General features: G+C 46.5%; 2 protein-coding genes and 2 long non-coding RNA genes across 10 annotated transcripts; 2 read left to right on the plus strand and 2 right to left on the minus strand.

Moving 5' to 3' along the window:
• Window positions 1-8,612: 8,612 nt before the first annotated feature.
• On the minus strand, window positions 8,613-18,143 carry NENF (neudesin neurotrophic factor). Its single transcript, XM_079107182.1, has 4 exons — window positions 17,905-18,143; window positions 10,887-10,947; window positions 10,165-10,268; window positions 8,613-9,126 (listed from the first exon to the last, which is right to left on the minus strand). Exons 1-4 carry the CDS (start codon window positions 18,079-18,081, stop codon window positions 8,950-8,952), a joined length of 519 nt encoding a protein of 172 aa, XP_078963308.1. The 5' UTR covers window positions 18,082-18,143; the 3' UTR covers window positions 8,613-8,949.
• Window positions 17,943-24,093, plus strand: LOC306641861. Of its 4 annotated transcripts, XR_013758315.1 has the most exons (6): window positions 17,943-18,082; window positions 20,165-20,315; window positions 21,381-21,619; window positions 22,154-22,236; window positions 23,160-23,290; window positions 23,864-24,093. It is a non-coding gene; the product is annotated as an uncharacterized lncRNA (long non-coding RNA). The 4 variants fall into 4 exon arrangements; XR_013758316.1 differs by lacking the exon at window positions 22,154-22,236; XR_013758317.1 differs by lacking the exons at window positions 21,381-21,619; window positions 22,154-22,236.
• Window positions 24,094-24,566: 473 nt separating this feature from the next.
• On the minus strand, window positions 24,567-28,078 carry LOC306641865. Its single transcript, XR_013758325.1, has 3 exons — window positions 26,333-28,078; window positions 25,655-25,825; window positions 24,567-25,584 (listed from the first exon to the last, which is right to left on the minus strand). It is a non-coding gene; the product is annotated as an uncharacterized lncRNA (long non-coding RNA).
• On the plus strand, window positions 26,134-60,735 carry PACC1 (proton activated chloride channel 1). Of its 4 annotated transcripts, XM_079107177.1 has the most exons (8): window positions 26,145-26,338; window positions 29,318-29,414; window positions 47,768-47,977; window positions 49,279-49,430; window positions 54,515-54,657; window positions 56,056-56,200; window positions 58,286-58,393; window positions 59,988-60,735. In XM_079107177.1, exons 1-8 carry the CDS (start codon window positions 26,303-26,305, stop codon window positions 60,147-60,149), a joined length of 1,053 nt encoding a protein of 350 aa, XP_078963303.1. In that variant the 5' UTR covers window positions 26,145-26,302; the 3' UTR covers window positions 60,150-60,735. The 4 variants fall into 4 exon arrangements, with proteins under 4 accessions (XP_078963304.1, XP_078963303.1, XP_078963305.1 ...); XM_079107178.1 differs by lacking the exon at window positions 47,768-47,977 and having other exon boundaries at window positions 26,134-26,338; XM_079107179.1 differs by lacking the exon at window positions 29,318-29,414 and having other exon boundaries at window positions 26,164-26,338.
• The last annotated feature ends 213 nt before the right edge of the window (window positions 60,736-60,948 follow it).

Here is a 60,948-nt window from a genome sequence, read left to right on the forward strand (position 1 = left end):
TCTGCAGAAAATCCCCCAAACCTTCTGCAATCTCCTTTCAGCTTCCAGGTGTGTGAACCCGTGGTCAGGTGCGGGAGGATCCCTACAGAGGATCAACTCCTGATCCTAAGAAAACCACTCTACAACTCAGTCCACTGCTATCCTCCTTGAGCACCCCTAAGAGAAAGGCTAGGGGGCTGGAATGTAGCTCAGTGGTAAAGCACTTGCCTAGCATGTGTTGAGGCCCTTGGTTTGATCCTCAGCACCACATAAAAATAAATAAATAAAATAAAGGTATAAAAATACAATAACATTGAGAGAGAGAGAGAGAGAGAGAGAGAGAGAGAGAGCGCGAGCGAGAGAGCTCTTTATTTGTTTTCCTACATTTATTTTCCTCCATTCTCCCATCCTACCCCACCCCACTCCAGGACAGAGGGTAGTGCTGTTCACATAGTAGGCGTGATATACACTTGCAGTTTTGTGATGAATGGACGTGTGATGTTTAGTATGTTAGTATTTTTTTTCTTTTTTGTCACTGTGACCAAAATACCTAACAAAAACAATTTAAAAGAGGGAAAGTTTATTTTGGCTCATGGTTTCAGAAGTTTCAGTCTATGGTTAGCTGGTTCCATTTCTTTGTACCTGATTTGAGACAGAACATCAAGGCAGAAGGATGTGGTAAAGGAAAGCTGCTCAACCCACTGCAGCCAGGAAGCAAGAAACGGGTTGGGGAAGTAGGGAAGAGGTCAGGGACAAGATAAAGTCCCCAAGGACACACCCCGGTGGCCTACTTCCTCTAACCATGCCCACCTGCCTAGGGTTTCCACCACCTCCCCGTGGTCCATTCAGCTATCGATGGATTAATCCACTAGAGGTTCCAGCCCTTACCACCCCATCATCTCCTCAAGGCTGCACTGGGGACCAAGACTTTAATACAGGAGCTCTTGGGGTACATTCCATACCATAACATTCCATTCCAAACCAGAACATTCAATGTAATTAATAAATTGTGAGAAGTATCAAAAAAACAAAATTTCAATAAATTGTTTTAAAGATTTGATTGGTTTTATTAGCAATTAATGAACCAGGCAGCGTCCAGTCCATAAAATAGAAAAGAAGGCCCATGAACTGATCAGACAGCTGGACTTTATAGGCAGAAAGGGTTAAGGAATGAAACAAGGAGCAAGAAGCAGATTGGTCATTTCAAAGTTACTTTCCTTCTAGGGAATTTTGTTGGCTTAACTGGATTTGACTATCATCTCTCCTAATCTCTCAAAGGGCAGATCTTACAAGTAAACAGCTTAGGTTTAGGTTTGGTGACATGAAACCTTAGCATGAATGACTCCATTTTGGATTGGAGAGTTGGGACTTAGTACAGGAACTCAGTCCAAGTCAATGGGCTCCCATAAATTTAATTTAACAGAAAAAAAAAAAAAAACTACCCGAGTTTTGAAGAAATGGTATAGAGAGTAGAGTGGTATGAATCAGAGAGAGGGTTATGACTGACAATTAAGGGAAGGGTCATGGTTAATGGGTCAGGTGGGAAGACACCAGGTACATATCAGGGCTCCGGATAGTAAGAATCCTTAATGCTGAGATCCAATCCTCTACCTCAGGACTCAGAGTGGCAGCACCAGGAATATGGGGGAGATAAGTCCAAGAAACCCCCAGCCGCTTGCAGCCTGGCCTCCAGGTGGGCATCACTGACTCCCAAGGCCATTGTCACCCTCTCATGTCTTTTGGGCGGCTTGCGGCTACCGTATCAGGCTGTGAGCTCCCACTGGTGAGCCCTGTCTCCCTCTGGGTGACGTCATGGGGCCTGTAACCTTGAGCCTGTCTCAAACACATCCTCAGTCCAAGGAGTCCCTCTCCTAGGACATCGTCCATCTTGTCTACCACAAGACTAGAGCACAATAAATATTTGTTAAAAGAAGATTAGACTAGATATGAAAAAGAAGGGGCTGAAGAAGAAGAAAAGAGAAGGGGAACTAGCCAGGCACCTGCCCTATGGAGTGCAGGGGGCGTCCAGAGACAGGAAACTGAAGCCCTGGGCAGGACCCAAACCATCAGGGTAGGTTGGGCAAGCTCTGCACCGTGGACACACCTGGGCACACCTGATGTTGGAACCATGGCAGCAAGGCTGAGTCTCCCACTGGCAGCTTCTGAGGTCTTTCTGATCACTGAGGTAAGGCACTGGGTAGTCAGAAGAGGCCCTCAATGGCCCACAGGGAGCGGATGGGGTGTCAGCCCTGGGACTAGCAGGGATGAATGGTCTAGGTAGACTGAGCAGCTCCTCCAGCCCATTTTTCTCCTTTGGGATTCAGAGCAGGTGGTCTCCAGGGAGCCATGTGGCAAGGAGAGGCAGCTAAGGTGGCACCTTAGCAGCCAGAACTGGGGAATGACCAGTGAGGGCATTGTTTGTTTTCTTCCCAACTCAGGCGTTCCCAGCCACCCATGCCGGTCACCATTTGCTGTGGTGGTTGCCAGGGGAACCACTTACTATTTTCATACATTCTCCACAGATGAGGCTGTGGAAATGCTCAGGCGAGGTTGGTCCAGGGGTGATCTTAGAAGCCATGTCCAAGCAGGCTTTGCCAGAGACCTTGGCAGGAGGGCCGGGAACTGTCCTGATGCTCCAGGAGTGGATTCAGCCTTGGATTTCACCCTGAGCGTGGGGATGGGAGAGGGCTTCGAGCAAGGGGCATGCCAGAGCAAGGGAGCACCAGCGCCTGCACCCTTTCATCTGCCCATCATTCATGTTCTCAAACACTGAAGGAACTGGGTGGGCACTGCGAGGTGGTAAGGGCACAGCTGTGACCAGCACAAGTGCATGTGACATGTGACAGCCTGGTGGGGAGGCAGATAAAGTAAAACACAAAGACAGTTCCCCAGGATCCATGCTACCCCAGGGGTATCCTGGGTATCGTGTGCCTGTCTTGGCAAAGAGGGTTCTGAGGAAGCTTCCTGATGAAGTGGTATCTAAGCCAAGATGGGGGTTTGCAGGCAATGTGGCAAGGGGGAAAGCATACAGGCAAAGTGAACAGCAGGTGCAAGGGCCCAGGGGAGACTGTGATCACAGCACTTTATGGTTAGAGAGCAGGCCTCAGGAAGCTAACTAGCTTCTCCAGGGTCATAGTAATGAAACCTGGATTCAGATGCAGGTTAGTGTGACTCTAAAACCTGTCTCCACAAGGCACTGTGGTTTGCTGCATATACACCTGCTCCGTGCCAGGCTAAGCCCTGCAGATTCAAAGACGACAAGGTTCAGTCCCATCTGTGACAAGTAAAGGGGATAATGTGAGAGGGAACCATGGAGGACTGTATTTCCCAAAATGGCCCCATGCCCCTTGACCTGGGATGGACTCTGTGGCTACTGTGGGGAGTAGGGATGGTGCTGTTCAACTTCAGAGGCATAAAGGAGGGACAGCCCCGCAGCCAGCATCACCCTCTAGAGGTGAGAGAGCAAGTCAGGGAGCCTTCGCCATTCCCGCTGGGCCCTGGACATCAGGGACAACCAGCCATCCCCACTGCACACTCTGAGTTCCTGGCATACGGAATCTCTGAGCACAATGGGTGGCCGGTCCACAGCACTGAATTTTGTGCAGTTGGTTGCATAACTGCAGTAAGTGGAATGAGACATTTGTAACCTGTGAAGTGCTATACCCATATAAGATGTTATTAGTAAGCCCAAGTTTGGTGTAACGGGATTGCATTGGTATCTGAGGAAGTCAACTTGTGTCAGAGCTTGAGTTTCCCCCAAAGCAGAGAATGGGACAGGGTTCGTGATAGGCACACTCATGTGGGAAGTGACCCACAGAACCAGGCACAGGGGACTGGGAAAAATGAAACCAAGAAAACTCAGTCAATCCAAAGATGTTATTGAGCTGGCACCACTGTAACCAGTTGGGACTTGCTATAGTTTGGATCTGGAATGTCCCCCAAAGACCCATGTGTTAAAGAGTTGGTCACACCAGGCATGGTGGCACATGCCTATAATCCCACTACTCAGGAGGCTGAGGCAGGAGGATTGCAAGTTCAATGCCAGCCTGGGAAACTTAGTGAGACCCCATTTCAAAATAAAATAAAAAGTGCTGGAATGTAGCTCAGTGGTTGAGTGCTTAGCTAGCATGTGTGAGGCCCTGAGTTCAATTCCCAGTCCCATAAAGAAAATTGAAAGACTTGTCACCAGCCCCTGGTGAGGTTAGGAGGTGGTGGAACTTTTAGGAGGTGGGGCTGGTGGAAGGAAGTCAGGTCATTGGGGTGTGCCCTTGAAAAGAATATTGAGACCGGGTGTCTCTCTTTCTCCTCCTCCTCCTCTTGCTCCTCTTCCTTCTTTTTCTTCTTCCTGGTCATCATGAGTTGAGCAGCTCTCCTTCACCACAGGCTCAATAGCAACGGAACCAACCAACCAAGGACTGAAACCTCTGAAACCAAGAGCCAAAATACAGTTTTCCTCCTTTAACATTGGTTATTCACTTTGAACACAGGGCTCCGTATCACCTGAGCAGTATAGAATGAGCCTCGAAAGACTATGGGGATTTTTGTCCATCCAGGCCCCCATGAGCAGAGGGCTTCCCCCAGGGTCCTTAACTCCTGGTACCTGCCCTTTGCAAACTCCCTAGATTGGCTTGTGCAGCTCCGTGTGGCTGAGGAGCCCAGAGAAGAAAGCAGCATTGGGCACAGAGAGATTACACATGTACTTGGCTGTCAGACTGTGAAATGGAGCAGAAAAGATGACCGACCTGACATGGTATTAAATAATCCTCCAGGCAACGATTACACTTCACGTCCTGGACAGAGCCTACAGGGCCAGCCTCTGCCTGGTCAGTCACTTCCCCCACTGACGTGGGGCAGCCTGTTCTAGGCCTTAATGATTGAGGCCTTGGAACACTTGAAGCTACCATCTGCCAGAGGGGGCTTTTGGGTTCTCTGAACCCCCCCAGGGGCTCTCTGGACATCACAGCCTGGGGCCAGAACACTCGCTGCCACTTTGGAACTAAACTCTGAGTGTGGATTTCCAGCTTCAGCACCTTGCAGGTGGCTGAGGGGGTGGGGGTGGCGGGCAGGCCAGGCTTTTTGGAGATTGGTCTTAAAAAAACCTCCCAAAGGAAGCCAGTGTGGAGGGTGAGCTTGCTTTATCCAGACCCTTAGCTTTCCACCCGGAAGCTACTGAGGAGGTGGTTGAAGGAGGAATGAGGTGTCAGCCTAGGGGTCTTCAGCCTGGGCTGGATGACCTCTGCATGACCTCCACCTCTAGAGACCTGGGTTGCTGGTCAGGCCCCTCTGCTCTGCTCTGCAGGCCAGTGAACTCCATTGATCACCCTCTGGGACATTCAGTAGCTACTGGCCTTATTTTAATAGCTTTTCAATGGTTCCATGCTCCAGGGCCTTGTTTCCTCTTCTTCCCTGTCATGGCAAGGGAGCTGGCCCTGTACCCTCAGCAAGGGGTGAGGCTCTGAGCAGCTACAGGATCCACGAGTACAGAGAGGGGAGGCTAGAGACTGGCATTCTGGGGTGCAGAGAAATATGTTTCCCTAAGAAAGAGTATGGAGAGGTTGTCGTGCAGTGGGAGGAACTTGGATTGGGGAAGAACTTCACAAATTGTACTGATATCAATAGTACTCCAATATGCTGAGCACCTACCGTAGACCAGGCAATGAGCTTCCCATTGGAGATGCTGAAGTTGAACTTGTGGGGACTGGTAAAGAGCCAACCTCCTCCTCTCTCCCATTGACCTCCCTTCGGCCTCATCTTCTCCCAGGGCAATACTCACAGTTCCCTCCCTCCTTCCTCATCCTGGGGTGGCACAGGTCTACTCATTGTGCCTGGGGCCCCTCAGCTGGGAGGAGGACTGGACTATTCAGTTCCTCGGGTTTTATGTGGGGTAGAGGAGCTTCTTGGGATGCTGAACTTTCAGTGCTAAAACCAAGAAAGTACAAGGCCACCTGGAAAGTTTGGTCACTCTTTAGTGTTTGCCTGTGCTGGGCCCTCAGGATGCTCCTATTTGGGGTGGCAGGCTCAAAAGATGGCAAATACAGTCAAGGAGATGTACAGGCCAATCTAGGTTACAAGGGATCCCAGAGGAGGGGAAGGTGTCCTGGCAGAGGCATGCCTAGGCTGAGTTTCAAAAGGAGGACAGGAGCTTTTAAGGCAAAGAAAGCATTATAAGCAAATGTGGGAGTAGGGGGTGCATGGGGCAGTGAGGTTTGGTGCTGCAACCTGCACAGCTGTTTATTCAGAAATGAGGGGCGATGAAGGATTAGAGGAGACAAACAGACACAGAGAGAAAGCTGGGACCAGGTGGGACACCGTCCTCTGATGGTGGAACAATGACCCAGAGCTAGCTTAGTACGTTTATTATATAGGTTTTACCATCATAAGGGTTTTTTGTGAGAAAGTTTCTTCAAAGGAGGCACATTGAAGGACAAAGTTCAATTACAATTATCTTTTTCTCTCAAAATTCTCCACCCCTGGCAGCTGGTGTCTGAACTCCTGTGCTTTGCACAAAACCTCTTTAAGCAGGGCATCACCATATAAACTGGACAATCTTGACTTGCACCTTTGCACAGGAAGTTCCTAGTGCAGGCACAGGCTTCTGCTGCAAGACAAGATTCTGAGCCAAGTCACTGCTCTCCACAGTTTGGGACTTCCAGGGATCTGTGCCAGGGATGCCAATTCCCAGGCCAGCCTATTACCCTCCCCTGGGGTTGCAGCCATCCTCTCTGGAGCTTGTGCAGGCTGCCCAGAGTTTTGTACACACTGTCCTAGCAAAATCTGGTCCAAAATTTCTAAATGAGAGACATAATCATATTCATAGTTTCTCCTGCTGATTGTAGGAGGCAGCCTTTGAAGTGTGGGCCAGGGAACCAGGCAAAGTTGTCCTGGAAGAAGTGATGAATTTGAAGCCAGGAGGAAAAACTATGCTTTGGTGGGGTCAGGGTTGAAGGAGGGGAATGGGGAAATAACAATTCTGGAATGTTCCAGGCCTGAATTTGAAGACCTTGACCTGCTACTGAGACTGGGGTCTGAAGAGTAGAATTCCAGCCCCCCAACCCACTCCATTGCATGCTGATGTGGGAAGCAGTGGGCACGTGTGAAGTCATCTCTCAGGTGTTCCCAAGGACTCCTATACCACCTGCACTCATTCAGACATCAACAGGGGCAAAATGTCCTGGTACAGACTATCTTGGCTGAAATGATTGGCTTTGAGAATCTGAGGCTAGAGTCCAGTCTGGTAAGTTTCAGGTCCATTTCTCTTTGGGGGCCATCAAGTGTCCAGCTTCTTGAGAGAGGTCCAGGAGTTTGCCATTAGACGCCCCCATCCTGGACCATACTAATGACATTGAAGGTCAAAGTTGGTCCTCAGAACAGATCTGTGACACTTCCCCATGAGGTGACTGGAAAGGCATGAGGTGGTTGTCTCTCAGAGTGTATTTGGGTTCATTGCTATCACAATCTCCTGTAGTGCTCATTAGGAATGTAGTTCCCAAACCATGTTCTGGAAACATGGAATCGTAAACCCTGGGGGTGGGGCCCAGGAATCAGCATGTTGGACATTCTTCTACTTCATGTAAAAATCCTCTTTTGAGGGCAGTTGCTATTTATGCTATTAAATAACAAAGCTTTACATCAAAGAAATTCATCTCTACTGTAAAGTTTCTGGGATCAGCCAAACAGGGTTTCTCAGTCTTAGCCTGACTGATATTTTGAACCAGATACTTCTTTGTAGTAGAAGAGTATTAAGATTTGAATAGAAGCTGATCCCTAAAACTCCTGTATTAATGCAGGAATGTGAAATGATTGGATTGTGAGAGCCTTAACCCAATCAGTCCATCCTAGTTTAAATGGACTAACGGGGCAGTAACTGTAGGCAGATGGGTCTTGCCTAGAGGAGATGAGTCACTGGGTGTTTGCCCTGAAAGGATGTATCTTCCCTTAGCCCCTTCCTTGCACCCCTGCTTCCTGACCCCATCATGAGCTGAGCAGTTTTCCTCCACTGGGCCCTTCCCCTGTGATGTGCTGCCTTACCTTGGGTGCAGAGCAATGGGGTCAGCCATCTATGGACTGAGACCTCTGAAACCACGAGTTCCAAATAAAGTATTCCTGACCTAAGCTGTTCTACTTGGGTATTCTGGTCATAGCAATGCAAAAGCTGACTAAGACAAGGGGCTGTCCCGTGCATTACAGTATGTTTTGTGGCATCCCTGGTCTCTAGGTGTTAGTTGATGCAGTTGTTGTGAAGACCAAAGGTAAAATATGTCTCCAGACATTGTCCAATGTTCCCCTTCAAAGGAGAATGCGTCCTGAAATCTGACATAAGGCATGTGTGTAACCATTCTTGGAATGACCACCCACCAGCCTCCGCCATGCTGGATTCTAGCCCTCCCTACCACTCTCCAGATACAAACGGGGCTGTGGCTGGTAGTGTGCTCACCTCCTTCCCCACAGTCCACCCTTTCAGCTAATCCCTCTCCGTTCCTGAACCACTGCTTGCGTGGCTCCTTCTGCCTGGTACCTACTTAGGGAGGGGGACAAAAAAACCGCACTACAGACAGGCAGCACAAACTTACCCACTCACCAGAGTGACGAGGCTCCAAGGAGGTGACACGTGTGGAATAATTCTCCTTTTCCAACAACAGGAAGTTTATTTTTTCTCTTATTATAAAGTAAACATGATCACAGAAGAAAACTTGGCAAGTATAGAAAAGTATAAAGAAATGAAGGTCACCTCTCAGTCACTGTCAAGAGGGCCAATGTTGACATCAGGAGGTCTCCCACTAGGGCTCTTATCAGCACCCTCGCTGATGTCAGGCAGGAATACCAGGCAGGCAACACTTGACCAAGGACAATAAAAAGCATTCACTCTTCCAGGATCATTTCAGCTTTATTTAGATCCAGGTGGCTCAGAGGCTTCAGGCAGCACTGGTTCCCCAGCTCACTCTCCCAAGAACCTCCTTCAGCAGGGGGACCTCAGAACTCGTCCTTTATGTCAAAATGGGGCTGATCTTCGGGCTTGAAGTCCAGGTTGGGGCTACCGTCTTCGTTGAGAATTCTCCGGGCTGTGTAGCCAACGATGGGGTATTTGGCCTTATACACCCTGGTGAACACATCATCCAGGGATTCCAGCTCCTTGGCTGTGAGACCCGTCTTGGGGAGAAAGAAACACAGGGGTGGGCATGAGTGAATTGTGTTTGGCACTGGTCTTTCTCCAACCCTGCCTCACAGCCTGCCTGTTTGCTGCTGAAGTTTGGATCTAGAATATCTCTTTACACAAAAGGCCCATGTGTCAAGATCTTGGTCTCCAGGGTGATGCTATTGGAGATGGTGGAACCTTTAAGAGGTGGGGCCTAGTGAGAGGTCTTTAAGTTACCGGGGGCATGACCTTGAAAGGGATAGTGGGATCTCAGCTTCCTTTTCTTTCTCTTCTGCTTCCTGGCCCTGAGGTAAATGGTTTTGCTCTGCCCCATGCTCCCTGTCATCATGTTCTGCCTCATTACAGACTCAAAAGCAATGGGGTCAATTGATCATGGACTGAAACTTGTAAATCGATGGGTTGAAATAAATCTCTTTTCTTTATAAGTTAATTATCTCAGGTATTTTGTTATAATAACCAAAGCTGACTAACACATGTCCACTTTTCTTAATTTGTTGTAGCTCAAAAGTTGAGTTAATCTCAATGTCAATTTGATGTTGAGTACAATTGGGGCAAATACTAGTCTTACTATGAGGATCATTTTTTTTTAAAATGTTATCATCTCCTCTACAGAAATAGGAGAATAAAGGGAGACCTTGCTTCCCATTCACATTTATTCTCTACCTAGAGTGGTTTGCAGTGGGGCAGGTCTGAGATGAACAGCAAATCTGAACGAGGCTGGGATGTGGTGGGTGCAGACTGGGAGAGGGATCAGGCTGCCAAGGTAGGCTGGGGCCAAACTGTGAAGATCACTAAGTGAGATCACAAGTTCACAAGGGTTTGGACCTGATCTGCTGGGAGGTTTCTGAGTAGATGTGACACAGTAAGATAATCTACTTCCAAGAAAGTGATTGAACACCACACCAAGTGGACTGTAGGGTGAATAGGCTAAATTTAAAAGCTCTGCTATTGCCCACGGGTTAATAAAAAAAAAAAAAAAGCCATGGCAGAGGGTAGGAGGCATTTTGTCAGAATCCCATCATCTGGCTCACGGTATCATGGGTGAGGTCTGCAGGATCCAGGGACATCTTGGCCACCCCTCTGGTGGAGTCTTTCCCAGTCAAGGCATTGTAGGGTGCTCCTCGTCCATAAAACTCTGCAATGGGGAGGAAGAAACAGTGTGGGTGTGCAGGCAGCACCGCTGGGAGCCTGCGCGTGGGGGCTCCTGAGGCCCCGCAGTCCTAGGAAGGGCTCAGGCCTGCAGACAAATGAAGCAGTGAAGACAAAAAGTCCAGCAGCCCACACCCAGTCACGGGTTTGGAGTCCACTAATTCAAATATGGAACAAATCAACACATGGGCCGAGAGGTGATTGTGGGGAAATACAAAATGAAATTAGTCCTCTAAAAATATTAAAAATGCAAACAAGAAAAATACCTGGCTTCCTTCAATATTGGTGGATGCCAAGTCTATTTCTGGTCATCAGTGTTTGGAATTAAACAAAAGGTGAACCATGACAAAACTACTTCCAGGACATCATTTGTAGTGACAAGTAAGGAAATGGTTATTAAATTGCCAACTCCTTGCTAAGGGACATTTTTCTCATTGCTTCAATTAGAGTCAATCATCAAATTTGAATAATTAACTCAATCTGGTCATTTAAGATGCAAGGAAAAGGACTTTCCCAATGTTGTCTTCCTTTCCTTACACCTCCAAGTACCCACTCTGGCTCTGAGATCCCTCAAAATAAAAACTTAAAATGCCAAACAACTTACCCTTTCCAGAAGTGACGTCAAATACCACCCCCTTCACTGCCAAGTAGATGGGCTGATCTTCCTAGAAAGTAAAGGAGACACTGAACAGGAAGCAAAGAGCCCAGCTCTTGCAGTAAGAGTTAGTAAAATCTCTTCTCATAATAAGCTGTGCAGAGTGGTGGATAAATCACAAAGCCTGGTCCTCAGCAAGCTTGCCACCTTCCCAGGCAATGTCATGCCTGCTCACAGAACCTTGGAAAAGTCAAAGTACCATGACAAGAGCATTGCAATCCCTTCCTTAAAAAAAAAAAAAAAAAAAAAAATCAGGAACTAAAACAATTTTATGCAGATAAAAATTCAAAAGAACATTAAATGATGAATGATTTATGTCAGTCCAATTTCCCTATCATCAATGGACATATATAAATGTAATCAGTGTAGATGGTCTATTTTATATTTTGATTTTTGCAGCCAACATTATTTCTCATAACATTTAGACATATTGCAAAAATGGCTGTCACTTAAACAGCTCCACGGGGACCCCATCCTACATGAGGGATACCCTGAACCTGCCTGTGTATCTAGTCTTTTATCTGGGGTATTCAGGTGTTTCCATTCCTTGGAACTATAAATATCAGCATTATGAATATCTTCTTATAAATTACTTTGTAATTTGTCAAGTTACTTCCTGGAGATTTCAATGAATGGAATTCCTGGGTCAAAGGACATAAATAAATTCCTCCAAAAACATTAAACACCCAGTGCCAGAAATGTGCAAGCAATGCTTTTTGTCCACAGTTCTATTAACGATGGGTTTTTATACTTTATTTTTGGTATATTAGCGGCTCTAAAATGTTACCTTAGAAACTGTACCACCCCACCAAAAAAAAAGGGAATAACACAGAAGTAGAGGGAACAGATTTTCTAAATTGCATTGAGTCAGCCTCATGCCGGATGACTGGCATAGTGCCAGGACCCCAAGGACCAGGTCTCTCTTCCATCTCAAACCACTGGGGCAGAGGTGAGCCAGGAGGCTTATGGGCCTGGTGAGGGGGGAGTTGCTGCTGGGTCTATGGGAATCTCCAGCTGCTTGGCCTTCTCTGCAGCGCTCATGGTCAAGTGTTTCATGACCACATGTAACAGGAGTTAAGCAACTTACTGAAGGAAACACATCCCACTGCCACATGAAATGTCAGGCCTTAGTTTCTCTTATGTCACCTGGGGGTCCCACCTCCCTACCCTGCAGGACTGCGGGAGGAAACACTGTATGTGTGCACCTCACTGGCACAACACGGGAGCTCAGTAAACGGTGGGCTTTGGTTATTCCCTAGCTGGCTCCTAAAGACAGGTCCAGAACTCCCTGACTTTGTTGACACTTGCTACGCCTCACCTAACAAGGGTAATTTAAATAGTGTGGCTTCACGTGGCAGCAGACTGCACTTTTCCTTGTCTCAATTTACTGCCTGTGATGACTTGTTCCTCAGTTTCAATTGCTTATCAAGTGGGGTTATGTATTTATATCGATTTTTAAAGTATATTGCAGCTATAATTTAACCACAACAGTTTGTCATATTTTAACCACTCTGTGGCCCTTTCTTTGATATTTATTACCTTTCAGTATACATGACATGCATTTTGGTTGGGTGCAGTGGTGTATGTATGCCTGTAATAGCAAGGCTGAGGCAGGAGGACCACCAGTTTGAGGCCAGCTTGGGCAACTTAATGAAACCTTGTCTCCAAATAAAAAACAAAAAGGACTGGGGGTATAACTCAGTAAATGTAGTAGAGCACCCCTGTGTTTGATTCCCAATACCAAAATATCAATCCCCAATACCAAAACCAAAACAACTCTCCACTTCTTCCACAGTAAAATATTTATCTCCTCGTTAAACCACATACTGAAAGTGTAGGCCCTGGAGGAAGTCCTAGTATAGGGTAGAAACGTGTGTTTAGCACCCCAGGGGACATTGCTAACAGGTGTGCAGAGGAGGGGACACCAAGTGTGTGTGTGGGGGAATCATTTGTTAGCTGGAATCCACCAACAGCAGGGCCCTCAGCACAGATTTTTCAGGCCTGGGAAGTGACAACTGAGAGAGCAGAGGGTGGGCAGAAGCCCTAGGAGCATAAATGAGAAGAAAAAGAAGAAATGAGGGATGTGATAAAGACATACACCCATCATCAGCTTCACCCCACAGTGTCTCCACCTCCTTATCTACCTGGACAGGTGAGAGCTTGTGTGACCGAGAGTTCGATGGACATATTTGGAGTCATCATTTTATCTGTTTATGCCTATAGCTGGTTGTAGATCACAGGAGGAGGGTTGTCTTTTGCCAAGAAACAAAGGAGTCACCATGGTGTCACAGGTCAAGTGCAAGTTTTCAAGTGAAACAAGCCTGGGTTTGAGCCACCATTTATGAGCTGTGTTGCCACAGGCAAATCACTTAGCCTCTCGAAGTCTCACCTCTCTCGTCTATAACAGGAGGATAATAAAGTCTTGACTTAATGGGTTAAAATTCACCAAAGCAAGATATGAAAGGCAGTAAGTAGTTTAGGGGAAATTTTTTCCTTTATCTTCCTCTAAGTTTTAAATGTTGTAAAAGCAAAGAGGAATCAGATAAGTTTCCTAAGGGAAAGTTGTTGTTGTTTTTTTTTGTTTTGTTTTGGTACTAGAGATTGAACCTAGAGGCACTTAACCACTGAGCCCATTCCCAGCCTATTTTTATACTTTATTTAGAGACAGGGTCTCCCTAAGTTGCTTAGGGCCTCACTAAGTTGCTGAGGCTGGCTTTGAACTCAAGATCTTCCTGCCTCAGCGCCCCAGCTGTTGGAATCACAGGTGTACACTGCTTTGACTGGTTGCTTTTTGTTTGTTTGTCTTCAGTAATTCCCAAGTGACAAGGACTTTAGAGAAATTTTAAGTTAAAACAGGGAAGAGGCTTAATCTATTCATTTTGCAAATGAGGTTATTTGGGTCCAGGGAGTCTAAGTGAGCTTGTCCCAAGTCACAGAGTGAACAGGAGGGAGGCAGGACCTAGAACCCAGAGCTTTGGAATCCGAGGTTCAGTCAACTCTCTTGCCCTCCCCACCAGAGGACACACCAAGCACAGAAGGCAGTGACCTAGATCCAGGAGAGGAACAGAGTCTCCCAGGGAATTCCACCCAGGACCACCAGGAAAGACAGGCAGACAGGTAGTGGGTGAAAGGGACCCTACAGAAGGAGACCAGAGCTTTTACCTTGCTTTGGTTGCTTCACCAGCTGGGCTTCTTTCCTGACTGTGGTCAAGCAGAGGTCAGTAGAAAGTGCCATGACAGTACCACATTGTGGGGACACAAAAGCAGTGGATCAAAGGGTCTTGTCCTTGAACCAGCCAGGCGTTCCAGAGCCTCCAACACCCTCAGACCCAAGACCAGGGCCTGAAGCAGAGGAGTTCTTCACTGGTGACTCTTTATTTATGCGGGGGGTGGGGGGGGTACTACAGATGGGGCTTTTTGGTTTTTGTTTTGAGACAGGGTCTTGCTAAGTTTCCCAGGTTGGCCTTGAATTTGTGATCCTCCTGCCTCAGCCCCCCCATGAATAGCTGAGATTACAGAATAGCTGAGATTAAAGACATGCACCAGTGCCTGGCTTTGCATGGGTCTTTTTCTACAGAAAAATTCTTGCCCCCAAATAACCTAAGATCATGTTTTTCTTTCTTTCCTTTCTTTTCTTTTCTTTTCTTTTCTTTTCTCTTTCTTTCTTTCTTTCTTTCTTTCTTTCTTTCTTTCTTTCTTTCTTTCTTTCTTTCTTTCTTTCCTTTCCTTTCCTTTCCTTTCCTTTCCTTTCCTTTCCTTCCTTTCTTTCTTTTCGTCTTTTCCTTTTTGGAACTGGGAATTGAACCCAGAGTTTCACACATGTGAGGCAAGGGCTTAACCACTGAGCTACATTCCAGTCCTAAAATCATGTATTTCTAACCCCAGGGGCGTTGGTAAACTACTTGTGGGTCATGGGATGAATTCAATGATTTATCAACAGGTTTTTTGTGTGGTTTTTTTTTTTTTTTTTTTTTTTTTTTTTTTAAGAAAATGAAATAGGAAGTAAGGAGATAGAGTTTGAATTGATTTTTCCTTCAATACCCTCAATTAGCTTTAATAATAAAATAACAAAATAAAAGCAGCTAACACTTATTAAGGTCTACTCTGCTAAGCATTATGCCAGGCTTAGGCTAAGCACTTTGTACATCACTATCTCATTTAATCCTTGTTATAACCATCATAAGAACTCTTGTTATAACCAATGTGATAGTGAGTTTTATGGTGATTTGGATAGGCTACTGAACCCAATTATTTGATCAAACACTCAACTAGGTGTTGCTATGAAGGTATTTTGTAGACTTGGTTAACATCTACCCTCAGTTGACTTTACATAAAGCAGAGTATCACAGATAATCTGGGTGGGCCTGATCTTATCAGTTGGAAGACCTTGAACTTTCCCAAAGGACAAGCCTGATCTGATCAGTTGAAAGGTCAGGAGGTTTCCCTGAGGAAGAAGAAATTCCTGACAGCCTGCCCTACAGATTTTTTACTTTCCTAGCTAGCTCTCACGATTGCATCAACAATTCCCTGCAATAAGCCTTATCTCTCTCTCTACCTATTTCCTGCTTTCTACTGGTTCAGTTCTCTGGTGGAACCCTGACTGATACAGGTGTCCTATAGGTAAAAAGAGAGAGAGACTCCAAGAGGTTTAGTAATTTGCCCAAAACCACAGAACAGAACAGGGACTCAAATCCTGATATGATCCAAAGGTACAATACTCTAGGATGGCCATATGATGTATTATACAAACTATGACCTTTCCAAGAATGAAGGGTTGCTATTGATCTTGGGTAAGAGGTGTAGAACAGAACCATCAGGACAAACTACAACTCTGCCCACCTCTGTCCACTGCATTCCCCACTTCTCTCCTCTTCCCTTGTTCCCCTTCCCTCTGCCTACAGACCTGCCCCCACTCCACTCCCAAACACTCCTGTTCCATCTCAAGCCTCTCTCCTTCAGTTAAGTATCATTCTGTAACATTAACATCAAAAAACCAAATGTCTAGCCAGGTGAGGTGGCCCACACCTGTAATCCCAGTAGCTTGGGAGGCTGAGGCAGGAGGATTACAAGTTCAAGGTCAGCCTCAGCAATTTAGTGAGGCCCTACTCTACTTAGTAACTCTGTCTGGGTTCAATCCCTGCCTCAAAACCAAAACCAACCCAAGAGTCTTTCCTTGGTGTTGTTGTTGTACCTTCCATTTTGAACCCTCTCTTCCCTTGGATTCTGTGCTGGGGATCCCCAAGACCAACCCACATAAAGAAGAACTCAGCATATGGTTGTATTCATGGCTAGGAGGGGAAAAGAAAGAGGAGGAATCTGGGGTAATCTCTGTGCAAGCTTCTTTAAACTCTCTTCCTCCCTTCCACCAGCAACACAATGCAAAGGCCACATGCACCGTGTTGCCCAGGGAAGCCCATTAGAGACACAGCACCCAGGATTTTTGGGGGCTGGTCTGGGTGCAGCCACATACAATGTTCAACATAAACCACACTATGTGCACTGACAGGATAGACAGGTAAGCCACCCTTATCATCAGGAGGGGTGGGAACACAATAAATCCAGACACCAAAGGCCACCCTTGCAAGCAGGCCTCTGTAAGAATGCAGGCCTGCTGTTAACTCTTTTCTACAGATTCCCCAACTCTACACCATCTGGTTCCCTCCACTGTCCCCAAAGAAGGCATCTCTTAATATCCAGTCACATCCTTGTTATGTCTCCCTCCCTATGTCTTATGGACCCACAGTTCTAACCAACGTTTTAAAAAATGATGCCCATAGATCACCAGACTGACATCACTACTTACCTTCCCGTACCCAACCCTTGCCAAGTTTCCTTTAAAGGAAATGCCGTGAACCCCAAAACCACATTTCTCACTCTTGAAATGGATTGCATTCTCCCCTGCGTGTATATTCTCTGCTTTACAAAACACACCCTCATTCTCCTTTGAATATGTATATGTATTCCTAAATAAATCTCCTCTATGCCTCTAAAAAAAGCAAAAATGATGCCCAGGGCCAGGTTTCCAAGTCCCCCTTAAAATCCTAGTTCATCTGAAGCCTAAGTCAGAGGGTTTGAGCAAGAGAACATCCAGCCCTTCCTGCTCTACCACTAACGGGTGGCATGCCTCAGTTTCCTCATCTGTTAAAGAAAGGAAATTGGTTTCCCCCAGCTCTGAAATGTCGAGGTACTATGCTCTCCCCACCAAACCTGATGTCCCCACCTCCCCCTCTAACACCGCCCCGCCCCCATGGCTCTTCTGAGCAACGCCCGGTTCCCACACTTAGGGGGCCATTGCACGAGCCCCTCAAACCCGATGGGCAGGTGGCCGTGAGTTTCTGGAGGCCCCCACACTACTGGCTGAACTGGATGTGGGAACGACTGTGCTGGGGGATTTTGTCGCTAACCTGTTTCCCTGCCTGCGCTCACTCCCGGCTCGGCTCGGGCTCATCCTCAAGGGCGCAGACACTACGTGGGTTTGAGGAGTTGGCTGCTGAGGAGCCCTGGGATCTGAGGCAGGAAAAGGAAGTGCGGGGAAAGCCTGGATCGTCCCTGGACCTGCCCCAATTCCCACCTCACCGAAGGAGCGGGCTTCGCTTCCCCCCTTCCTCACCTGCCATTCCCCCAGTGAATACTCAGAGTGACCGCCACCGTGTGATGCTAACATTAAAAACTAAAAAGTTCTGAAGTTTGTCTACGGACCACCGGCGAAACGGTGGCTCGAGGCGGCAACTCCCGGAAGGGAAAGCACCACACAGGACGCGCGGGCAAGCAGGCGCCCCGACTGCCAAGGACTCGCCCTGAACCCAGGAGAGAGGAGGCCCGGCCGGCCCGGGCCCGGCACAGAGCTCCGGCTCCGGGAGGGGGCGCCCGCCGCGGGCTGCGCGTCCCCACTGCGCCTCCGGGTCCCGCCTCCCTCCCCACCGGCCGCTGCAGCCCCGATCCCTAGGCCCGCGCCGCGCCCGCCTACCTCCTCCCCGCTGTAGCGGGCCAGCTCTTCCTCGGTGAAGAGCCGCACCGGGGGCCCCCGCTCGGCGGGGCGCGGCGCCTGCCCGGCCTGGGCTGCGGGCAGCCCCGGGGCCAGCGCCAGGACCAGGGCCAGCGCTGCCAGCGGCCGCAGCCGCCACCCGGGCGCCGGGCCCGCCATGGTGAGCGCGCAGCGCAGGGCGAGGACGGCCCGCGGCAGCACCCGCGCGCTCCCGCCGCGCCGCCCAGGGCCGCCCAGGGCCGCCCCGAGGGCGGGGACCCCCCAACCCCCGCCTCCCCGGGCCCTGCTGCAGCGGCTTGGCACGCCGCGGGGCCACCCGCCCCCTGGAAACTTGGGAAGTAGGATTACACCCCCTGCTCCTTACCCCAAACTACCCACTGAAAGTTAGCACAGAACGACGGCTGTCAGGGTAGTTCCTTCGTTAGGTACATGGATGATACTGCCGCACAGGTCAGCACCTAGGCTGCTATATTTTTAAAATAGAACCCCAATACTATTAATTCGCTTTTCTCTCTTTCTCTCTCTCTCTCTCTCTCTCTCTCTCTCTCTCTCTCTCTCTCTCTCTCTCTCTCTCTCTCTCTCAATATTGAGTCCCCAGGGGGATTTTTGCAAAGGATAGGGCACAGCACAGGTGTGTAAGAATAGGTAACACTTTTAAAAGGCCAAGGTCATTGAATTATTCAGAAAATGTTTCTAAGGTCTTTCATGTACCAAGTTTCTAGAGACCCATCATTGAATAGGTAGACTCATGCCTACATGGAACTTATATTCTGTAAACCATCACAAAGTAAGATAGGTGTAAACCGTCACAAAGTAAGATAGGTAAGGAGTATGTTAGATGATCAATACTGGGGAGAAAAATAGACCAAGTCAAAGGGATAGGGAACCTGGGAGTTGCCGTCTTAAGTAGATTGACCAGGGAAGACCCTATTGAGGTGTTTGTATAAAAATCTACAGGAGGTATGGGCGGGTACCCGGGAGGGAAGAGCAATCTCTGCAAAGGATCAAGCACCTAAATGCTGGAGAAGGAGAGTGCCCTACCTCTTGGAAGAACAGCAAGGCGAAAAGATGGTAGGAGATGAGCTCAGGGCTGTAGCAGGGTAAGGGGACTGGGTGGAGGTGGATCTTGTAGAACTTCACAGCATTTTTTTTTTTTTTTTAAATCACAGCGTATTTTTAAAAGACATGATCTTTTTTTTTAAATTTATTTTTATTGTAAACAAATGGGATACATGTTGTTTCTGTTTGTACATGGAGTAACAGCATATCATTTGCATAATCATACATTTACATAGGGTAATGATGTTTCATTCATTCTGTTATTTTTTCCTCCCCCCATCCCTCCCACCCCTCTTTTCCCTCTATACAGTCCCTCCTTCCTCCATTCTTGCCCCCCTCCCACCCCCCATTATGTGTCATCATCCGCTTATTAGTGAGATCATTTGCCCTTTGGATTTTTGAGATTGGCTTATCTCATTTACCATGATATTCTCCAATTTCATCCATTTGCCTGCAAATGCCATAATTTTATTATTCTTTATAGCTGAGTAATATTCATATATATATATATATATATATCACAGTTTCTTTATCCATTCATCAATTGAAGGACATCTAGGTTGGTTCCACAGTCTGGCTATTGTTAATTGAGCAGCTATGAACATTGATGTGGCTGTATCTCTGTAGTATGCTGATTTTAAGTCCTTTGGGTATAGGCCAAGGAGTGGGATAGCTGGGTCAAATGGTGGGTCCATTCCAAGTTTAAAAGACATGATCTTTTATTCAGAGTGAATGAAACAAGAATAAATTAAAATGTTAATGAAATAACTCTGGCTATTGTGCTGAAAATGGACAGAAGCAAAGAAGCTATTGCAATAATCCAGGCCTGAGATGATTGATAGTGGCTTGGACCAGAGGAGGTGGGGAGAAGTAGGTGGATTTGGGATATTTTTTGAAGTTGTGGCTGATGGGATTTTCTGGTCAATGAGATATGGGGTGTGAGGGACAGAGTTGAGTCATGGATGGTGCCAGGGTGTTTGGCCTGAGCAACTAGAAAGATGGAGTTGCCAATTACTGAGATATAAGTATGAGGAGTAGGTTTTGGAGAGAGATGATCAAGATCAGTTTGGGGTTTTTCAGTTTGGGATGCATATTAGACATCTAACTGGAAATAGCAAATTGGTAGTTGAATATATGAATCTGGAATTGGGGGAGAGTGCACAGATTGTATTTAAAACCACAGGAATGGATGAGATAGTCAAGGAAATCCACGTGAGGAGAGAGGAAGAGGCAAGGACCAAGGCCTGAGATCTTCGGGCCTGCCAAAATTTGGTGGTTGGAAGAACTGGCAAAGGAGACCATTCTTATTCAACAGAATGGGCTTACTGTGCGAGGTACTGATTCCAGCACATTTATGCATTTTAACTCATTAATCCTCACTATATCTTTATGATGTAAAAACTATAGTATTCCCCATTTTACAGATTATGAAACTGAAGGGAATGGACCTGAAATATCTTGACCAGGATCACATAGCAGGTGGCAGAGCCAAGACTCAAGCCCCAGGCCATGTGTTCCCAAGTCTATCCTAACCACCAGGTTATACCTCCCCTCAGTGACTGTACCAAATGTTTATACATTTACTTATTCAACAGAATGGGCTTCTAGAGTAGAATGACCTTAATAGGATCTGTCTACTAGTCCTCTGAATCTCAGTTGTGGTCTTAGTGACATGCCCAGCCTGCCCTTTTCATAGGACCGTTTTGAAACTAACAATGATAATGGACATGGAAGGTTATATAAACTTTGCTGTGCATGACACAGGACCTCTGGGTTAGAAGACACCCTTCTAAACCCCTGGGCTAGAATATCATGGCCCTCTTCATGTTCCTTTATTGCATCTGTACCATAGTGTGCTGCCTCTGCCTGAGACTTTTCTCTTTCTACAGTTCTGTGTGTCAGGACCCTTGTTAAGTCAAAAGAGTCTCCTGTAGTTTCTACTGATCACATGTAGCTGCCTCCTCCCTGGGGTGCTAAGGAAGTGTATAACTGAATAACATGTTCATATGCTCCCTGTCCCCCACCAGTTGTCCTTACTTTCTTTTCTTTTCTCTTTCTTTTTTTTTTTTTTTTTTTTCCTTTTTGTTTGGTACCAGGGATTAAACCCAGTGGTGCCTAACCACTGAGCCACATCCCCAGCCCTTTTTCATTTTTCATTTTAAGTCAGGGCCTCACTAAGTTGCTTAGGGGCTTCCTAAGTTGCTGATGCTGGCTTTGAACTTGGGATCCTCCTGCCTCAGTCTCCCAAGCCACTGGGATTACAGACATACATCACCATGCTGGCCTAGTTGTCCTTTTCCACTTGAATCGAGATTCATTTTTTTCAAAGCACTTGAAGTCAGCCAGACACATCCAAGGAAAATAACTATTCTGAGCAAAACAGAATGTTTGTGATGCAGGTAGTCAGTTTTGCAGATGATGGAAGAGGCCGAGAAGACAACCCTGAGGCAACCCAGAGAAGAGCAACAGAGGGAAGTCACCATCCTGCCAGTGGGAGGGAGGAGGTGGTGTTGAGTATCAAGTCCTGCAGCTTGGGTCACCTGGCTGAAGCTAGATGATATGAAGCTGTTGTGTAGGGGACAAAGTCAAAGAAAGCTGCTGTTGGAGGCGGGGACGGGCTAAGCAATTGTATTTGAAAGTAAAGAGGAGAGTGCAGAGGAAAACCCTGGCTTTTCCCTTACCACAACACCTTCCAATCTCTACTTCCTTGATTGAACTCCATGGAAACCAACCACGTGGGGCCAGTCCTGCAGTCCCCAAGCTGAACAGGGGAAGAGAAGACTGGATCTGAGAATAAACAAGCCCAGGATCAGCATGATCCAGTCTTCATGTTCTGGCCCCTGCCTACCTCTCTGACTGTGGTCTCCTCCAATCACACTGCCTCCTGCTTGTGCTTCAGCCTAGCGCCTTTGTACTGTACCCATGCTCTTTGCCTGGGGATGCAGAGCATCATGTGCTGGCCTCTTGTCATTCAGGTCTCAGAAGCAGCTACCATCATGAGGTCTCTCTCTTCCTCCTTCATGAAGCCTCCCTTAATGTTGTCAAGATAAATTAGTATACCCACTTATAGCTGCTGTCACGCCCTATCACATTTTTTTTAGGTATCCAGGATTGAATTCAGAGGCCCTTAAACACTGAGCCACATCCCCAACCCTTTTTGTATTTTATTTAGAAACAGGGTCTTACTAAGTTGCTGCAGCTGGCTTTGAACTTTCGAACCTCCTGCCTCAGCCTCGTGAGCCACTGAGATTACAGGTGTGTGCCACCGTGCACAATATTATTTTCTTTTGAGCTTTTATTGCTATGTGAAATTGTTCTGTTCATTGTTTTAGTCAATAACTATTTGAACAACTAGTAAAAATCAAGCACTGTCAGAGGCACTGGTATACAGCAATGTACAAAACATGTAAGAATGACACCTTCAACAGGGGAAGGGAGAGAGGATAGGAGAGAAAAGCGGAGGATCATGCACTGAAATCAAATTTCATGCATGTATGAGTTTGTCAGGATGAACCCAACTACTGTGTATAACTGTAAAGCTCCAATAAATAAAGGATGAAAAAAAAAAAAAAAAAAAAAAAAAACCAACTCCACCTTCGCAGAGCTTCTACTCTTGTGGAGGGAGACTGAAAATAAATGAATCCGTCCAAAGATGCATGTGTTAGTAAGAAAAAGTGGAGTGGAAGAATTGCCTAAAATGGAGTTTGCTGTTTGAATGGGGTTCTCAGAGGAGGCATGGGTGATAGGTTGACATTTGAGAAAAGGTCTGAAAAGGAGATGAGGAAGTGAGTCACATGGACATCCACTTCTTTTGGACGTCCAATGCAAAGGTGCTAGATTGACATGTACTCTACTCAGCATCTTGGAGCCAGAGAGCAGGGGACACAAATATTAGAAAAGGTGAGTGCTGGGAGACAGATTCTTTGGGTTTTGTAGGTCACTGTGGAACTCTGGCTTTGGAAGGGTTGAGAATCCCCATGATCTGACTTTAGCAAGCTCTCCCTGGCTGCTCTCTCAGGAAAAGCCTTGTCATTCAGGTCTCAGAAGCAGCTACCATCATGAAGTCTCTCTCTCTCTTTCATGAGGCCTCCTCTAAGGTTGTCAAGATAAATTAGTTTACCCACTCATAGCTGCTGTCAAGCTCTATCACATTTTTTTTTTTTTTTTTTTTTTTTTAGGTACCCAGGATTGAATTCAGAGGCACTAGCCACTGAGCTGCAAAGTAGAAATAGATGACCTTGCTAGGAAACCATGGAAAATAATCAATGAGAAATGCTGGACTGGGTGGCCATGGCAGAGTTGGTGAAAAGTACTCAGATTCTGAATGTATTTTTGAATTAGAGCTAATGGGATTTGTGGGGTGTGAGAGAAAGGGAGGATTTGAAATGACTCCAAGAGTTTAGGCCAGAGAAAATGAGAGAATGGGGTTTAAAACAGTGCAGGAGGGAAGTGTGGGCGGAGCAGATTTGGGGTAGGAAGATCTCAGGGTTTGGCTTTGAACCTTGAGACAACCACTAACACTAATCTACTACTTAAATGTGCCAGACGATGTTCTAAGTTCTTTACATCTGATATTTCATTTAATTGTCTTGGAGATCTATGAATTGGTGGTAAGATTCCCATATTACTGTGAGGCCACTGAAGCATAGGGAAATTAAAGACATTTTCCAAGATCATGGAGTCAGGAAGTGATGGAGCCAAGCCTGAGAACTAGGCATTCTAGCTCTAGGGTTTGCACCTTTCGTAGCTGCACTTTGCTGCTGCTAGGTGGGCATTGGGGAGAAGAGGCACAGGAAGCTGGGCAGTGAGCCCGGGCCTCGGGGAGAGCTGGAGACTGGAAATGATGCATTTGTATATACTTAGGATTGTGTTGGTTTCCTAGGCTGCTGCAGGGAAGAACCACAAGCTGGAAGGCTTAAAAACAACAGGAATTTATTCCCTCAAGATCTGGAAGCTAGAAGTTTGAAGTCAAAGTCTCAACAAGGCCATGCACTAGCTTCTGTTGGCAGCTGGAAATAATTGGAATACTGCCAATTACTTGGCCAAGGGATAGAGCCAGACCCCAGGAGCTGTGACCTATAACCAAGTTGTGAATAAATGAAGTCACTTTGGCCTGCAGCTGCCTCTCTTCAATGTCTGCTTCTGTCATTATGTGGTCTTCTTCCTATGTGTCTATCTTCACATCATTTTCCATCTTTTTATACCCAAGGCATATTGGGCTAAGGAATCCCCTTACTCCAATATGATCTTATCTTAACTATTTACCTCTGCAATGACCCTATTTCCAAATTCTGAGATACTGAAATCAGAATTTCAACATATTTTGAAGGGACACCATTCGAACCATAGCAGGAATCTCTAGGGTACAGATGGCAATTCAGTCATGAGATTAGAGATACCACTTCACTAGCCCCTAGGCATAAGTGGAAAGGAGAAGGAAGATCTATCTATGGAGAAGGTCACTTTGTAGGGCTGAGATGAGGGGAAGTCCGCACAGGAGACTGAGAAGGAGCAGCAAGCCAGGGAGGAGCGAAGTGGGAGTATGGTGTCCTAGAAACCAGGGAAGGAAAGTGTATCATGGAGAAGGGAGGATCAGCTGAGTCCAGTGTAGCTGATAAATCAAGAAAGAGAAACATGGGGAAATGGTATCTGATCCGACAACACAGAGGTCATTTGTGACCCTGATAATCACTGTTCCATTGGAAAGCTTGATTAGTGTGTGCTCAGAGGGAAGGGGAGGAGAGACCTGGGGACATCAAGGACTGAAAGCTCTACTTTATGGTCTATCTGTGCACGGAAGAGCCACAGAGGCAAGGATATTGGCTATAATTCATTTGTGTACCCAGTGCCTGGCACATTTTATTTTTTAAACCAGGTTGAAAACTGTATAATTCAGTATCTCCTTCAAATAAGGAAGTCCATCATTTCCCAGTTTAGTCATACCAACAAAGAAAAGAGAGGTATGATACGAGTGAAGTAGATTTTGGTTCCTTCCAGTCTAAAATTTTATGATTGTGTGACATGTTCTACCAACCACCTTTGTATTAATACACAAAAATTTTTAATTAGTTGTATGGTTTAACTGATACAAGAAACAACTGGTGTTAAGTGTTCTATTCACATTTAACAAATGTGCAGTTGAGGGCCTACAATATGTCGCGTGCTATCTACACTGTGCCATTTAATAGATTAAGAGCAGAAGGCCTGGTGTTGGGCAGTTGGGTCAAGAGAGGCATGGGACCTCCACTGCTAACTTCAGGAGGTCAGGGTGCTCTGATGTGGTTGGTGCTACGGTGCTTGTCAGCCCGGAAGAGACCCGGTGGCCTGAGTGGAGGGGGCTGCAGAGGTGCAGCTGCATGGGACACAGAGTAGCATTCACTAAGGCGTAATAAGCAGCCTCTATCTGCTTCGCCACTAAGCAGCCCAGAGTGGCCACTCAGACCAGCAATCCAGGCAGTGGGAGGAGAAGATGTGGGTGGTCTCAGGTCCACCCTCCACAGGGCCAACACCCAATTCTCTGCCACATTTAGGGTTCCATGCTTCTGTGGTTGAATAGCACCTATGGTTGTTCACTGCACGAAACTCCTTGACTCCCATAAAGCCCTGTGAAACAGGACATGTTTTAGCAGTTGTGCTGAGAGAGCGAGGTGGGCTCTGTGCATTGCTAGACTACCGGGTGAGGGGTCAAGCAAGGACATGAACGAGGACTCCTGGCTTCAAGTGGGTGCCTGAGGAATGATGGAAAGAACATGGATTCTGTAGTTCACTCCTGGATGATATAATCTTCACTGGATCACTGTTCTCCCTCCATCCTTTCGGAAACAAGATACCTCAGTTTCTTCATCTGCAAAGTAGGGAGAAAAATATTTCTCCTACAGAGTTCCTTGCAGGATCAAGAGCGCTTCCAGACATCTATTGCGGAACCAAGCTTCCGCTTGCAGTTATAGATTAGGCGGTCCTATCTATCTGATCTGGCCTCTTTGTTCCACTTACCCTCCCCCTCTAACAAAGAGAGGAAGTGAGAGACGAAGAGGCACGCGCGTCTGAGGCCGGCCGGGCGAAACACTTCGGCTCTTGTTCTCCAGGGGTGGCGAGGGGCGCCCTGCCAAGAACTACATTTCCCTGCACCTCCTTCGCCGCCCGGGAGGCTGCAGGAGCGAGGCGCATGCGCTTAGCGCGTCACGCCTGGTCTCTGGGACGCTGCAGCGAACCGGTCTCGCTCTGCTGAGCCGGCAGGTCCCCGGACTGCAGCTCTGGTGCTCCCTCCCGGCGCCTCCCGGGTCGTAGCGGGCTCAGGTGTGCCTCAGCGCTGGTCAGTGCCATGATCCGGCAGGAACTCTCCACATCCTACCAGGAGGTACGAGGGAGCAAGGGACCGAAGGGAAGTTTCTTGTGAGGCGAAGGAGCGGGGTCCCGAGATCCTGGGGGTGGGGTACCGGGGGCTCGTGCTGTGCTGGGCATCCGGCTGCGCGGCCAAGTGGCTGGGTGAGTGCGCCCTCAGAGGGTCCCGGGGTGCAGAGGAGCTGCAGAGCAGGAAGGAAGGAAGGAAGCGGGGCGGCGGCGCGGGTGCCCAGCCTCCTCCGGATGCTGCGGGTCGATTGGTCGAGGGATGGAGTCGGGTCCCTGGATCCGCGACCCGTAACTAGCAGGTGAATGATTAAAGCCCCTTTGGTCCCGGTCCACAGTGTGGCCAGTCGACCGGAGCGGTGTTCTTTGCAACAAGTGGAAGCGGGGGCGGCTTCCTCACGGCTGGAGCAGATGCGCGTTGGGCATCAGCCCTCCTTCAAGCTCAAGGCCTCGTGGTCCCCGTGGCTGGTTAATAGCAGGAATAATTACCTCTTGTTTTGGTGGCCGCTTAACTTTGAAAAAAAAGTTTCACTGACCTTGCTGCTTCTCGCTCCTCTCCCTTCAATCTCACCTCCTCCCACGACTTTAACGATCACTTTCCAGTTCTTTGTCTCTGGAGTCTGCCCTGAGCTACAAGCTGAGCCTCCAGCTTTTCCTTGAGGACAGCTCTTCCTCTTGGCTTCTCCAGCCTATTCGTGAAACTGCTCTTCTCCCTCGACCCAACCTTGGTCATCTTCGGTAATCTTCCTCTCCTGTTCTCTATTGTGCTCTTCTGTGTAGTTGCCAAAGTTAGGCAGGTCCACATCCTCAACTCTCCCTCCAGTTTCCGTCCCTGTGTCTGTTCTAATCACCCGAGTGTGATATTATTACCATCTCTCTTTCCAGTCTTTTCTTATATTCTCTAGATTTGCTTTGAGGCTCTTCCCTGACCCAAGAGCATTTTTCTTTCATAGCCCAGGTGCTGGATCTACCCAGAACAGGCCAAACTTCTCATTTAGGGTTCAAAACCCTGTACAGCTCTACTGTTTTTCAATTACTGTCACCATCTCCTCACCCACCTGGGATCTAGCCATACTGGACACTCACAGTTCAGAAATGAGTTGGTATGTGGAAAGTGCTGAGCTCAGTGCCCTCAGTGAATAATAGGCAGTTACTCCTTCTGGGGAACTTTGGGGTCCAGGTTTAACAGGATCATGTCTCATCCACATATAGCTTGCAGTCATATCTCCTCATGTAACAGGTTTATAAAATATTTATTAATATATGGGCAGTTATCCTGCTTGTGGGGCAAGGCCACAGATGAAGTCAGTTGTTCATTGAGGCAGTCCCATGGTGGATGGTACTGGAAGGGTCCCCCTCCCATTGCCTTCTTTGGAGGCCTGCTCTGAACTTCCAAGAAAATTGCCCAGATAATGAACTGCAGCTTTCTTGCCTGAATCATTTGAGTGTACCTAGCTCTGAGATTGGTGTCTTTGCTGAGAGGAGATTTTGGCTTTGAGGGTTGGGGTAGGCAAGGAGGTGGGCTTACTATGGCTGCAGGTATCGAGAAGGGAACTGGGTAAGAGGATGTTGCTACCTGGGTCAGGGTGAACCCAGGTGAAGCTTGGATCATAGAACTTTGAAGCTTCCTGGTTCTAACATCTTCCTCTCATTTTGGCCAGTGAGACCTCTGGAGTTCTCTTTAGTGGCTCCTACGAGAGGCCTGTATCTCATGATGTCATGATGTCTTCCCCAGCCCTCTAGCTCACTCCTTGTTTTTTTTTTTTTTTTTTTTTTTCTCCCCTCCCTTTTTTTGTGATTGGAGGGCTTGAAACTGGAGGTTTTTGCCTGAGTCTAAAGGGAAAGGGTGGATGCTTGGTAAGGGAGGTAGAAGAGAAACATATGCATAAGAGCTGTTTTTGTTTGTTTGTTTTAAACTCAAGTCTCCTGAAGGTGAATTTTTAATTGAAATACCTTGAAACTGTTAACACTGTGAGCCTGAGAAGACACTTGGGAAAACTACCCCAGTGCCTCCTGATTCAGTGATAGCTCCTCCTCCAAACTCTGACCTCTCCTGTCCTCCCTCCTAATTTTATGGAGACTGGTGATTATCACTGTTATGCATTCTGTCCTTCTCAGTGGTATAATTTCTCCCATTTGACAGGTGAGAACACTGGTGAAGTGAGATGAGGTTGGCTTGTTACCAGACTCCTAATTAGCACCTGTCACTTGGACTACCCTTCCCACTTTGTTCTGCCATTTTCAGCCGAAGTCAGTGGACGTTAGCCAGAGTCCTGGAGAGTTCTGACTGCAACTTCACTGTTCCTTTTTCTCTCTCAGCAGATTCAAAGCCACACTTCCTCTTCCTTTGGGAAAAAGTTAAGAACTTGGACTTTGGAACTATACCAACTATACCAACTTGGATTTGACTCCTAGCTTTCTCTTTCACTGACTTTATGACTGTGACATGTGTGGTGGGTTGACTTGTGTTTCTCAAAAAAAGAACATGTTGAAGTACTAACTTCCAGTACCTCAGACTGTGACCTTGTTTGAAAGTAAGGTCATTTCAGGTTAAGGTGAGGTCATACCGAAGTGGGATGGGCCTCTAATCTGACATGATTAGTGTCCTTAAAGATGACCCCGTGAAGACTAGGGAATGCCAAAGATTGCTGGCTATCACCAGCAGCTGGGAGAGAGGTATGGGATGTATTTTCCCCTGCCAACATCTTGATTTCAGACTCCTAGCCTCCAAGAAATGTGAGAGAAGATACTCCTGTTGTTGTAAGCCACTCAGTTTGTGGTACTATGTTACAGAAGTCCCACAAACTTCCCTAAGACAGGAAGTACCTTGAGTTTTCTGAACTCCATTTTCCTGATTTATAGATCACACTACATCATGTGGTGTTTTTGGTGACAGTTCAGTGAGTAGCAGCTTCTGCTTTCTTATTTTAGTCTAGAAAAGCAAGGCTGATGCAGCCAACCTGTTCACCCGCTTTACTTCTCCCTTTAGCTGAGTGAAGAGTTGGATCAGGTGGTCGAGAACTCAGAGCAGGCAGACGAGCGAGACAAGGAGACAGTCAAAGTCCAAGGTCCTGGTGTCTTACCAGGTAAGTAGGTTGGGGGCTGAGGGTGGGAGTGTTGGAAAGTAGCTGTGCTGATGCTGCGACTGGAGGCCCCAGTCCAGGTGCCTTGCCAGCTACCAGAGTGGGAGAGCCCCCTGTCCTGCACCCTGGTGTCAGATCAAGTATTGTCCTGGTTCTAAAGCTATGCATATTTAACCAGCATCACGACAGAGGATATGTCTAGGCTGGTATTTCTCTGATACTGGAATTTGAGCCAGTTCCCAAGGCCAGATCATTGGATACAGTGGCAATGCTTTGGGTCTCTGTTCTTCCATTCCTCCTTCCCTAGAAAGCTGCTGGCAGGAGAGCCTTCCCAGGGCCCTCAGTCCTGCTTCCCGGCTGGGTGAGCGGGGTCCTGTCAGTCAGTGGCATCTCAGCCTCACAGCCATGCCTTGCCGTTAGGTTTCACACGGTTGACTACTTCTCCCTTAGCTTCCATGATGTGACACCTCTCAGGCTGCTTCTTCCAGACTCCCTTGCAGCTACCCTCCAGCTCTTGGCTGTTAAAGTGTTTGTTGTAGGCCGCCTTCTCTCTCTTTCTCTGGTAGTTGATTCCCCCAGGCCTGTTCCCCTGCTTCAGTCACTGCTTGCTTATATGTGACTCTCATGTTGACACTTCCAACTCAGATGGTGCCCATAAACTCCAGACTTGTCTGTTCTACCTACTTAACTGTCCACACCATTGCTCTGTGTTTCTTCCTACTAGAGGACCTTTCTGTTATTTTCTTCCTTCTCCCTGGAAATCTCTTCCCTTCTTCACCTAGTTAATGTCTAATCATTTGTCAGCCTTTAGCTAATCAGCCTTGAGCAGATCCCTTCCCCTCCAACACTGTCTCTGTAATCTGCACACCTCTCCTTTGTGACTGTTGCAATTGGAGTAGTTTGTTTGACCAATGTCTGTCTCTTCCATCACAGTGAAACTCCACGAGGACAGACACAAGTCTGTTTTGTTCACCAACTTAGCTCTGGCCACTCAATAAAGATTTGTGGAGTGAATGGAGCCTTAGCATGACTTCAACCTCTTGCTTGGTCTGGGGAAGGTGGGTTTTCTTCCTTTGATTCCTGTATTTTCGGGGGAGGAGAAATTCTGTGGTTCTGCCTGCTGTTAAGTCAGAGAAGACTGAAAGGCAGCTAATGTTCCCTGACTGCTTCCACAGTGTGGGTTCTGTTATACCCATTGCCACATGTAATTCTCTTAGCCGTGTGAGATGGTTGTTCTTATTTTATGAATGAAAGCCTGAGCTCTCTGAGGCACAGGTAGATTCAGCAAGGGAAGATTATGTGGCTGGCAAACAGATTGAAATGAGTTCTGTCTGACCCCAGACTTCTACTCTACCAGTGGGGTTTTTTTTTTTTTTGCATTACTGGGGAGTGAACCAGGCCTCATGCATTCTAGGGAAATATTCTATCACTGAGCTGCATATCAACTCTTTATTTTACTTTTGAGACAGGGTCTTGCTCAGTTGCCCAGCTGGCCTTGAACTTGCGGTCCTCCTGCCTCAGCCCCCTGAGTAGCTGGGATTACAGGATGCATCACAATACTGGTTGGGGCTTTTCTTTAATTGACACTTGATTGTACATATTTATGGGTTATGATGTATGAATACATGTACACAAATGATAATGAACATGTCAAAGTTATAGCATGTCACCTCATACATTTACCATTCCTTTAAGATAGAGCATTAAAACAATATCTCTTTTACTAAGTAGGGTAGAAGTGACTGCACTCATGATCCCAGTGACTGAGGGAGGAGGTTTATCAGTTTGAGACCAGCCTGGGCAAGTTAGCGAGACCCTGTCTCAAAAATTAAAAAAATAAGGGGGGGGTCACTGAGGGTGTAGCTCAGTGGTAAAGTACCCTTGGATTCAACCCCCACTACCAAAAGAAAAAAAGCAAAAAACAAAAAAACAAAACCCTCTTCTCTAGCTATTTTAAGTGCATAACTCATTGTTAGCTTAGAGTCACCCTGCTATGCAATAGGACACTGGAAGTTATCCCTCTTCTACTTGTATCCCGTTCACCTACTCTCCCCACTCTCCACTCCCTCTCATCTCTGGTAACCTCCATTCTATTCTCTACTTCTGTGACGTTAGCCTTTTTGGTCCACATATGAGTGAGATCATATGGAATTTGCTTTTCTGGACCTGACTTCTTTCTTTTAACATAATGTCCTGTAGGAACATCCATGTTGTCACAAATGACTGAACTTGTTCTTTAATAACTGAATAGTATTCCAGTACAAATATATACCACATCTTCTTCTTTATTAATCTGTTGTTGGATATTTAGATTGATTCCAAATTTTGGCTACTGTGTGAACGTGGGAATATAGAGATTTTTTTTTTTTTTTTTTGTGGTGCTGGGGATCAAACCCAGGGCCTTATGCTTGCAAGGCAATCACTTTACAAACTGAGCTATCTCCCCAGCCCAAATATAGAGATCTTTGACGTACAGATTTCATTTCCTTTGGACATGTATATGTTGGTGGTGTTGCTGGGTCATATAGTAATTTTCTTTTTAGTTTTTTGAGGAACTGCCACACTGTTTTCCATATGACTTTTCTAATATACTTTCCCACCATGCCCCACTTGATCTGAAATTTTTTATTACTGATTCAGTCTCATTACTCATTATTGATCTGTTCAGGTTTTTAGATTCATGATTGAATCTGGGTAGGTTTTTGTGTTCAGGAATTTGTCCATCTCTTGTGGGTTTTCCATTTTCGTGACATACAGTCATCATAGTTGTCTCTGAAGATTCTTTTTTTTTTTCTTTCTTTGTATTTCTGTGGTATCAGTTATACTTTTTTTTTTTTTTTTTTTGATACTGGGGATTGAACCCAGGGGCACTTAACCACTGAGCTACATCCTCAACCCTTTTTTATCTTTTATTTTTAGACAGGGTCTCGCTGAGTTGTTTAGGGCCTCGCCAAATTGCTGAGGCTGGCTTTGAACTTGCAATCGTCCTACCTCAGCCTCCCACATTGCTGGGATTACAGGCGTGTGCGATCACGCCCATCTATGCTGTCTTCTTTTTCCTCTCTGATTTTGGGTCTAGTTAAAAGTTTATTGATTGTTTATCTTTTCAGAAAACCAAATCTTCATTTAATTCATCTTTTTATATTGTTCTGCTGTGATCTCTTATTTCTTTCCTTCTAATTTTGGATTAGGCTTGTTCTTGTTTCTCTAGTCTTTTGAAGTATAACATGAAGCTGTTCATTTGGAATTTTTCTGCTTTTGAAGTAGGTATATACTGTTAAAAACTTCCCTCTCATAGCTGCTTTAGCTTATCCCACAGGTTTGGTATGTTGTGTTTCCATTTTCATTTGTCTCTAGAAAATTTTAAATTGCCTTTTTAATGTCTTTATTGGGCCATTGGTGGCTCAGGAGCATATTGTCTAATTTCCATGTACTTTGAAATTTCCAAAGTTCCCTCTATTACTAATTTCTAGTTTTAGATTATTGTTGTCAGAAAAGATACTTGAAGTGAGTATGTCTTCTTAAATTTGTTAAGCTTGTTTTGTGGCCTAACATAAGACCTGTCCTTGAGAATATTTCATGAGCTGTTGAGACGAATGTGTGTTCCGTAGCGGTTGCATAGAATGTTCTGTAAGTGCCAGTAGGTTCACTTGGTCCAGAGTGTGGTATAAGAGCAGTATTTCTGTGTTGATTTTCTTTCTGGATGATCTGTCTATGGTCAAGAGTGGGATGTTGAAGTCCCCTGCTATTATTTTACAGCACTCCATCTCTCCCTTCAGATCTAATATTTGCTTTATATTTTTACCCTTGTGTCAGATACGCACACACACACACACATTCATATTTGCTATATCCTTTTGCTGAATTAACTCCATAATTATATAATGACCTTCTTTGTCTTTCTTTTTAGTTTTTGATATGAAGTCTAGCTGATAAATATAGCTACTCCTGCTCTTTTTTGTTTTGTTTGTATGAGAAATCTTTTTCCATCACTTCGCTTTCAGTCTCTGTGTGTGTGTTTATGGGTGAAGTTAATCTTTTGTAGACAGGATGTAGTTGAAATTTTTTAAAAAATCCATTTGTTCACTCTTTGTCTTAGAGAATTGAATCCATTTACATTCAAGATATTATTGAGAGGTGAGGACTTACTCCTGCCATTTTATTGGTTGTTTTCTACATCTTTTGTTCTTTCTTCCTCTGGAGTTTTCTTTAGTGATGTGATTTGGTTTTGTTTTCTTTCTCATTTGCATATTGGCTATAATTTTTTTGTATGCACGTGGTTATTCTGGGACTTACATAAACAGTCTCTTTAAAGATTATTTTACACTGATAACTTTGGCTGCATCCAAATAGACTTTTACTCTTCCATACAATTTGTAATTTCTTTGCCTTCGTCGCATCTTTTTATAGTGTGTATTCCTTAACATCTTGTCACTGTTGTTTCTGTTGACCATTTTGACTTCTAACCTTCCTACTAAAGATTTGTAAGTTTATATATTGTATTGTAATGGAGTGTGCTGAATTTGATCATGTATTTACCTCTATTGGCAGGTTTTGTACTTTTTTATGTTTTTGTGGTTCTAATTATCATCCCTTCACTTCTGTGTGAAGCAGCTGCTTAAGTATTTCTTGTAAGGTCAGTTTAGTGGTGAGCTCTCTCTGGGAAGGATTTTATATCTCCTTCATTTCTGAAGAAGAGTTTTCTGAGCATAGTCTTCTTGGCTGGCAGTTTGGTCTTTCAGCACTCTGACTCTATCATCCATTCTTTCCTGCTCTGCAAGGTTTCTGCCGAGAAATCTGCTGTATTTCTAATGGGGAGTCTTTAGAAGTGACGCTACCTTTTTTTTTTCTTGTCGCTTTTACAATTCTTTGTCTGACTCTTGACAGTTGCTTGTAATGACCTCTTCAGATTGAATCTAATTTGGGTCGTTTGACAGATTTGCATGTTCATATCTTGCCCTAGACTTGGGCAACTTTCAGTTATTATTTCATTAAATTTGTTTTCTGTGCCTTGCATCCATCCCTTATCCTCTGGAATTTCCACAATGTGAATGTTTGTTTGCTTAACGGCTTTATGTAGGTCCTGAGGCTTTCTTTGTTCTTGTTCTTTTCCTTTTCATCCTGACTGGGTTATTTCAAAAAATATATCTTTAAGTACAGAAATTATTTCTTCTGCTTGATCTAGTCTGTTATTTGCATTGTTACTTGTATTTTTATTGAGTTCTTCAACTCCAAGATTTTTTTTTAATGACACCCGTTTCCTTGTTGAGCTTCTTATTCAAAATTGAATGGTTTACTGACTTCATTGAATTACCTACTTGTATTGTCTTGTTGAGTCTTCTTAAGATCATCATTTGGAATTCCTTTTCAGTTCATAAATTGTCTTTTCTTGTTGTCCGTGACTGGAGAACTGTTCTTTGGTGATATTATGTTTCCGTGCGTCCCTGTATCGATATTTGTGCATCTGTGGAGCGGTTGTCTTTTCTGGTTTTATGAAGTGGCTTTCGTCGGGAAGGACATACACCTGTAGAAGAGCTCTGAGCCATCATCGGGTAGAGTGTGTTGCTTTTGGTTCCAGGTAGGGGCAGTGTCTTCAGCTGCAGTCAACATCAGAGATGCTTGCAAGTGCCTCCGTGGTCTAGCCTGCAGCAGACTGTGCAGCTGCTGTACCATGCCAAGTGCAGTCTCTGGCCGGGGGTTGGGGTCTCTACAGGCTCCTGGGGAACAGGGGCTGACTGATTTGTCAGTTGGTGTGTGGCCTTCTCCATGCTGGAGGCAGGAGTTGTACCAGTGTTTTAAACATTTTGTTCTTCGTGAGCATATATTAAAGGAGTTCAATGTGAGATTTCATACATGTGTACAGTATGCCTGATCAAGTCCTACCACCCTTTCTACCACCCTTCCTGTCCCACTCCCTCGCCTCACCCTTTACAATCCCTAGTAATCACTGTTCTCCTTTCAGGCTAACTTTTTGCAGTTTCCATGTGTGAGAGAGAACACGTGGTAATTCTCTTTCTGAATGGTGCTGCAGTAAACCTGGGCGTGCAAGTATCTCTTCGGTATGCTGATTTCATTTCCTTTGGGTATATACCCAAAAGCAAATAGTGGCACCGTATGGTAGATCTGTTTTAGTGTTTTCTTGTTCGTATGCCTTTTTTCTCTTTCACTTGCCTAATTGCTCTGGCTAAAACTTTTAGTACTATATTAAATTAGAACAGTGAGAGTAGCATCCTCCCTGTTCCTGATCTTAGAGGAAGTGCTTTCAATTTTTCTCCACTCACTATCATGTTGGCTATAAGTCTGTTATTTGTAGCCTTTCTTATGTTGAGGTACCGTCTCTATACCTAATTTGTTCAGGACTTTTATCATGAAGGGATGTTGAATTTTATCAGGTATTTTTCTGCATCTGTTGAGCTAATATGATTATAGTCTTCATTCTGTTGTTGTGATGTGCTTGTTGATTTGCATCTGTTAAACCATCCTTGCATCCTTGGAATGAAACCTCTTTGGTCATGATAAATGATCTTTTTGATGTGCTGGTTGAATCCTGTTTGCTAGTATTTTGCTGAGAATTTTGTGCACATCAGAGGTATTGGTCTCCATTTCCTTTTTGTTGTCTGCCCCTAGTTTTGATAACACTGTAATGCTGGACTCAATGAATTTGAAAGGGTTTCCTCCGTTTCAATTCTGTGGATTGATTTCTTTGGAATTTAGTGGTAGAAAGTTGTTATGGTTTTTTGGAAGCATCATATTACCTAGTTTTTTTCACATTTCTTGTGCTCCTGCATGGAGACTTGTGCGTGTGGTGGATCAGATGTTTCTGTCACTGTCATGGGTTGACCTTAGTCATCACATAGTTGAATGTGTGCTTTGGGGTGTCAGTCTGTGCAGTGTTGGCTTTGAATCTATCTTTGATTCAAATGCAGTCTCCATATAGCTTCTTTGGGTGTGTAGGGAGTTTGGACACAGTGTGTATTGTGATGGAGTTGGAGAGACCCCTTTCCCTGTGGGCCATGCAAGAGTAGTGATATAGTAGCAGTTCAGGAAGGCAGGTACCTGGCTGCTCTTATGGCAGCAGAGGCCCCCGCCAGTGATGGGGGTTTCTGGCATTGTTGCTGCTCTCTGATACCAATAAGGGCCTCTGGCATTGGCCTGCCTGGCAGTGGTGAGGGCCTGCAGCACTGTCCTCTGACCATTTTTGGTGTGGGCCTGGACGCTGCACAGGGAGAGGCAGTGAGAACTGCAGCACCCCTGTGTGACACTCACACCTAGTCGGGATAGGGGTGTGTGGGCAGACAGGTATGTGGCGGGCAGGACAGCAGCAGGAAGCACAGTGTTCCTCTCTTCTGCTCTCAGCGGCAGTGGCTGCCTGAGAGGGGGACCTTGGCTACAGCTGGGCAAAGTGCTCTCAGGGCCCCCCTTTGGCAGCTTGCACCTGGAGTCAGGTGACCACTGGGTCATGGAGTTGCTCACGGCACCCTCAGCACAACCCTGTTGCAGGGCGGCGGTGGGAACCTTTCCTGCCCTATTAGAAACAGGCACCTGAGCATGGTGTGTGAGGAGGGGCTGCAGGAACCGAATGGCTCCCTGCCTCACCGTCCTGGCATTGGCCCAGGTTCATGCTCAGCTGGCCATGCTGCTGGTCTCAGCCCCCAGATCTCCTGGTTCTTGAAACTGACACCCTCCATTCCCTTCCCTGCCCCCCCTGCCCGGGTCCAGCTCATATGTTCAGGGCACACCAAGGGTCATAGTCACCTTTGCTGGGCCAAATTGGGGTCTTGAGACAACTGCCCCTCAAGCTAGTGCAGTGAGCTGTCTGTGGGGTCCTGGAGGTGGGACTATGTAGGGGTTTGTCGCACTTAGAGTAGTCCAAACTCAGACAGTAGCTCCCTGCATAATAAGACCCTGCTACAGCACCCTGGGTGTTCACTGGGAGGTGATGTGACATCCTCCTCCAAAGCAAGTAGATTTCAGTTTACTTATCTAGGTGAACTGCAAGCTGCTTAGATAAGGGTTATGAGACTTCCCAGTACTAGGATTGCCTACATCACACTGAGAGTTGGCCGGGACTGTCCTTCACTCATGCCACTGAAGCGGGAAGACTTGCCCCTCTAGTTGTATGGTGGCAGATGCTGGGGTATTTTGTTTTTCTTCCTGTGCTGTTGGTTTGGATCTCTGAATCCTACAAAGTTCTAGTGTCCGTCTTGCTGATGTCCAGTGTTCCTCCATGAGCACTCACTTCAAAATGCAGCTCTGTACCTGTTGCTTTTACTCCCGTTTGTGGGGGATCAGGTGAGTGCTGGGCACCTCTGTTGAGCCATCTTGTCCTTCTGACCTGTGACTTTCAGACAACATTCCAAGCATCGTTTGATTAGAGCCTAGTATGTGAAAGGTAGTGGTGAGACTGCTTCCCACTCTGACCGTAGGCACTGTGGCCAGAGCCCTAAGACTTCAGGGAGAATAGTTTGAAATCTCTGGGTATCAGTTTCCTATTTTTTCTGTACAAAATGATCACAACTTTACTGGCTTAAAAAATTTATCAGGGTACAGTGGTGCATACCCCAAATCCCAGCTACTCAGGAGGCTGTGCAATTCCTTGGACTTCAAAGCCTGAAGTCAGAGCAGGAAGCCAGGCCCCACACAGGGCAGATTTGGGGTAGTTCTATAAAATGGCAGGAGCTTTCCTGCTTTCAGACAACGCCTGCTGGGTGTGTCTCCCTTCCAGACCATAGATGACCCACTTCCCAGGAATCCATTTGGCTGATCTCATTAATGATTAGGCCTGAATTTGAAGACTTTATATACAACTCTTCTAGTTCATTTCCTGCCTCTTGACTCTTCTAATAATAAAATATTGGTAATGATGACAGCAGCCACAATTTTGGGGATGCTTTTTATATCTACTTCTCCATGGAAACAACTGCATAGAATAGTAGAACAGACAATATATAATTAATATATAAACAATAGGAAACTAATATTCAGAGATTTCAGACTGTTCTTCCTGATTAATTATATCTTTTCCATGGAAACAACTGTATAGAATAAAATAGATGATATTCCCTCTGTGAGGGAAAGGGTCATCCTGGTTAATGGAGGAGGAACCTGATGCACACAGGTTAGGTACCATGCTCAAAGCTAATGAGTGACAGGCTTGGTTTGCCCTCAGCACTATCTCCCAGGGTGTTCTGATGCTGGTTCGTGATTCCCAGATGAAATGCTTTCTGGCTCCAGCAGTCACTCATGGGCTTCTTCATTTCTTAGGCCAAATGCTAAAGCCATCAGAGGAGAGTGAGGTGTGGCCTGCCTGCAAGAAGTCAGGCCACACAATGAAAGCAAGGAAATTGCCCCTCCTTCTCAGCCTTCTGTGGCCTCTCCGATGAGGCCCTTTGCTCCCTGGTCGTGGTTACCTACATAGCATAATCGAGGACTCACTCCCTGAGTACAGTTCTCTTAATTGCAGAGTTCTGCCGGGCACGAAGGTTTTGCTTTTTCCTCTCCTGTTCTAACTCTAGCGCCCGGCGTGGAGGCCCACTCTAAGTCCCAGTATGTGTCTGTGCTGTGGATTGGGAGGTGGGGATCAGCAGGACAGCATCCTACAGGAGCAGCCAGAAGGGAAGAGTGAATGCATGTGGGCCAGACAGTGGCAGAGACAAGAGCTTCAGAGTGAAGGAGGAGGGAGGCTTGTGAAGAAAGGGTGGTGACATGTAGGTGAAAAAGAAGGGACTGGCCAGGGAGTGGAGATGGCATGAGTGACAGGATAGAGGTGGAAACGAAAAGAGGCTACTTCAGAGGCGTTAGGCAGCCCAGCGGAGCGTGGGTAAGGGAATCGAGGGTCACATCGTGGAGGTTCCGAGTGTTGGTTTGGACTTTAGGAAGCAGGACCAGTAAAAGGAGTAAAGTGGTATTTAAGGAAGACCAGCATGGCTGGATGAAGGTGAAGAGTCGTGTCACATCGGAGGCTGTGTCACATCGGAGGCTGGTTGAGAGGCTGCTTTGATGTGGGAGCGGGGAAAAGGAAGAACCAGTCTGAGTTTTGAGGACAGGTGAATGTAGAGCGTGTGGTACAGAGTGAAGAGTCTGGAAGAGTCTGGAAGAGTTGGTGGCTCAGAAGAGAAGATGTTGGTTTGTTGTCCGCATGCTGAAGTTTGAGCTTCGGTTGAAGTGGCACATCTGGATGGAGGTGGCCCAGAGGTGACGAGAGCTGCGAGCCTCATAGACAGCATCAAGGCTGGAGTTGTGCCCATGAGAGGTCTCCAGGGTCGGGGTGACGGGTCACGGTAAAAACTTCAGACTGTTCACTTCCTCTCTGGTGAGGGCGCCAGCACCAGTTTTATTCTTTTCAAAGGGAGAAACGACACCCGCGATACTAATTGAATAAGCAGTTTATTACATCAAAGATGTAATCAAATTGAGGAAAACACTTTTCTAATTAGTCAGTACGACCAGTTCTCCATGGAAACCACTGCGTATAATAGAATAGACAAAGACACGCAAACCAAAGAAAAAACAGATAAATTGGACCTTACCAAAATTAAAACCTTTTATGCTTCAGAGCACTGTCAAGAAGAAGACAACCCACAGAATGGGAGAAAATATCTGCAAGTCCTGTAGCCGAGAAGGGCCTTGTATTTAGAATATATAAAGAGCTCTTACAACACAATAGTAGAAGGTAGATAACCGAATTAAAAAATGGACAAAGAATCTAAATAGATGTTTCTCTAAGAAGATGCACAAAAACCAACAAATGCTTTAAAAGATGCTTAACAACATTAGTCATCAAGGAAACACACCTCTAAACCATAATGAAATGCCTACTACCTCATGCCCACTAGGATGGCTATAATAAAAAGATGCATGATAATGAATTTGGGGAGGAAGTGGAGACATCATAACCCCCAAACATTGCTGATGGGAATGTGAAATGGTGCAGTTGCTGTGGAAAACAGTCTGACAGTTTCTCAAAAGTTGAAATACAGTTGTGAGTGTATTAGTCACCTTTCTGTCACTGTAACAAATACCTGAGCTGAATCGACTTACCAAAGAGAAAAGGTTTATTTTGGTTTACAGTTTGGGAGCTTTCGGTCCATGACGAGTTGGCCCTGTGGCTTTTGGACCTGTGGTGAGGGACACTTGTCAGAGGAAACCTGGTCACCTAGTGGAGGGGCAGAGAGGGAGGGAGGAGGAGGCAGGGGCCGGGGTCTCACAGTCCCCTTCAAGGCATACCTCCAGTGACCTGATGACCTCCAAGTAGGTCTCACCTTTTAAAGTTCCTCCCACCTTCTAAGAGTGCCACACTGGGGAGCAAGGTGTTAACATGTAGGCCTTCTGGGGACATTTAAATCCAAACCATGTGCTAGCACTCAGTAGATCCACTCCTCGGGATGTGTTTAAGAGGAAGGAAAACTTGTGTCCACATACCACCTTGCACATGCATGTCCATAGCAGCAGTGTTCTTAATAGCCCAAAGGTGGACATACCCCAATGATCACCAGCTGGTGACTGGCTTAGTGAGATGGTGTATTCATACACAGAACATTATTTGACCATGAAAAGAAATGAAGAAACTGATACTTGCTTACAACATGAATGATTCTTAAAGACGGTATATTAAGGAAAGAAGTGAAAGAATTTCATCTCTTTCCTCGCCAAAGACTGCATGTATGAGTCTCTTTATGAAGTGTCCAGAATAAGCAAATTGGTAGAGATAGAAGGTAGATTAGTAGTTGCCAGACACTAGGGGGAGGGGGAGTGACCACTGATGGTCACTCGTTTTGGGTCGTAAGAATGTTCTGTAATTAGTGGTAATAATTGCACATCTTGTGAATATGCTAAAAACTACTAGATCTATTCACTTTCCAAAAGGCAAATTTTATGGTATGCAAATTTATAACTTAAAAAAAATAAAACCAGACTTGCCACATTACTAAAAATCAAAAAAGGACAGGCAAGAATTCAGGATACATCTTAACTCAGTTTTCTCTGCAAGGTGATTTCACAGGGCTTAGGCCAACAACCAGGTCCCTTCCTCTGAGTAAATGTCCCATGATTCTTCCAAAAACTAAATTGCCCATCACAGATTCCCTTAATGACCTGTCTTTCTTTCTGGGGTGGGTTTGGGTTTTCCAGGATTTTTTTGGGGGGGGGGGGTGGTTACTGGTGATTTAACTGACCCTTAACCACTTAGTCACATCCCCAGTCCCCTTTTTATTGTTTATTTTGAGACAGGGTCTCACTAAGTTGCTTGAGGCCTCAGTAAGTTGCTGAGGCTGGCTTTGAACTTGTAATCCCCTGCCTCATCCTCCCAAGCTGCTGAACCCAGGGGTGTTTAGCCATTGAGAAGAATGTGCACTTTTAAAAAACATTCACTCAGCTTGACACAAGAAAGCCAGTGTTCGGTTTTCTCCCCGTAGAGTGCATGGGACGTTTTGTCAAATATCTAGCACTTTTTTTTCAGTGGTGAAATGTAATGCTGATTTCAGAATTGGAGCGTTACATTTAGCATGTGTGGTTGGTAAGTAGTTTTATAGCTTTTATTTAAATCACAGGCCTATTAGTGGGCCTAGAAGAGGCCTGTAAAGAAGCTAACCTTGGCTTTTGTGAGTGAAGCAGAGGAGATGCGTGGTTAGTGTTCCCACGGGAGTAATTGTCCCTGTACCTCTGCCAGACAAACCAAGGTGACAGAGTCATCATAAGTGACCTTTTGTTCACACCCTAAATTGGTGCTTTTAGAATTTTCAAAACCATGGGAGAATTTCATCTCTTTTCCTAGCCAAGGCATCATAAAGGCAAGACATTTTGAATTATGTTTATGTGGCTTATAGCAGAGTGGACATCTGCCCACAAATGTCATTTATTGTTCATTATATTGTTCAGCCTGAATGTAACATATAGTTTGCCTTAAAGATGCCCCAGACTTCTCTATTCGTTAGAAAGTTGTGGTCTCAGCTGGGTGTGGTGGCACACACCTGTAGTCCCAGTCTCTTGGGAGGCTAAGGCAGGAGGATCGTGAGTTCAAAGCCAGCCTCAGCAACTTAATGAAGGCCCTAAGCAAGTCAGTGAGACTCTGTCTCAAAATAAAATATAAAAAGGGCTGGGGGTGTGGCTCAGTGGTTAAGCACCCCTGGGTTCGATCCTCAGTAACAAAAAAGAAAAGTTAAGTCTTTAATCACATCATCTTTTTTTTTTTTTTTTTTTTTTTGACATTTTTGTTTTTTAGTTGGAGGTGGACACAATACCTTTATTTTATTTTATTTTATTTTATTTTATTTTATTTTTCATGCGGTGCTGAGGATCGAACCTGGGGCCTCACACACGCCAGGTGAGCCCTCTGCCACTGAGCCATAACCCCAGCCTGAGATCTTCTTTTATCATCAGTAGCAATGAGAATTTTAATACTAATTCTCACTGTGTTGTGTGGGGTAAGAGCAATTTGGGCTAGGAGCTGGGTCCTCGGGTCTCTCATGATTGTGCCAGTTACTGTGTGGAACCTGGACTGCTGTGCAAGAGTAGGGTTGCGCCAGATGTCCTTTTAGGTTCCTACCGACTCTTAAAGATTCAGGTCAGGCGTCAGGCACCTTATCAGTCACTTTAGAGTTCCTTTGCTTTTATCTAATAATCTTTCCAAGCCCTAGTAAAACGTAGCAAGCTAGTACTTGTTGCCACTGTTATGAGCAGTTCGTGACCTGAATGTATCTTCACCTGCCACGTTTTGAAGCCTATTTGTGATCCTGCCTGAGCTACGGAAGCTGGAAATGCTACCGTGCTTTGGGTCCTGTGGCCCTACAGCCCAGCTCTACCAAACTGCCAGGGATCAGCACCTAAGCCAGGAGAAGCCATTTATAGGCTGTGCGTGAAGAAGGACGAGTCTCATGAGGTGTCCAATGGCACACCCTATACAGGATGCTCTGGGGAAGGGTTTGAATGTGAGACTCAGGGAAGAGAACTTAAATTAAAGGTAAAGTGGATCAGGATCCTGAGAGAAACATGGAAAGAAGGTAGATAGCAAAACTGACAGGGAACAGAAATTGACAAGAGTCCTTCCTCGATTGGAGCAAAAATGGAATGAGAGACAAAAGAAGTTGAGAAATAATTGCTTTAATTCCTTTTGGACAGCTCAAGCTGCTGTGTAGCTTGGTGGCTTAGTTCTCAGTTTACTCACGGGTTTACCTGGTCCTCAGTTCTCTTTGTAGAGTACGATGCCCAGAGTAAGCTGTCCTTCATAACCTGAAGGAAGGGGCCTCATTGATTCTTTGGGAAATTTGTATTCCTGTGCAGAGTAGAAACTTTCTAAATTATTTTGGTAGAAATAGGAAGGAATACTAACTGGTTTATAGTTTTACATGCCTGAAATGTGCTGGTATTCTCTGATAAATTGTGTTAGCATTGCAAGACTAAGTTTATCTATTGTTTAGGTTATTTAGTCATTTGATGGAGCCGAAGATGTTACATGCCTACTATGTGAAAGACTCTGTGTTCTGGCTCACCTCCATTTTATTTTCAGCATATAATTTTTCTAGTTCCTTGTTATTAAGAGATTGTAGTTCTGTGGTCTTCATTTATATTTGTTCTAATTAGTTATACATGACAGTAAAATGCATTTTGACACCATGCATAAATGGACTATAACTTCTCATTTGTCTGGTTGTACATGATGTAGGGTTACACAGATCATATCTGATTCATTCTACTCCTTCCTACCCCTGTGCCCCCTCCCCTCCCCTCACTCCCCTCTGTCTAGTCCAAATTACCTCTATTCTGCCCCCCATTGTGAATTAGCATTCGCATATCAGAGAAAACATTTGGCCTTTGGTTCTTTGGGATTGGCTTATTTAACTTAGCATAATATTCTCCAGCTCCATCCATTTACAGGCAAATGCCTTAATTTCATTCTTCTTTAAGACTGAGTAATATTCCATAGTGTATATATACCACAGTTTCTTTATCCATTCATCTATTGAAGGGCATCTAGGTTGGTTCCACAGTTTAGCTATTGTGAATTGAGCTGCTGTAAACATTGACATGGCTGTGTCACTGTGGTATGCTGATTTTAAGTCCTCTGGGTATAAACCTAGGAGTGGGATGACTGGGTCACCATTTACCTTTGATGTGATTGTTGATATGTCTAAGTTTGCTTCTCCTGTTTTGCTGTTGTTGAATCATTTTTTAAATTTCTCTGTTCCTTCTTTCCTGAAGATTATAAACTTTACAATATTATATAGATCTTGAGTTAATAATATGAATAAGATTTTATACTTACCCAGCTGTTTAGCATTTCTGATGATGTTATGTCTTATGGTCATTATTTCTTATCCGTCAGAGTTCTCCCATGGTTGTTTCTCTGTAGCTTTCAACATTGTCTGTAACGTGCACAATAGTGCAGGGCTGCTGGTGATGAATGTTCTCAGCTTTTGTGCTTGAAAATATCTTTATTTCATCTTCATTTTTGAAGTTTTTCAGAATAGAGAATTCTGGGCTGACAATGTTTTTCTTTTTTCTTTTAGCACTTTGAAGCTGTTCTGTTATCTTTGGGCCTCTTTAATTGCTGATCAGAACTTAGTTGTTGTTCATATAAGTCCCCTCTATGTAATGTGTCTTTGTGGTTTTTTTTTTTTTTTTTTTTCCCTGCTTTCAAGAACTTCCTCTTATTTTTGCACTGGTTTGACTGTGATTTGCCTAGGAGTGGTTTTCTTATTTACCATGTTTGGCATAAATTTATTGTGCTTCTTTAATCTGTAAGTGGATGGCTTTTTTCCAGTTTGAGTATGTTTTAAACTGTTAACTGGAGGTGGGTGGGTGGGTACTGGGGATTGAACTCAGGGGCACTCAACCACTGAGCCACTTCTCTAGCCCTTTTTTGTATTCTATTTAGAGACAGGGTCTCACTGAGTTGCTTAGCACCTTGTTTTTGTTGAGGCTGACTTTGAACTTGCGATCCTCCTGCCTCAGCCTCCTGAGCCACTGGGATTACAGGCATGTGCCACCACGTCCAGCCTAAACTATTAATTATAAAAATATTTTTTGCAACTCATTTTTTTTTTTCTTTCTAATTGCTTGTCATTAGACTGCAGGATACTGTCAGGCTTCATTTTTTTTCTTTTAGTGTTTTCTTCACATTGGATAGTTTCTTTTAATTTCAGATTCACTGACTCATTTTTTCTGTCATTGTCTGCTGTCAAGCCTATGTAAAATTTCAACCTTACTCTTTTTTTCACTTTTTGAATTTCCATTGGGTTCTTCAATAAAATATCTTTTTACTGTGTTAAGATACACAGACTGTGGTGCTGGGGCTGGTGCTCAGTGGCAGAGTACTTGCCTAGCGCTTGTGAGGCACTGGGCTTGACATCAAAATAAACAAAGAAAGCCATGCTGTCCATCTACAACTACAAAATAATTTTTAAAAATGGTACCCAGACTACAAAATTCACCATCTTAACCATATGTATGCCTACAGTCAGTGGTAGTAAGTCCATTCACATGGCTGTGTGACCATCATGAACTATCTTGGTTCTTGTTTTGTATTTTTGGTATTTTCTTGCTCTCTGCCATACATGTTCCTTTAAGTGCTGTGAAGTTCCTGTTGCTCATTGCCACATCTGGGTGATCTTGGTGTGGGTCGCTATAGATTACTCTTCCCCTTGAGTTTGGGTCACATTTTCTTGTTTCTTTGCAGGCCTAGTACGTTTTGATTGATCTTCCTTTTATTGGCACTATGAATGATACAGAGATTCTGGATTCTCTTATGAGCTGAAGAATTTCTGTCTTATCGGTTAGTATGGCAGGACTCAAGCTCTAAACTCCCTTCTCCCTGTGGCTGAAAACACTCCTTCCTCTTTCAGTTTTCAACTGCTTTTTTCCTGGGCCCCCCAGGGTCTCCAGCCCGTGATTGGAGTACATTACTAATTGACAGCTTTGGGAGATTCGCCCCATCTGTGGTCATTCCTTTCAGGATTTTTCCTTAACTTCCTGACTGCTCTCCCAGGCCTGAACTCTGTCATCCTGAATGGGTCTTTTAGGGGTTGACATGTACCTTCAGGCAAAAAGTCTACGATTATAGATCTCACCAAGGGGCAGGTCTTCTCTTTCAAAAATAGACTGTCTTCTAACTTCTGCCTGCTTGTGATCATTTTTCAGTGCCTTCAAATAATTTCATATATATTGTTCAAATTTTATGATTATCTGTGCCAGGATGCTGTGACCAAGCTACTCTGTCATTGCTGGACCTCAGAAACCGTACAGATACCCTTTTGGGCTTATATTCAAACTCCTCCCTTGTCCCTAGTCCCATGCTCAGCTGTGCTTTGCAGGAAAGAGTGTTTTTCCTTGAGGAACCAGCCGGGGAGCAGAGGGTGCACCGTGGGAATGTCAGCTGAGGCTGCCGCAACGAAGTACCCCCGCCCAGGTGGCTTCAACAACAGAATCTTACTCCTCACAGAGCAGAGATCAAGATCAAGGCACCTGCAGGGCTGCTTCATGGCCAGCGCTCTCCCCTTGGCTTGCAGAAGGCGCCTTCTCACGTGCGCTTCCCGGGGTGCACACATTCTGTCTTCTCTTCCTTTTCTTCTAAGGACATCAGTCCTTTTGGATCAGGGCCCCATCCTTTCGACCTCGTTAACTTACTAGCTCCTTAATGATCCTGTGTCCAAATACAGTCACAAGGGGAGTTAGGGCTTTAACACAGGAGTCCGGAGGGGAACGCAGTTCAGCTGGTTACAGGGGAATCCAGGCTTGGGGTGGCATGTGAGCAGGTAGGGGAAGCAGAGCCATGTTGTAGGAGTGACGTCAAGACGTCTAGTCAGTCATCACGGAGGCACAGGGACGTGCTGGGGATTCAGTTATGGACCAGACTGCTCTTGTCTCTGCCCTTGTGGAACTTGTAGCTTAGAGGTATTAAAAAATTCAAAGACATTGCTGTGTGAAGTAGGGAACCTATAGGATGTCCCGGGGGCACTGAGGAAGAAGGGTCATCCAAATAAAGCGAGCAGGTCAGGGAAGGGTTCTTTGGGAAAATGCCTTTCTAAATGGAAACTTGAAGGATGAGGTGGGAGTAGCTGTGGGAGGAAAGTGCTACAGACCAGGGATAAGACCACTCGAGAGGTAGGCTGGGGCCAGCTCACCTGCTGGATTTATAATTGCCTGTCCCTGCAGGCCGTTGGCCAGTGTCTCAGTGTCCTCTGCCCGGCAGGGTGGTGTGTGGTGAATGTGCAGAAGTGCCCTCTGTTATGGTTTAGTGGACAGGTGGAAGACGTGGGTGTGGCGACCTCGCCTCCTTGGTGTCGGGTGAGGAGCTGGCGGTTGCTGACCCTCCGGGGCTGCTCCGTCACTGAACTCTGTGGTGCTCTGGTGTTTGTTGTCAGGCCTGGACAGTGAGTCCGCCTCCAGCAGCATCCGCTTCAGCAAGGCCTGCCTGAAGAACGTCTTCTCAGTCCTGCTCATCTTCATCTACCTGCTGCTCATGGCCGTGGCCGTCTTCCTGGTCTACCAGACCATCACGGACTTTCGTGAGAAGCTCAAGCACCCTGTCATGTCCGTGTCTTACAAGGAGGTGGATCGCTATGACGCCCCAGGTAGAGCCTACCTGGGCCAGGCGCCTGGGCCCCAGCTCTGGGGGTCAGCTGGCAGCCCCCTCTCCCAGTCACCACTGTACTCACGGCACTGGTGGAGGTGTCCAGGGGTAGACATCACCCCCGTGCTGCTGCCAGGGCGTGCAGAGGGTGTGCTGGGGAGAGGCGTGGGCCAGGCGTGGCTCCTGTAGCATGGGGTGGTCAGGGGAGCTTTGCAGAGACGGGCTTGTTGCCGGGCTTTGAGGACCACATAGTGGCCAGCGAGTTCCTGGGAGGAGGAGGAGGAGGAGCCAAGAAGACTGTGGGAGGCAGGGGCTTCTGGAGAGGAGACCAGGCTGGCTGGTACCAGCAGCAGAGATGAGGGGAAGTTGGAGACGGGGTGGACTGTGGGGTGGGGAAGGTGGCAGGGGAAGGCACAGCCATTCAGAGGAGGATGGAGGCCCTTCCAGGAGAGGGCTCCAGCCATGCTCAGTATACCTCTCTTCCCCCATGGGTGTGCCTGGTCCCCAAGTGGGGAGTCTCCTCTGCTCTACTGGACTCTGCTCCAGGACGGTGCGCCTGGCACTGGAGCTCTGGAAGCCAGGGATTGAATAGGGAGGCCTGAGCTCTGTGGACCCAGGCCCTGCCCTCCTGGTGTGTGCCATCAGGACAGCCTGCTCACAGAGCAGGGCCAGAGTCAGGGACCCTTCTGCCTGGAACACCCTGACAGCCCCCAGGCATGCTGGACGTGGTTCCCAGACTGGGGTTTGCTGTTCAATGTGCGTCCCTCCTCTCTGTCTGCCTCAGTCTCTGTGGGTCTTCCTTGCGGTGGCCCATCTCTTGTCCTCTGACTCTGCCTGTCTCTGATGCCACATGCTGCTCTCAGCATTTCTGCCCTCGAGGTTGGGACAGATGTCACCAGTAGAGCTGTGGACGTGGTGTCTTCACAGGGAGAGGTGAGGACTGGGAACTCCCAGGCAGCAGACAAGACAGACAAAGTTAGTTCTGGGGACACCTGCCATCCAGAGGCTCCCAGCAGATCTGCAGGTGGTGACAGGCTCGGGACGCACAGCGGGCTCAGCCTAGGAGGCTCCCTTGGAGAGTGGAGCGGGCTCTGCAGGCTTTGGTGTGGACACTGGCCTGCTATCTTCCAGGCCGGGCGGGTCCTGGAGGAGGGTGTGGTTCCCCACGGTCACCCTCTCTGCTCCCTTCTGGGCAGTCACTCAGGGAGTCTCACAGAGGTTGTTGGTAGGTGTGATATGATTTCAAGGGTTTGGTCAGCGACTATGAGTCTAACATTTACTTTTCCCTGTTGGTGTTCCCAGGTATTGCCCTGTACCCTGGTCAGGCCCAGCTCCTCAGCTGTAAGCACCATTACGAGGTCATTCCACCTCTGATGAACCCTGGCCAGCCTGGTGACATGAACTGCACCACCCAGAGGATCAACTACACGCACCCTTTCTCCAATCAGACCATGGTAACTCCCTGGCTGGGTCTCGGCAGTGTGCTCTGCTGGCTCCACACCCAGGGCCCAGGTTTTCTTCTTCACACTCTCTGGGTGTGGGCCCTTGGTCCCTGAGACGTGGGGCTGTGCCTGGCAGATACGTGGCCATGCCTGGCTCCTTTGCATTTAGGACCGTGAGGCTTCTATCCTTTGGAGAGTGACCTTCAGGTTCCTGACAGTGGGATGAGACCTGTCCTGACGGAAGGAGGCAGGGCAGAAGGGCCAGGCGGGGGGGTGACGTGGTGCAGTAGGTCCCTACCCGACCACCTGACGGAATTACCAGGATGCTTTTTGAAAACAGATTCCTCAGTTTTGTGGAGGTCAACTGAATCATAATTCCTAAGGATGGGGCCTGGGAATCCATGAATTGAATAAGTTTGCTGGTGTAAAGGAGAAGCACTGGTTTGGGGGTGAGGACTCGCTGGCCCTGCAGTCACACAGCACAGCTCAGCTGGGGACCAGCGGCAGGGCTGAGGCTCTGAGCATGGCGAGAGGAGCAGCACCTGCACAGGGCTCTTGAAACCAGGGAAGGGACTTGGTTCTCTAGCTGCATTGTGACTTTTCCAGCTCTGGAAGGATTGGTAGAGGCTGTGTGAAAGTTTTCCAGGTCAGAGGGAAAGAGTTTTTTGGACAGAGGAAACTACCTACCAAGACGTAAAGGGAGGAAGTGACCTGCTGGGTTTGTGCCTCTGGGCAAGATTACAGTAGGGCAGTGTTTCTGAGGACCCTGGAAGAGGGGTGGGAGATATAGCTGTGGGCAGAAGTAAGGCCAACTGAGAAAAGCACCCATGTGGTGCTGTGGAACTGAGTTAGCTCCTTTGGGTGCTGGGGAGCTATTGATGAGGTTTTAAGAAGAAAGAATCATACCAAGACTTTTTCATTAATTGGTTTATGCATCCTGCTAAAATCCTGCTGCAGCGATTCCTTCTCCTGCCAAAACTAGGACAGGGTAGAGTATTAATATTAGCCTTATAAACTAAGGTTATTACTGGCATGCCAGGAATTTTGAGGGACTAGTGTAAACTATAAATGGCAGGTTGGGACTGATGATGGAAGAGGCAAATCAGAGAAAACCTGTAACCTGAAACAGGAGCAGGAGGGCAGCTCAGGAGGTCCCTTCCACCTCTAGCTCAGAGTCGGCACCTTCAGAGAACAGGGCTGCCTCGGCTGTCAGCGGTGTCATTGTGACGGGGCAGCCTGTTAGCCACAGCCTTTGCCCTCCCTGTGGAGGCAGAGCTTTGGGACTGTGTGGCGCCTGGGCTCCTGGGTGACAGGCCCTAGAACCATTCTCTACATGGGCCGAGGAAAGGTGGGGCATCGGGGAGAGCAGAGCTGAGCCTGGACCTGCAGGGCAGACCGCAGGAGAGTGCTGAAGGCAAGGAGCCTCTTCCAGAAGCGAAGGACTGGAATACCCAGGCTCCGGCCCCCTGCCCACTTCAGTGAGCACTCCCAGCTGGGCTGCTGGCGTGTGGGAAAGGAGGTGCAGAGAAACAAGTACGCCCCTGTGGGAGGAGCTGCCTCTAGACCTGTACCTGTGATTAGTGGTCACTAGACACTTACATGGAGCCAACTACGAAAAGGACCGAGATGAGCAAGCAGAACCCACTCAAGGATAGAAAAACAAACTAAAACAAAAAGGAGAGCAATTTTTAAAAACTTGAATGTCGAGCAGAATCTGTAAAGGAAACTGTCAGGACTCCCGTTTCTCTCCAGTCCCTCTGTAAAACACGCTGGTGAAAGGCCCGGCATAGCCAGGCCTGTCCTGGTTTGGTCCTCCCCTTTCCCCAGCTGACTACTGTGTCAGGAGTCAGCCGCCTTCCTCCCAAACCTGTTTATGCAGGTGGTGCGTGTTAGAGTAGTTTGCAACTTAACTATTATAAAAACTCAAGAAATAAGGGCACAAAAAGAGTTGTTTCCACGAAAACCAAGTTAAATGCAGTTATTGCCTCCAGCTCTGAGTGACGGTTACAGCTCCAAAGCTATGAACTAACAGAGGTTATCTCCTCCCTGTCCATCAGCTCCCTGAACTGAAGCCTTATGGACTAATGGAGGAGATTGGCACGGTGGCACTTGCCTCTAGACCTGGCTACTGGGAGACCGAGGCAGGGGATTGCTTGAGCCTAGGAGTTAATAATAGCATAATAATCACAGTGGGGGACAAATAAGATCAGAACACTTGAGCCCCCATGTGGAAAGGGGGATGGGAGCCCTGGACTTGGCAGCGGTGGTGAAGCCCCCGCCTTGGCATGAAGTCAGCTCCTTGTTTTGTGCTTTCTTCTGCTCTCGGGGAGACTCCTGTGTGCTCTGCCTCATCTGCTGGGAGATCTGCCTTGTGCCCTCAGTGGCCCCATCTGAAGTGGACAGTAGCAAACCTGTTCTCCCTGGGGTTGCAGGCTTTGCCACTCGCTCCCTGCTTGTGGCACTGGGGGTCTGACTTCAGGCTGAAATCGCAGGCTTAGAGCTGGCTCGTTCTTGGCCTCCTCCTCTTGCCTTTGCAGTGAACTTTCTGCAGAAACATGCAGGCTTCTGGCTATTTGCATCCAGGTGAAATTATCATCCGTCACACTTGGTCTCTTTCTTATTTTCTCAACTGAATGGTAGTTAACCCTCATCAAATACTGTGAACTGCCCTCCAGACTACAGGATCAGTTTCTCCACTGCCCAAGCATTAAGCCGATGCCTCAATAATAAGTTTTTTGCTCTTCTAACACTCCAGCTTCAGCTAACAAATTGTGTGTTGCTCAGAGGATAGGCTCAGCTCCTGGGTAAAAGCAAACACCCACTTATAGTGGCTGAGAAGAGAGAGGCCACTTGTCTCTCTGGGAACCTGTAGACATGTGGGCAGGGTGGCACAGTGGGTGGTGCTGCCTCATGGATTGTCCAGCCGGTTTCCATCTTGCCCCTGCGCTGCCTCCCGGGTGTTGTCCCGGCCCGCGTGGTCAGTGTATGAGCACATGCCCACTCCTGGGAAGGTGAGAAGTGGAGGGCCAGCAGTGCCCCTTTAGGAAATACTGCAGGACTACATGAGACTCATTCCAGGAGCTTCATCACATGGACACCCGTGAGGCCAGAAACGGGGCTCCAGCAAGGCGGCTGGATTCAGTCTCAGGCTGGGACGGTCATTCTTATGCTGAAGGAGCAGGTGGCGGAGACTGGGGACAGTTAGCCTTCTCTGCAGCCCACTGCAAGGAAAATATCACAGAAAGGATGAAAATAGGTGGACAAGGCCTCTGAGAAAATGCAGGAATAATCAGAAGAAATGGGGTGGCAGTGTTAACATGGAAGTGCAGTCCGGGTGCAGAGGGTTAGAAAGGGCTGGCTGACGTTGGTAGGAGGTTCTGCTCCATCGCTTCCCACCAGGCTCTGACAGTCACGAATCTTTATGTACAGAACAGATGCCATTTATGATTTTAGGCAAAAATACCCTCACCTTAGAGTGTAATTTTAATATCCTCAGAACTCCACGTATCTTCAGTAATAAAGGGTAAGAACTGAATAGCACCTTTAGTGGACTTGGAGTGTGTGTGTGTGTGAAACTGTACCTGGTAGTACACTCACGCTTTTCAAAGATTTGTAGAGCATTTGTGAAAATTGATGTAAAGTTACTCTTCTCAGATTAGCCTATCCATTTCATCATGGTTAAAGTGGACTTTTATGAAGCTAAACAAGCTAGTTTAAAAGTACACTTAGGGTGGGCGTGGTGGCACACACCTCTAATCCCAGCGGCTCCGGAAGCTGAGGCTGGAGGATCACAAATTCAGAGCCAGCCTGGGCAACTTAGTGAGGCCCTAAGCAACTCAGCGAGACCCTTTCTCTAAATAAAATATATATATATATAAAAAGGATCAGGGATGTGGCTCAGTGGTTAAGTGTCCCTGGGTTCAATTCCTGGTGCAAAAAAAAGTACACTTAGAAGAACGTGTATGGCAGTGATCCAAGCAGGTGCAGGCGAGGAGCACTGTGGGGAGGACCAACCCTGTAAGGCCACAGGTGTCCCAGGAGCAGAGGCTTGGTGCAGAGGGAGGCAAGCGTGCTTGTGAGCAGTGTCAGGACCAGGAGTAGACACGCATGGTGTGCTATATTTTAATCTAGCTTAGGAAAAGGGGAGATGGGAGGTCTTGAAAACCTTTATTCATTGTTGGTGGGGTGGGAGTTACATTCCTGTTTCACACTGCCTACAAAACTTAAAGGCAGGTATGTGAGTATCTAAATGTGTAAAAGATTTTAAAAATGCCATAAAAAATAAGAACACATATAGAATTTTGGCTTACTTTAACAAGCAATACCCAGAAACACTAAAGAGAAAGGTCTAGGGATTTGATTAGATTAAATATAAAGCTTCCATATGACAAATGACATTAGAAACCAAATGTTTTAGTCAGCTTTTTCACTGCTGTGACTGAAAGGATCTGATCAGCGCAATTATAGAGGAGGAAATGTTTATTTGAGGGCTCATGGTTTCAGAGGTTTCTTAGTCCATAGAAGGCTGGCTGTATTCTTTGGGGCTCCACGTGAGGCAGAATATCATGGCCGAAGATTGTGGCAGAGGGAAGCAGCTCACATCATCAGGAAGCAGAGAGAGACTCCACTCTCCAATACAAAGTATATACCCCAAAGCCACACCCCAATTCCCACTGCCTTCAGCCACACCCTACCACTTCAATTAATCCATCATGGATTAATTCACTGATTGGGTTAAGACTCTTACAACCCAGTTATTTCTCCTCTGAACCTTCCTGCATTGTCTTACCTGTGAGCTTTTGGGGGACACCTCACATCCAAACCATAACACCAAATTAAAGGAAAAGTGAGACTGGAAGAAACTGGTGAAGGTGAACATCCTTACTAAACAAAGATGAGCTTCCATAGTTCAGCTGGCCAGTGAGAAAAGCGGGCAGGGAATGTGATTTTGCTGGGCAGGGCTGCTGGGGAGGAGCTGAGGGTGGTCTCATCAGACCTTCTGCTGTTAGACCTAGAAGCCTCTGTGTGCCCAGGAGAGGGTCTAGAGACCAGGCAATCCTCCCGTGACTGAGATTCTGGCATTTGTCTCCCTGCAGAAATCTGCTCTGGTTGTCCAGGGGCCCCGGGAAGTGAAGAAGCGGGAGCTGGTCTTCCTCCAGTTCCGCCTGAATGAGAGTAACGAGGACTTCAGCGCTATCGACTACCTCCTCTTCTCTTCTTTCCAGGAGTTCTTGCAAAGGTGACCTTTCAGGGTTCAGAGTGGTCTTACTATCGGCTTTTCATCTTATTCCAGCCTGGTGGACCCCATGCTGAGGGTGTAGGGGTGAGGGCAGGGGAGCAGATGTCCCGTGGCTAGGAAAGGGCCTGTGAGCTCAGTCATTACACTGTCACTGCAGAGCTGAGCAGATCTGCTGTGGAAGGACATCCTTGCTTGCACGGAGTGTGGTCTTGGAGCCTTCATTTGGTCTGGCCCATTCCCTGGGGCTGCTGGAGAGTAGCAGGGGCTGCCTTCCATCCGTGAGCTCCTTTGGTGACAGATCCTGCCTGGGACCTTGATTTCTCCTGGAGTATGCATAGAAACTTAGGGCCCAGTGTGCTTGCTGTAAATATCTCTAATATGAGGGTGTAAGTCCTGCCAACTGCCTTTGTCATTCCTTGTGATGTGTCGTGACCATCATAAAGTTCCTGTCTGCTTCAAACACACTGCTTTGGGGCCACATTATGGTGACATCCCTGGGGCCCAAAGTGCTCATTAGAATGGGAGCATTTTCTGCGTGTCTCCACCAGGTCCTGCAGAGCCCTGGGGCGGCAATCACAGAAAGTAGGGAGGCAGCAGTGTGGCAGGTATACCAGGCACACCTCCCCTGAACAGGAGGGCATTGCCTCTACTGTCCCCCACCACTGCTGCTCCATCCTTCCTACCCAGAGCTCAGAGCCTCTGCCCTTTCACTTTCCACCCATTCTGCCCCTACGGTTCTATCTCCCTTCCCTGCTTAAAAAGCTGGGTCTGTCTTGCCTTCTTCCTGGAAGGCTTTTCAGAGATCCCCCGTGCCTGGCTCCTTCTGTGAGCTTCCTCACACCATGCTGAGGTTTCTGCTTGCCTCTGCACATTGATTCTCCTGCACCCGCACCTAGGACAGATGTGGGCATCCCTTCTGGCTAAGACCATCTCCCACAGGTCCTCTTTCCTGCTCTTGGCCTTCTAGAGGAGCTCAGAGGCCAGGGAGGGCTGCCTCATGGCTCTGCTCAAGTCCAGTTCTCTGAGGAGCTGGGAACACCATGTTGCATGAGCTTCGGCAAATCTTAAGTGCTGATCGCTGTGGGAGCCATAGCGGGAGTGAGTGGGAGGGAGGAGGAATTTTCTGGTTGGCAGCTGCAGGGACCTTGTTCCTGTCCTAGGCTGATCCCAACTCCCCTTGGAAATCAAATGAAGGGAAAGCAGGGATGGGCCTTGCTTTTGCTGTTGACTGACAGTTCTGTTAAAGCAACCAAATTTTGGAAAGAAAGCAGGGAGTGGGCAGTGTCCTGGTTATGCCAGCAAAGCAGCTTGAAGCAGGGTTGGAGTTTTGAGTCTGGTCGCCAATGGGTTCCTGCTGGCTGGCTTGGATTAACTTGGACCTTTCTTCTGTCCTCCAAGCCCAGACAAGGCGGGCTTCATGCAGGCCTGTGAGAGCGCCTATTCCAGCTGGAAGTTTTCTGGGGGCTTCCGCACCTGGGTCAAGATGTCTCTGGTGAAGACTAAGGAGGAGGATGGGCGGGAAGCGGTGGAGTTCCGGCAGGAGGTAGGTGGCTCTGAGTTTGCTTGGGACTGCTGGAATTTTTCCAAACAAATGTCACAGCAAAGGGTTCTTTTGAGCAGGATCCTAGGGGAGAGCAGACCTTCACTAGGAGGTGGCAGACCCTAATGAGTGCTTCACATGCCACACCAGGGGTCTGCATGCTCTCCTGGACGTGGCGCATGGCTAGCCTGGCCAGCCTTGGTGGTTTTCACAAACACAGGTGTGGAGCAGTGATCAGTGTCACACGCCCAGCTACATCTGATATCCCAGACCAGCAGAACTCCGAGAAGCTGGCGGCAGCAGAGTGAATGATTGTCGGCAGGGAAGAGAGACTAGACATGGTGATGTCTGAAGGGCCATGAGCATGGTGATCCATTGGAATGCAGGAGGAAACACTGTTTATTTTTATGTCATCCTTTTCTCTATTGCCCAGTGTTTTCAAATATATGCAAGAGCAGAACAATAATAGTACACATTATATCACTTGTAAAGTTATGAATGTAAACATACTGGATGCATGCTCAGACATTTTTTACTAACAAAGTCTGTTGAAAAGCCCTCAGTCCACTGACATGGAGCCAGGAGGTATGCTGGGTTTCCCTTCCTGTGATCCCGTGAGAGCTGGGAGGACCCTGGGAAAAGGCATGGAGGCGGGCCCCCTGGGCTGCCTTGGTGGGGCAGTTGGTCAGTCATGAGCAAAAGCAGTTGCCCGTCACTGCCTCTGGTGCTTCCACCTGCCGTGGCTCTCCGCCCTCCTCCTGCGTCCACTTCAAGCTGGACCATCCTGTGTGTATGTGGCCCGGTGCTGCAGAGGAAGTGAGAGGAGATGGCTGTCCTCGCCTCTGTTCCTCCTGAGGGCGTTCTTTTTGGGCTGGACTGTGGGGTCAGCATTAGGCTACAACTGGGTTGGAACAGAAGGACTCACTCCAACCGAGTGACTGGAAGTCATGTATGAGTCCAGATGGGGACTGTCTTGGCTTAGTCTTGAAATTGCTCCTTTGCGAGCTGGGTTCCTGGGACTAACAGGGAACAGGCTATTTTTCCTGCCTCAAGAGGTACCCTTCCTCCCCCAGATCCTTAAGATAGTCCTGTTTGGTAAGGCACCTGTCACCTGGATTCTTACTGTGCACTTTGCTCCTTAGAACTCCAGATCCTCTGACCCCACAGAGGCTCTGAGGAAGGTGGTGTGGTGTGGCTCACAGTTTGGTGCAGTCCCCCACCCTGGCTTTCCTGGTGGCTCCAACTGTAATCCGAAACCAAAGGGCTGAAATCCCCAGGGAGCCTCTGCTTTTGGGAATTTTTTTTGTGTGTGTGTGTGTGCCTTTTATTACTGAATTTTATTTATTCTGAATGCAAAGACTCTTGGCAGATGATGAGCTCTTCTGTTTTTTTCCATGAGCTCTTTTGAACAAAACTCAAAAATCTTTTTATATTATGCTTTTGAGTTTTAGATACTTCCAACACAGGTTTTTTTTCATTTGATCCTCATCATTCCACAGTGAGTAGACATTTTGTCCTCCTCCACGCATAGCAGAGGCTCAGATCACAGAGTGGCCCCTGGGCTGCGGCTGGCCAGCCTTCTGCCTCTGGAACCTGTCTGCTCTCCGTGGTGCCATGTAGCCTCTTACTAGTTGATAACCAGATCTTACCATGCATACCTACTAAATATTTATAAGGAACCCTTAGTCTGTGGATCTGGGGGCCCTGATTTGTTCCTGTAGACTTGTAGTGTTGAAATACTTAGCCCTTAAGATCAAGCATTCTGGAATTTTGGATTTTTATTGCTTTTAATTGTGACTCTTACATGGTAGTCTGTACATGGTTTGATTGAGAGTATAGGACTCTACTGACAAATTTCAGTGACAACCCAAAACACCTGTTGCACATCCCAGATCCTGTTTCCCAGAACTGTGGAAACCATGGTGAAGCCTCAGGACTTATACTGGTTTTGGGATCTTGTGTATACAAGGTTTTTGGATCTTTCCCCAAAAGATGGTGTCAGAAAAGCTGAAGTCTAAGAGCCGCTTGCTGCTCTCTCAGGCAAGGGAGGGCCCAGAGGTGGTAACACGTTCTCTCCTCCATCTCTAGACCAGTGTGGTTAACTACATCGACCAGAGACCAGCTGCCGAGAAAAGTGCTCAGTTGTTCTTTGTGGTCTTTGAATGGAAAGATCCTTTCATCCAGAAAGTCCAAGATGTGAGTAGTATTTAAATAACTAACATCCTGCTAAACTGTCCTGAAGCATTCTGGCTCATCCTTGCAGGCTCATCCCGGCCTCATCGTCTTTTAGAGCATCAAACAGCTTGCAGTTTATACTTATGACATTGATGTTATAGTATGTAATTTGTTTAACTGATCTTGTGTTCATCACTAGACTCTCATCCCTGTAGAGATGAGGTTTGTCGTTGTGTTCATCACTCTGGTAACTAGCAGAGAGCTCAGCACAGAGGAGCTGCTCAGTGTAATATTAGAAAGTGTGAGGCTACAATATACTACTGTTAGAATCATTCTTTTTTAATGGCTGTTTAGAAGATAGGTACTTACTATTTGTGGTAAATCAGAGCAGAAAGGTACAAATAATTAAAGCATCACTTAATCCCCAAATTCTCAGATTCACAACCTTGGCAGGAGAGACATAATTCAAAGACTTTGCAAAAGGAACATTCACTGGCACAACATTCACTAGAGCCAGGCCTGAGTCCAATGATCACCAAGTGTCCTGACATGATCATTGCTTAGAGGAAGAAATTTCATTGCTGAGACTCAAACATGTACACTGGGGACCAGGTAGGAATTCTGTGAGACAGATGCCTTCCTTGCCACCCAGTACCACTGTTAGTTATGGTGGCAAGGCTGTGTAGAAAAGGGCAGGCGTGAAGGCTTACTGGACTGACTCGGGTAGAAGGATACCAGCTTCAAGCCATGCCTATAAAATGTGCACTTGAACATTTTTTTTAACCTACTGTATTCAGCATCAAGCACCTGCTTTGGGCCGAGCAGAGTCTTCCTGGAGGCATGCTTTTCTTGAGTTGTCACTTGGCCTCACAGCAATCCAGAATGGTAGTGGTATAGCTATTTTGCATGTGGGAATCCTGAGGCTTATTCTGTCTCAGGTCATCCTGCTAAACTGGGCTTCCAAGTGTTTTATTTTAATTTAGTTGGGAATTTGGACATCGAATAGAAGACCTCTTCCTCCAAGTGTTTACATTTATTGAGGCAGGGATCTATTGCTTTAAATAACTAACACCAGAGGTAAGTAACTGTCAAGAGTTTGTAGGATAAATAGCTCTGCTGAAATCCAGAGAGGGTTTTGGCCTAGTGGTCAGAGAAAGCACTGAGATTTTGGTGGGGTGGTAAATCGAGATAGGAGAACATCACAGACAGGGGACCGTGAAACTAAGGTAACTACGGGATGGGAAGAAAACAAGAGGAACTGACCTTCTAGTAGATTGGGTAGAGTCGTAGTGAAATTGATCAAAGCCACTTTTTGTTGGATTAGGCCACAAAATTAAAGCTCAGTATGGAATAGCATATTGTTTATATAGAGATTTTTGAGAAAAAATTTTTTTCTTCCAGAATCACTTTAAGGGATTTGTATTCTCTTCAGCTGAGCTGTGGACATTAAAGGTACAGCCTAAAGGGAGTACAGAGCTAGGATGGCCTCAGAACACAGGTGTTTTCCTTGTCACCCCAATAAATTTGGGAGTGTGATTTGACAGTAACACCTTGTATGACTTAAGAATCAAGACTGAAGCAAGCCAGTGACCCTGTGTTTGTTTCTGTTTTGCAGATAATCACAGCCAATCCTTGGAATACAATTGCTCTTCTCTGTGGGGCTTTCTTGGCATTATTTAAAGCAGCAGAGTTTGCCAAACTCAGTGTGAAATGGATGATCAAAATTAGGAAGCGATACCTTAAGAGAAGAGGTCAGGCAACAAACCACATAAGCTGAGCCACCTGTGTGACCAGGGAACTGTCCACAGTCATGGAAGTCCTCATCACTTCCACTTTGACATCGGAGCCACAAGCAATCCTGTACTCACTTGAAGAAAGGGGCCTCGCAGGGAGGAACAGCCTATCAAACTAGAACTCCTAACTCAGAAAGAGGCTGTTTCAAGCCTGATGGAAAAGATCCAGTGGATAACCTGAAAGTTATTTAAGTGTTTAAATTATTAATGAACATTTCAGAGCTGTCCAATGCCTTAGGAGTGGGGCTGTGGAAGATGTCTTTCTTCCTGTTTGGTTCACTGTATAGTTAAGGTCCAGCAGGATACTTAAGGCTCTACTTTGTCCCTTAGGTTTTTCTTTGAAGTTTTTAAGGTGGACAGAAGGGAGTGTGATTTTTCTTTTACCAAAAATTCTGTCTACCAAGATGTGCAGGTCATGCTTTGGAAACTTGTGCACTGTACACAAAACCCTTGACATTATCTACCATCTGTGTTGTCCAGGCTCTGACTAATCTCTCTGATATGTTAACTATTAAATGAGACTTCAAAAGCTACTAGAAACTAGTGATTAAATTTCTCATGGACTCACTAGACACCACCTTCTCTGGCTGGAGTCTATGTTAATGCAGGTCTAAGTGAATAACACTCAAAAGCACTAGGAGAGATGTATATAGCAGATACCTACTCAAGTATATTTTGATTTCATTAACAGGTAAATAAAAGTTGGGTTAATACAAAAGGAATAGTCTGCCATTATGAATATCCACTAAATGAACAGGAACCAGTATCTTTCATGCTGTGATC

Source organism: Sciurus vulgaris (assembly GCF_902686455.1).
Source record: "Sciurus vulgaris genome assembly, chromosome: 12".
Classification (NCBI taxonomy): domain Eukaryota; kingdom Metazoa; phylum Chordata; class Mammalia; order Rodentia; family Sciuridae; genus Sciurus; species Sciurus vulgaris.

Excerpts from the sequence above, each read along its gene's own strand:
- NENF (XM_079107182.1), bottom strand. The coding sequence starts at position 18,081 with ATGGCGGGCCCGGCGCCCGGGTGGCGGCTGCGGCCGCTGGCAGCGCTG. Across the intron at positions 10,948-17,904 it reads CCCGCTACAGCGGGGAGGAG|GAAGATCAGCCCATCTACTT; the intron begins GTAGGCGGGCGC and ends TTTACTTTCTAG. Across the intron at positions 9,127-10,164 it reads CAGACCTCACCCATGATACC|ACGGGTCTCACAGCCAAGGA; the intron begins GTGAGCCAGATG and ends TTTCTCCCCAAG.
- PACC1 (XM_079107177.1), top strand. The coding sequence starts at position 26,303 with ATGATCCGGCAGGAACTCTCCACATCCTACCAGGAG. Across the intron at positions 47,978-49,278 it reads GGATCGCTATGACGCCCCAG|GTATTGCCCTGTACCCTGGT; the intron begins GTAGAGCCTACC and ends TGGTGTTCCCAG. Across the intron at positions 49,431-54,514 it reads CTTTCTCCAATCAGACCATG|AAATCTGCTCTGGTTGTCCA; the intron begins GTAACTCCCTGG and ends GTCTCCCTGCAG.